At 35.2% G+C, this 72089-nt stretch overlaps 2 protein-coding genes and 1 pseudogene across 2 annotated transcripts; all 3 read left to right on the forward strand.

Annotated features, from left to right (window-relative positions):
- Nucleotides 1-6922: 6922 nt before the first annotated feature.
- LOC103593884 (pancreatic alpha-amylase-like) lies at nt 6923-15184 on the forward strand. The gene is made up of 10 exons (XM_008576977.1): nt 6923-7396; nt 7726-7872; nt 8731-8928; nt 9469-9699; nt 10426-10559; nt 11367-11489; nt 11587-11686; nt 13352-13470; nt 13578-13628; nt 14964-15184. Exons 1-10 carry the CDS (start codon nt 7229-7231, stop codon nt 15151-15153), a joined length of 1461 nt encoding a protein of 486 aa, XP_008575199.1. The 5' UTR covers nt 6923-7228; the 3' UTR covers nt 15154-15184.
- A 10562-nt stretch (nt 15185-25746) lies between these two features.
- LOC103593885 lies at nt 25747-33293 on the forward strand (annotated as a pseudogene).
- Nucleotides 33294-60200: 26907 nt separating this feature from the next.
- Nucleotides 60201-70074, forward strand: LOC103593882 (pancreatic alpha-amylase). Its single transcript, XM_008576975.1, has 10 exons — nt 60201-60433; nt 61003-61149; nt 62003-62200; nt 62604-62834; nt 63525-63658; nt 64409-64531; nt 64629-64728; nt 68218-68336; nt 68444-68569; nt 69856-70074. The coding sequence occupies exons 1-10, from the start codon at nt 60266-60268 to the stop codon at nt 70043-70045; spliced, it is 1536 nt and encodes a 511-aa protein (XP_008575197.1). The 5' UTR covers nt 60201-60265; the 3' UTR covers nt 70046-70074.
- Nucleotides 70075-72089: the final 2015 nt, after the last annotated feature.

Raw genomic sequence — 72089 nt, forward strand, 5'->3', positions numbered from 1 at the left:
AATTTATTTAATCATGATAATAATTCTATGATGTACATATTTTTCTGGTTCGTAGATAAAATTTGAGAGGTTCCTTTCCAGTGTCACACAGCTGATAAATGGAAAGGCCAGGAATTGACCTATAATTTTTCTAACTCCTAACATCATATTATTAGCCATTACATTTTAGCATTTGGAACTTTAATCAAGTACGAAGTTTAACTGAAGCCCCTCTTCTCTAATTCTCAACTTTTTATACCCTTCCCCACAGCTGTCACTTCCTTGTTTTTCCTCATCTTAATAAATGGTATCACCACCTAATAACTATATTTTTAATATTTGTCTTCTCCTTCTTCAGCTTTAATTTATTCAGAAACCTATTGTCTCTTTACCTCTGAAATATATCCTGTCCATGCCCTAGTCAGAGGCTCTCACCTCTTTCCTAGTCCACTATGGAAGTCCTCTGATTGATCTCCCTTTCTCCAATCTTACCCTTGTATTATCTGATTTCTATTTCTTCCCAGAGGCAAGAGTGATTTTCTCTGAAAGTATAGTGGAGTCTTTCAGCTTCCCTTCTTCTAGCTTCAGTTACTCTTTCTTCATATTCTACATGGTCTGACCTGATCTGGCCTACCTCTCTGATCTTGTTTCTTTTTACTCTCCCATTGATCACTCATTTTATCTATTTTTTTTATTAAATGTTCCTTGAGTATTTCAAGCTTTTTCCATTTTGGGGCTTTCACTCTTGACCTTTCCTCCATCTAGATTTCTCCTGCTCTGATCTTTCTTTCAATGACTGCCTTTTCTAATCCTTCACATCTCAGCTGAAAGTCACTTCCTCAGGGATGTCTTACCTGATTACCCAGTCTAAAATACCCTGATGGTTAAGTTACTCTCTACTCTTACACTGTTATTTTATACTACTTCTAATTGCTATCTGAAATTATGCTATCATCATTGTTATTGATATAACAGTTATTTTTATTATTTGTGTATTTTCTTTTCTTTCCACTAGAATGCAGCTAGAATGCAAGCTTTCTGAGAGCACGTGCCTGTCTGTCGTGTTCATCATTGTTTTCTGAACATCATCACAGTGCTTGTCAAAAAGAAGACACTCCACTCATTTAATACTGATAGGATGGCTGGATTAAGTTTTTCCCACCTGAATGAAGGAGTGTTCACTTTTATAGGGGTTCACTTTCCTTAAGAAGGAAAAGGGATATAAGTTTATTTATTTAGTATTTTATCTGGTAAAAGAGTTATTAGGCTGTAGGATGAAACAATCACCACCACTAACACAAATCTACTGTGATATTTACTGTATTAGGCAGCTAATTTGATGGAGGGAGAACAGACTCTATTTCTCCAAGTTATGACATTTTAATTCCAAATAATTTGTTAAATCTCAAGGCAGAAATTTCAGTAAGTAAAATTTGGGTTGAGGGTGGAAAATTGAATATTCTGTTTCTTTTTGAAATAGAATCATCACCTATGTTTGCAAATACATACTTAGAGCAATATTTTGAGTGTGAATTCAGTTGGCTCTGAATGTTCTTTTCTTTCTTTTAGTAAAGGACATCAGAAATAAGATTTAGTCCTAATTAAATAATCCATGAGGGAGTCACAAGAAAATACACACAACAAATTAAATGATACCTGGAAAACAATCCAGGAACAGAATGAGAACCTTTACAAATGAATTAATTAGAAAAAAGAAAATAGAAATTCTAGAAATGATACATTATCTGAACTGAAAAATTTGATATAAAGATCCAACAGAATTATTCAAACACAGGGATGAGTCACTGAGCTCGAATATATAACATATGCAATTACCAAATCAGTGGAGCAAAAAGAAAAAAATGAAACAGGAATACCAGTTATATGGGAATCCTTCAATCAAAATAATCTCCGTATTATTAGTATACCTGAGGGAGAGGAAAAAAGAAGAGATGTAGAAAGCACATTCGAAGAATTAATGGCCAAAAATTTCCATATATAGAGAAAGATCATAGCATCCAGGTATAGGAAGGTCAGAGGTTGCCCATCAAAATCAATCCAAGGAGGAACATCTGAAGGCACATCATAATCAATTATCAACAACCAAGACAAAGAATGAATATTGAAAACAGCAAGAGAAAAGAAAAGAAAAGTATAGCATTCAACAGAACCCTAACACGTCTCAGCAAATTTCTCAGTAGAAACCCTACAGGGCAGAGGTAAATAGAATAATTTATTCAGAATTTATTCAGAGTGCTCAAGGAAAAAGACTGTCAGCCAGGAATTCTGTATCCACCAAAACTGTCCTTCAAATATGAAGGAGAAATAAAGTCTTTCAAAGACAAACAAATGCTGAGGAACAGAAATGCTAACGGGAGTTCTTCAATTTGAAAAGAGACAATGCTAAGGACCAGTAAAAAAACATTTGAAAGTGTATAACTCATTAGAAAGGTAAGTTCACAGACAACCTCAGAAAACTACAGTCATAAAGGTGGTGAATAAATCCCTTACATCCATGGTGTGAAGACTAATGTTCAAACCGAAGAAGGCAATATCATTATCAGCAACCATGTAGGAGACAGGAAATATGAAAAGATGTATCTTGAAACAACAAAATGTCAAAAATTGGGGAGGAATGACACCATAGCATAGAGTTGTCTTTGGTTATTTGTTTTTTCTTAGATATCAAACTTAAGTTCTGATCAGTCTAAAAAAATCTGTTACAATTAGGACATGTATTTCTTTTGGAAGGCTCATGGTAACCTTAACACAAAACTTATGAGAGATCATACTAAAAATCAATAAGAAGAAGTCAAAATACACTGCAAGAAAAAAACAGCAAGTGAGAAAGGAAGGCAGTAAGATCAGAAAAAGGAAGGAAGTATGAACAAAACAACCAGAAGTCAGGAACCAAATGGCAGTAACAAATCCCTATAAATCAGTAACCATTCTAAATGTAAATGGACTAAATACCTCAATTAAAAGACACAGAGTGGCTCAAAGGGTTATAAAAGAAGAACCAACATTCTGCTGCCTACCAGAAACTCACTTCATTTATAAAAGGACATACTAACTGAAAATGAAGGGATGGAAAAAAGATATTTCATGCAAACATAAACCAAAAAAGAGAAGGAGTAGCTACATTTAGATAAAATAGACTTCAAGCCAAGGAAAGTAAAAAAAGATAAGGAAGGTCATTATATAATGATAAAGGGATAAGTTCGACAAGCGGATATAACAGTTCTACATACATACTCATCTATCACCAGAGCACCCAGGTAGATAAAGCAATCACTAATTGACCTATAGACCTAATGTAAGAAATAGACTCCAACAAAGTCATAATCAGAGACTGTAACACCCCACTTTTAGCAAAGGACAGATAATGCAGACACAGAATTAACCAGGAAACATCAGAATTAATCTCTTCTCTGGGCCAACTAGAACTAATGGACACGTATTCCGCATTTCATCCAACAGCAGCTGAATACACATTCTTCTCAGCAGCTCATGGTGCATTCTCTATAACTGTGTTAGGTCACAAAACAAGTCTCAACTGTTTTAAAGAATTTAAATTATACCAAGTAACTTGTCTAACCACATAGAACACAAGAAATCAACAACAAAAGGGACACAAGAAACTACAAAGACATGGAAATTAAACAACATGCTCCTAAACAACAAATGTGTCAAAGATGAAATAAAAAAGGAAATTAAAATAGTCCTGGAGACAAATGAAAATGAAAACATGACATACCAGGCCGATGGAAGAAAGCAAAAGCAGATCTTAGAGGAAAGTTCGTAGCAATAAATATCTATTTAAAAAAAGAAGAAAGATATTCAATAAACACTCTTACATTACTTCTCTAGGAACTAGAAATACAAGATCAAAGCAAACCCAAAATCAGTATGAGAGAAATAATAAAAATCAGAACAGGAATAAATGAATTAGAAATTTAAAAGACAATCCAAAAAAATCAATGAAGCAGCATTGGATTTTTGAAAAGGTAAGAAAAATCAATTAACATTTAGCCAGATTCATGAAGACCAAAAGAGAGAACACTCAAGCAAATAAAATCAGTAATATAGAAGGAGATATCACAACTGATACTGAAGAAATACAAAAGATCATAACATTACTATGAACAATTATATCAGAAAAAACTTGGAAACCTAGAGGAAATGGATAAATTCCTTGATACATACAATATGCGAAATCGTGAAGAACTTGAAACCTAAACAGACCAGTGATGAATAGTGAGTCTGAAGCAGTGATTAAAAAGTCTCCCAACAAAGAAAACCTCAGGACCAGATGACCTTACTGCCAAATCCTACCAATCATTTAAAGAAGGCCTAATACCACTTCTTCTCAAACTCTCCCAAAAAATTGAACAGGAGGGAATATCTCCAAACTCACTCTAGGACGCCAAAATTAATGTTCCACCCAAACCGAAAAATGATATAACAGAAGAAAAAACACTGCAAATAGATATTCCCAATAAACACAAATGTGAAGATCCTCAGTAAAATACTAACAATCAGAATCTAATGGAACATTGAAATGTTCATTCACCATGATCAAATGGGATTCTTCCAGGGATGTAAGGATAGTTCAACACATGGAAATCTATAAGCGGGATGCATTGCATGAACAGGATGAAGGAAAAAATTGTATAATGATTTCAGTACATGCAGAAAAAGCATGTGATAGGGCCGAGCCCGTGGCGCACTCGGGAGAGTGCGGCACTGGGAGCGCTGTGGCGCTCCCTCCGCAGGTTCGGATCCTATATAGGGATGACTGGTGCGCTCACAGCACTCACTGGCTGAGTGCAGTGCGGCCAGTCTCAAAAAGGACAAAAAAAAAGAAAGAAAAAGCATGTGATAAAATCCAACACTCCCTCATGATAAAAAACACTCAAGAAGTTGATAAACTTACCACTGAATAGCATTCTGAATGGACAAAAATTGGATGTTTTTCCTCTGAGATCTGCAACAAGACAAGGATGACCACTTTCCACAGTCTATTCAACATAGTACTGGAAGTTCTAGCCAGTTTATTAAGGCAAGAGAAAGCAATAAACAGCTTCCAAATCAGAAAGGAGGAAGTCAAACTATATCTATTTGTAGATATCATGATCCTATATGTAGAAAACCCAAAAGACTTCACCAAAAAATTACTAGAATAAATGAATTCAGTAATGTGGCAGGATTCAAAATAAACAGACAAAAATAAACAACCTTTTTATACACCACTGACAAAATAGCTGAAGAAAAAGACAAGAAGATATCCCGCACAGAATAACTACCCCTAAAATGAAATACCTAAGGGTAGGTTTAATGAAGGAGGTAAAAGACCTCTGCAATGAAAACTATAAAACATCGGTCAAATAAAATCAAAGAGGGCACAAATGAATGGAAAGATGTCCCATGTTCATGGGTCAGAAGAATTAACATCATCAGAATGTCCATATTGCCCTCTGCAATGTACATATTCAACTTAATTCCAATCAACATACCAAGGACATTTTTCATAGAAATAGAAAAAAACGATCTTAAAATTTGTATGGAACAGAATAGAGAGCCCAGAAACAAACCCACACATTTACAGCCAACTGATTTTTAACAAAGATGCCAAGAATACACAGTGGGGAAAGGAAAGCCTTTTCAATAAATGGTGCTGGAAGAGTTGGATATCCACATGCACAAGATGGAACCTAGACCCCTGTTTCTCACCATACATAAAAATCAACTCAAAATGGATTAAAGGCCTACATTCAAGCCCAAAACTATGAAACTACTAGAAGAAAACATAGGGGAAACTGTACATGAAATGGAAGTGGGCAGTGCTTCTTTGAGCAAGACTACAAAAGTACAGGCGGCTAAAGCAAAAATACGTAAATGAGACTACATCAAACTAAAAAGCTTCTGTGCAGCAAGGGACACTGTCAAAAGAATGAAAAGACAACCTACAGAATGGTAGAAACTGCACACTACGCATCAGGCATGGTGCTAATATACGGAATATATAAGGAACTCAGACAACTCAACAGCAAATAAGGCAAAGAACCCAGTTAAGAAATGGGTGAAGAACATGCATAGACTTTTCTCAATAGAAGGCATACAAATGACCAACAAGCACTTGAAAAAATGCTCAAAGTCACTAATCATCAGGGAAACTGCTCAAGAAGCTATCACCTCACCCAAGTTGGAATGGCTATTATCAACAAGATGGAAAATAACACCTGCTGGCAAGGATGAAGAGAAAAGGGAATCCTCCTACATTGTTGGTGAGAATATAAATTAGTAGAGACATTGTAGAAGGCAATATTGAGGATCCTCAAGGAAATAAAAATAGATCTCCTTTAAGACACAGCTATTTCACTACTGGGTATATACCCAAGGAAAATGAAATCAATATATCAAAAAGACACCTGCACTTCTGTGTTAATTGCAAGACTATTCACAAAGGCCAAGAGATGGAATTTACAAAGATGCCCATCAAGGGATGAATGGATAAAAATACCTGGTATAGATAAACAGTGGAACTCTATTGAGCTGTAAAAAGAAATGATATCCTGTCATTTGCAGCAACATGGATGGAACAGAATAGTATCATGTTAAGTGAAGTAAGCCAGACACAGAAAGACAAAAATTGCATGATCTCAATGAGAGGTGAAATCTTAAAGCAAATAAACAAGCAAAAAAGTGGTTCTGACCAAAATAATGGTTAGAATAATGGTTACCAGAGGCTGGGGGTGGTGGGAAGGGGAGGAAGAGAAGTGGTGGTGTACCAGGTACAAAATTATGCTACCTACCCTAAGTGACCACAGTATATGCATGTATTGAAACACTACACCATACCCCACAAAAATAAATATAACTAAAATTTTAAAAAGTGAATTGATAGATGTTTAAAAATAAATAATACATGAATAAGGACTGTGTGTATACATATATATGTATGGATGGAGGGATGGATGCATGTAATGCCACAGATTGGAAAAGGTTAGTATTCCCTCAGTAAGAAAAAAAAACGTTCAGTTTTAAAAGGTCATTCAGATTACTTTTGTGTGAGATTTTATGCGTGCTCTTCAGCTGCTGAATTAACATTATTGATAATCCTTTTCAGATTATCAATAAACAGTTTGTACTCTAAATATTTATTCATGTTGATATTTACTTTGTAAAATGTGCTTCTTACAGGAATATAAATAGTTGCTAGAAAGAACGCTGGCAACTTCAAAGCAAAATGAAGACCCTTCTGCTGCTTTCAGCCATTGGGTTCTGGTGGGCTCAGTATTCCCCACATACTGAAGCTGGGAGGACATCTATGGTCCCTCTGTTTGAGTGGCGCTGGGTTGATATTGCTCTGGAATGTGAACGATACTTAGCTCCCAATGGATATGGAGGGGTTCAGGTGGGTATTGTTCATCATAGAAATTGCAGAGTTGACTTGCTTATAATAAATGGCAGTCTGATAAGTATCATTTTTACCCTGAGTGAAATAGTTTTCCAGGAAGAAACAATTTGGTATTGCTGGCAACTTTACATTTTGTTTCTGACATACTCTTTCTTCAGCTGAACATCTCCAATGTGCTGTCAATATTTCCAGGTAGTTGTAAAGAAATGTAGCTGCACATATACAAATATTCCAAAATGATTTTAGGTTATTGGTTAGTTTCTAGAGTATCCGATGATATACAGTAAGCCATAATTTGATACTTATTGAGATTCCTTTATTTGTAGGTCTCACCACCCAATGAAAATATTGTAGTAACCAGCCCTTTTAGACCTTGGTGGGAAAGATACCAACCAATTAGCTATAAATTGTGCACAAGATCTGGAAATGAAGATGAATTCAAAGACATGGTGACTAGATGTAACAATGTTGGTGTAAGTGAACTCAAGTTTCCTTTCAAAATACTATATAGCACAATAATTTCTCTCTCCTGTCTCTTTCTCCTCTTGAGCAGAAATTTTTCCATATTTAAAAATTTTTAATTTTATTTCCAGCTTTAGCTATACCTCAAAATTAACTGTCGCCTAAAGTTCAACTTTGGCAGGTTTTTGTGTATGTGCCATGTGTCTGCTAAAGAAGAGATAAGTTAAAGTTTGAAGTAGAATTGACTTATAAAGCAAAACATCAACTTTTAACCAGTATAACTATGCACGTTTTCTTGAAACTCTTTTCTGGTTAGGAATTGGAAACTCCAATTACAATATTTGCTGTCATTTTTATGTGACTCTTGTCTCCACCAGTAATTCCTGGGTCTTCTCCCTCATAGGTTTTTTGATGACAAATAGCTATGTTCTTTCTTAAAGAAAGAGTGTCTTGAGAGACAGATATCCATCTTCCTCTCTTCAAATGCTAAAGTAGAGAGAGTAGAGTCTAACTGCTTAGTTCTCCTGGTCCCCCATTAAAATTCCAAAACCCAATAACCTCTCTTATCTCAACTGATCCTTACTTGCCTCCATAATGGATCTCTGCCTTTCTTCATAGTTCATGTGATGTATTCTGGTTCTTGCAATTTATAACATGTAAATATTTGACCGAGTGGCTGTAACGGATGTAGGTCTTCGGTTCACATTAGTTTCCTTTCACACTTGACTTCCAGTCTTACAGAAAAATAAGTTGTAAAATAGCAAAGAAATATTTTAGAGTTTTATTAACATGCTGTAAACTTCAATCAATAATGCCTTAGATTTCTACCTCACTATAAGTCAAACTGAAGTAGAAGCTTTGCTTTTCAGGTCCGTATTTATGTGGATGCTGTGATTAATCATATGTGTGGTAGTGGTGCAGGTTCAGGAACAAGCAGTACTTGCGGAAGTTACTTCAATGCTGAAAACAGGGAGTTTCCAGAAGTCCCATATTCTGCTTGGGATTTTAATGATGGTAAATGTAACACGGCAAGTGGAGAAATTGAGAGCTATAATGACGCTTACCAGGTAATTTCATTTCTTTCTTTACTTTTCCCCCCAAATACTGATCTGAAGAGTTATTTATGCCTTTATTTCCTTCTTCTTTTTTTATTGGAACATAGTTGATTGTGCATATCTGTGGGGTATAGCATTGTATATCAATACCAGTGTGCAAATGTGATGTACAAATCAGGATAATCAGAATATATTCCTTTATTTATGGACATGAGCTTATTGAACTTCATTTTACATACTATTTTAGATTCCTCAGGAAAACGCATTACCAGGTCTAACTGCTTACAAATATGACACTCAATCAATATTTAAATAATTTTCCCCAACCAATTAAAAAGCTCATCTACTTTATTTCCTACACTTTTGATTTTTATACTAGAAAATATTTCCAAGATAGGTCCACAGGAGAATGTCAGTATTCCCGGTACCCAATGCAAAGAAGGCACTATAGAAATATCTGTTGGTGAACATGTAAATGAATGAATGATTAAATGGACTGTCAGGTGAAAGATGATGTTTTAGGGATCAATTGCAAAATTTTTACCTCAACAGATTAGAGATTGTCGTCTGACTGGTCTTCTTGATCTTGCACTGGAGAAAGATTACGTGCGTTCTGAGATTGCTGCATATCTGAACCGTCTCATTGATATTGGTGTAGCCGGTTTTAGACTTGATGCTGCCAAGCACATGTGGCCTGGAGACATAAAGGCAGTTTTGGATAAACTGAATAATCTAAATACAAATTGGTTTCCTGAAGGAAGTAAACCTTTCATTTTCCAGGAGGTACATTGATGCATATATCTGCATATAAAATATTATTTCATGTTTTTGAAAATAAAGGACAGATTTAATTAAATATAAAATTTCTGTGATGCATATTTAATTAAATCTAAACTTAATGGATGAATCATTTATATAGAGCAGTGTTCTTTAATCTCTTTTTATTTGGAGACAGCACATCTAATTCTTTATTGCAGTATGTTCTGGAGAAGTGCAGAGCATTTATTTAGGCTGCAAAACATCACTGTCAGGGACCATTATGGAACACAGAGAATTATACAGGTGTTGTCTCGAGCTAGTCTGAGTTTGAATCTTGTCTGTGCCAGTATTAGCTGTGCTAGTTTTTAGAGACACGGATGAGCTTCTCAGCGCAACAGTACTTTCATGTGAAGGAAAGGGCTCATGATAATGGTCCTGTCTTTGTTTTCTTTGGAGAATGGAAGGAATTAATATTTATCAAGCATTGAGTAATGTTACTCTCATTTATGTGCAAGACTAAATTAGGTCAGCATTCTTACAGGACAGCAGATCACTTTGGCATTACGTTTCTTTCAAAATTGTAGCATACAATTTTTTTAAAAAAAGAAGAATCTTGGTATAAGGAAAACTGTTCTTAGCATTTCAAATAACATAAATACTTTAAAACTATTTACTAAATAATATTAGTTTCCTGGTTAAAACACTATAGAGTTCTAATGCAAAATGATATTTTTCCTATATTTCCACTAGGTAATTGATCTGGGTGGTGAGGCAATTTCAAGCAGTGAATACTTTGAAAATGGCCGCGTGACCGAGTTCAAATATGGTGCAAAACTAGGCACGGTTATTCGCAAGTGGAGTGGAGAGAAGATGGCTTACTTAATGTAAATAAAATATGATTCATCTTTCGAATTATTTCACAGAACTATTAGTCATATTACCCCAATACAGCTAGCTTCTTAGAACCTTCTTATTTTAGATGTGTCAAGGAGTCCATTATTAATGATGTGTTGTATAGTTCTACAAACCCCAATTGATGCTCTTTTTTATTTAGAATGTCAATGACAAGGAAATATGTCAAGCAATGCAAAACATCACCTGGGAATTTTAATCTGTATATTATATGACTATACCAGTTTTGCCTGATATTTGCATGTAATCTGTTAAAGCCAGGTTATTATTAAAATGATCTTCCCATTTACAAAGTACCTATAACATTGCCCTGCTGGGAATTTACATGTACTACCTGATTTGAAGTATTAAAATGTTTACATCAAACAATGCAGTGCTGAACCCTTATTTTAACTCCGTTTGCAATTCTGTGTGATTTGATATGGTTGTGACTTTTCTGAAGTCTTTCTAAATTATGGGATAGTGAAGCATCTAAAAGGGCCTATTTTTATAACATAAATCTTAGTCCTGAAATATGAATGGAATATAAGTAGTCCATATATATATATATATATATATATACACACACACACACACACACAAACATGGAATGTGTTTGTAGATAACATTTGTATACACATATACATAAATATTTATAGATATGTAAAAAATCCCATAGAATAAGAACTTAATTAGAGAGAATGCAATATGAGGATGCTATACAGAAAGAATTGCAGATTAAGATTACTCTAAAGCTATTGTAAAATTCATATATGTATATGTTATTGTTTTTTAAATAGAAACTGGGGAGAACCTTGGAGTTTCATGCCTTCTGATAGAGCACTTGTCTTTGTGGATAACCATGACAATCAACGTGGACATGGAGCGGGAGGAGCATCGATTCTTACATTCTGGGATGCTCGGTAGGAACAGAGTTCTCCACATTGTTATTTTACCTGCCTTTTAAGGATGGTACGAATATTGTATTTTTCTATGATAATACCATTTTGTAACTTTCAGACTGTATAAAATGGCAGTTGGATTTATGCTTGCTCATCCCTATGGATTTACACGAGTAATGTCAAGCTACCGTTGGCCAAGATATTTTGAGGATGGAAGTGTAAGTTTTGGAGTTGTTCAAAACACCTTTTTCTCAAGGAAAAGGAAGCAATTTTGTTTTGTTTTCACACGAGCCTATTACATTTATTATTTATTCATCAAATACTTATTAGGTATAAACCTGATGGAGGACTCTGATGTTAGTAATGCAGATGATATTAAAGAAGCAAGATTCATGTTCACTCTTGTCATAGAGTATACAGATTCTTTCAGAAATTTGACAAGCATGCCCTGACACAAAGAAAATCACTTAAAATAAGAGCAAGATACAGGAACTAAAATAAATACATATCTTAAGTACCTACCGTATAGGGGTGATATGAGTATTATACACACTAACACTTGTAAAGAACTTAAAAGAGTGCCTGCACGTAGAGCAAGATGAAGATTTGTTAAATCCTTTTAAAAAACGTCCTATGGAATACAAAGAAATTATTCAGTTGAACTGACGTTACATACGGAGAAAGTATCCTATAAGAAGGAAATTCCATGTTTTAAAGAACAGGAATTTTCACACTATTTGAGGAAAGGTAAGAATGAAAAAAATAGTTGGGATTATAGTAAAAAGCATTCTTCTGACTAGTGATTTCAGAATGAAACTGAGAAGTAAGTTTAGGCAGTTATTTTGAAAGCTAATGAAAGTTTTTCTTTGTAAACTGAAGATTTCAGAAGCAACAGCATGCAGAAACTTCATACTCAATGCAGAAATTATTTTTCCCAGCAAGTCAGACAGATATCTATCTAGCGTTTTTCTAAATTTCTTTCAATTTGAGAAGCCCACTACTTTGTGCAGTAACTCATTCTATTGTTAAAAAGCTTTAATATTTAGAAGGGTCACTTTATATTGAGCCAACTTCTTATAATTTCCACTAAGTGGTTTTATTTCTGATGCCAGGAGTCATGAGCTATTTCCATTTACCTTTTCCCTGTAACATTTCCACTTCCCCAAGACTTATGCATACTAAAAACTCTTCATGTTTTCCACTATTTATTATGTGACATGATTTTGAGATAGATGCTGATAACTCTCCTACTGCCTTTTTAAAATAAATATCTCTAAAAGTGCCAATCAGAAAAACGTAATATTAAAAATTTGGTCATTTTAGTAAAGAATGTTAGGATGTGTTGAATAGTGCATTTGTATAAAAGAGAGTATGAAAGAAATACATATTTATCTGGCAATTATCTTAATCAAGGCATTTTCACGTACTCTATTTAATTTTTATAGCAACCAAGCAATATCCCCATTTTACAGAAGAGAAAACTGAGGCACAGAGAAGTTCCATATATTGACTACATTTTCTTAGCTAGTTTTAATGGAGCCTATATTTTCATTCTGGTGTTTTGACACTAATGCCCTCTATGACATTGCACTGCTTTCAGTAACATTAAGAAGCCGTTGTAATTCCCAGGAAAGAAAGTGGTTAAAAATTTGTTACTCTTTTTTGAGATATGGCACTAGAGAAGCAGAGGTGAGAGATGATGAACATTCAGTAAAAGGCTGTAAAAACAATGAAGGCATTGGATTCTAAAAAAAGACACTGCAGAGACTTAGGCAGTAGGATAGACTGGGTTTCATGTAATGGAGAAAGACGAGGGAAATACACATGTTAAAAATCTGTTTTTTTGGTTTTTTTGTTTGTTTGTTTGTTTTTTCCTTATTAAGGATGTTAATGATTGGGTTGGGCCACCAAATGATAATGGAGTAATTAAAGAAGTTACTATAAATGAAGACACTACTTGTGGCAATGACTGGGTCTGTGAACATCGATGGCGTCAAATAAGGTGGGGATATTTATTTAGAGATATCCTCTCAGTAAACTTTTCTTAACATTTTATCTTAAACTGTTAAAGCTTTAGCGTATCAGCCTTTTATGATATTGTGTTTTTAGGAACATGGTTATTTTCCGTAATGTAGTTGATGGCCAGGATTTTACAAACTGGTGGGTTGTTATTTTACCTGCCTTTTAAGGATGGTACGAATATTGTATTTTTCTATGATAATACCATTTTGTAACTTTCAGACTGTATAAAATGGCAGTTGGATTTATGCTTGCTCATCCCTATGGATTTACACGAGTAATGTCAAGCTACCGTTGGCCAAGATATTTTGAGGATGGAAGTGTAAGTTTTGGAGTTGTTCAAAACACCTTTTTCTCAAGGAAAAGGAAGCAATTTTGTTTTGTTTTCACACGAGCCTATTACATTTATTATTTATTCATCAAATACTTATTAGGTATAAACCTGATGGAGGACTCTGATGTTATATATTAAGTAAAAATTATATTTCATACTACTATGTCTTTTGTTTATTTTTTTCTCTTCCTGCTCATTTACTTTTTTCATACTTTAAAAGTCATTTAGAGGCCTGACAAAAATAGAAACTAGAAAAGGGCAGAAAAAAAATGATGGCTTATTCATTTTTTCTCCGATGTTTTTAAGGGTTATCTGTTGTAAGTAGACTTCCTTATGTGCACCATTGCCATACCATGGGTGAATATATAATGTGCATATATATGCTCATACCCTTCCGCCCCATATACGATGTAGTTTATATAACAGTAGTGACATTACTAAAAGTCCAATGCCAGCTTTCACTAATGCTTAGCTCATTCTAGTGTGTTATATTTTATTGGCCAATATATAAATAAGTCAAGTGTATGGTTTTTTTTCTCTCTCTCTTTTTTTTTTTTTTTGTTTGTTTGTTTTGTTTTTGGCAAAAGAACCCATGGCTGATTCTTTAATTTTGTTCTTTTCTGGATGGGAAACCAAAACAAACATGTTTGAGATGGCTTTATGTTCCAAGCTATGTACTTCACAGAAATGCTAGGTTATTTTTACCTCCAGCCCAAGTTTTTTTAGTCTCCCCAAACAAAAACAAAAACAACAAAAGTGATTTTTAAAGACATAATTCCATTTATAAGTTTTAAAATAATCAGTATTTTCTTAAGTTCAGATAGGACAAATTTAAAATATTTACTTTTACTACAGAGTGGTGATTCCTGCAAATCTTCACTGCTGTACTTCAACCTTTTCTTGGCAGGGGTAATTATTCATTACTGACTAGGGAATTGCTAGGTCTAATGTAAGACTATTGTTGGTTCTGAGAAAGCTATTTACATCCACTGGAGCAGTCTTTGTGTTTGGATGGTCTTCTTACTTACCTCGAGTGCTTAGGGTTCAACAGCACAAAGTTAATCTGTGCATTTCTGAGATAGTGTGTATTCTTGCATCTAACTGTGTTGAATTTAAGTTGAATTTTAAATTTTATTTTACAGGTCATTATCTTCAACTTTGCAAACTGGTGTTCCTGGTGGCACATATTGTGATGTCATTTCTGGAGATAAAATTAATGGCGATTGCACAGGAATTAAAATCTACGTTGGCAATGATGGCTATGCTTCTTTTTCTATTAGCAACTCTGCTGAAGATCCATTTATTGCAATTCATGTTGATGCTAAATTATAAATTCAAATTAAATGCATATCAAGAGCAATAACCAAGTGTGTTTATTTTCTTGTAGATACATTAATTCTTTTAATTCATGACTTTTTAGTAAGAGTTATTATAGGTAATCAACTTAAAAAACTCAAAAAAGCATAAAAACCCATATCATTATATTATAAGGCAATTCCAGTGAACATGTTGTTGTGCTCTAGAAGACTCACTTTAACCTATTTGTCAAAGGAATTTTTGAGAACTCAGAAAGGCATCTTGAAAAGTATGTTCGTTGTCATTAACACCATTTACCCAGCTATGGATCTCTAATTCCATCTGTATGTTATTCTTCATGGAGTATTCCTATCAATTAGTTAGGAATAGCTGGTTTAGTGGTCATTTCTGTACTCAGTTAGCCTATTTGCATGGTATTTACAATGCATAGGCACTTTTGCAGCTAATGTAATTCAATAATAGAAGAAAACTATATTATCCAATCTACAATTTTAGATATAATTAGGTCACAGAAATCTTCTATTGTGTCTCTGTTTTTTCTTTTTTTATTTCTTTTTTTCCAATGGCTCATAACTTTATGTCATATGGATTTTTGGTACTTCTCTTAATCTCTAATATGAATGTTTATTTAGGGCTTTTGTGACACCTGTGTGTCACCTGTATCACTTGTGCTCCTGTTTTTTCTTCTCAATCTTCTAGCTATTTATTCTCCTACACCTTGACTTTAAATGTGGATTTTTTTAGGGTTCTCATCTATGTCTCTTACAACTCTCAGTTGTTTTTCTTATGCTTATAGGAGAAAATAGAGTCCATAACTCAGAAACTCTCTCTTCTGTTCACCTACAAATGTGTCTGTTCCTTCTCGGAAGCACATTCACTGTGTACATTGATTACCACTTCAGCCCACTGCACCTTGGGTCGCAATTTTCTACCATTTGTATGAGTCCAGTGAGACAGAACACATACATGCAAGTAGTTACATGATGCAGCTGTATTACACACAGACAGGCAGTAAGGGACAGCAGAAGCCTAGGATTAATAATGAAGCAGCCTCCGCAAGGCTCAGGAAAGCTGCCCCAGGTGGATGGAGTCTCATTTGCACATTCCCCATTCACACTGTCCTGATGGACCCTGGATGGCAGCCTGCCCTGTGTTTTATAACCTGGGGGCTATATGATGTGCTGGGCTAAAGCTTTTAAGGACATCCTGATTTAAGAGGAACAGGAACAGAATCCAGGCAGTTTCTACCAGTTCCTCCTTGTCTCAGGATTTTGCATTCCCAGCACATACATTCTGCAATTCTTGAGAACTACAGGTGAGAAGGAGGGAAGAACTGGTTCAGTCCAAGGCTACCCACAGAACTGTCCTGCATTTGTACTTGGCGTCATCTTCTTCCCTCCTTTCATGATGAGGAAAGCGCACCTCATTCTACCTAAGGCCATTCCCTCCACTTGTGTTAATGATATCATTTTACTTTTAATTTTTTGAGGATTTTATTTCTGAGATTATCTTTCTTTTTTGGATTTAGCAATTTTTTTTTTCTATTTGCTGAGTTATTCCCCTCAGATTACATGTACAGTCATAACTACATTTTGGTCAACAAAGACAACATATAAGATAGTGGTCACAGCAGTGGTCACAACATATAGCCTAGGTGTGTAGTAGGTTACAGCATCTGTGTTTGCACAATGATGAGATCTCGTAATGATGCATTTCTCAGAGCATATTCTTGTTGTTAAGTGACACATGACGGTCAGGAGACAGAACGGGGAAGGAAACTGCAGACAAGTTCCTTCCTTGTGGTTTCTGCTGGAAGGAAATCACGCAGCAGGATAGGATTAACTAGTTTGAATCATTTCAGTGGTCTCTGGGTCACACAGACTGTCCATGATTGTTTGGCCTTTTGAACTGGGGTGATTAGGTTGGGCGGATTGTGGTCCAGAGTATGAGAATCCTATAAGGAAGAAGATCAGGGGTTTGGACTTAATCAGCTGCTCAACAAGGGGAACTAAGTGACCTCCAGCCAGGGCCTCAAAACTGAATCATGATGGCATTTATATGCTTGGTATTTTTTCCATGTTGATCATTAACAGATTAGCCACTGAGTACTCAATCCCTACTGTGGTCAAGGGTAAAAAATACATTAAGATAAAATAACTTAAAAGAAAGAAAGAATGTGAAAAAGAAAATAAAAAATGGACAATCAGTGGGGCGTAAGAAAGTGGATTAAACACAAATATATCAATAATTTCATTCAATGTAAATGGACTGTGTATTTTAGTAATAAGACAAGCATTTTTAGACATGATTTTAAAAAATAGGCATTGAAAATAGGTAAAGACACAAGGCTAGAACAGACAAACCATGGAAATTCTATCTAAAGGAAAGTGAGTGTGGCTTTATTAGTATTGGGCAAAATGAATTTAAAGTCAAATTAATGCCAAAGATAAAATGGTCATACTGATAATAATGTTTGACTCTTTGGCTGGAAAATAACAATTTTAAGTGTTTACTCACCTCATAACATAGGTTTATAATAGGTAAATCAAAAATTGACAGAAGAGTAAGAACTAATAAGAAAATCTACAATTAAAATGGGATATTTTTAACATAACAACCTCAGTATTTGTAGAACAAGCAGATTTCAACAAAAACTTGACCAAATAAACATATAGAGAATGCATTTTCTCAGTTGTCTACACACAGATTCATAATCCAAGTGTTTTAAAAGACTGAAATAATACAGAATATGTTACTTAAACTACTCAAGCCACATAGTAGGCTGGTACTGATCCAATTTTTTTCAGCCATTTTCTGACATAATGAACATTTATTTCCAGACATTTTGCTGTTATAGCACGTATTATAATAAACATCCATGTGTGTGTCTCCCTGCATACATGGGTGAATATTTCTGTAGGCTAGATAAATATGAGTGGAATTTAAAGCACATTTTTCTATCTTAACATTATGCAAAATTGCCTTTTCAAAAGTCCCAAATTGTTCTGTCTGTATGGTGATTATGGAGTATATTATAGAACTTTTAATCACACTTTCACCAAAATTTTATATTCTCAAGCCTCGATTTATTGCCTTTTGATCGATGAAAAATGATTTCTACTTTTAATCTGCAATCTCCAAATTAATAGAAAGGCTGAGCATCTTTTCACATGTTTATGGCAATTTGGGTTTCCTCTTTTGAGATTTGTCTGTTCCTTTCCCATCTATTTTTGTTTTTAGATTTATTTCTTCTCTTTGAATACTTGAAGTTCTTCTGATATTATTTTAATAGTTTGTTATGTATTGCAGATATATGCTCCTAGTCTATCACTTGTTTTTTGTATAGTCTTTATAGTGCCAATTTAAGTACTCATGGATTTTGGCAAGAATTAGTGTGATGCCAAAGGGATGCCTGCATTATTTTCACTTTTAACTATTTACCATGCAAAAGGATATGCTACCTTTTAAATTTGGTTTTTTAAGTAAATGCTACTTGTCTCATTCTTTTTTTTTTTTGTCTTTTTTCATGTCCGGCAACGGATCGCAACCCTCAGTGTCGCACCCGCACCGGACCAGGACCGGCAACGGGATCGCAACCCTCAGTGTCGCGCCCGCACCTCGCTCAGCCAGTGAGCGGTCGGTCTGTATGTGGGATCCGAACCCTCGGCGGGTGCGCCGCCGCGCTCCTAAGCGGCGCACTGTAGCAGTGCACCACCAGGCCGGCCCTACTTGTCTCATTCTTAGATCTTGTTTTGCACATCAATGAAATAATAAGATTGGATTTAGAGAATTGGTTCCAAATGGGGGGGGGAAGAAGGGGGGAAGAAACAATGTATTAGTGATAGATTTTTTCATAAAGCTGAATTTTATTACTCGATATATTGAAATATCTTGTCATACAATTTTTGGAGATTTTACTGGTTACTTAGATCGTAAAGTATAGAAAACACTGAGCTAATTTAGTTCACCAGTCTCTTTCATTGTTAACATTCCCTGATTCTGTGATTTATTCTTCCCATGTCTTTCTAAATCCCAAGGGAAAGGAAATGTCATATAAAATGTCTTGTGAATCAACAAGCTTAAGGGAACTTACTGGCTGTATCAATCAGAATAGAATAGTTTATGCTGCACTAACAAAACAACTAAAAATTCTCAGTGGCCTACAATCACTAAGTTTATTTCTCATGTTCATCTCAGATTAACAAGGGGAATCTTGTTATTAGTTCCTTTGACATATGTCACAAAGAAACTTCATTTTGACAGGCACTTTAACAATCTAGGAGTCTCCAAATTAAAATCATATGTTTATATGATTTCAGCTCACATTTTACGGCCAAAGAAAATCATGTGGACCCTCCCACATTCAACAGGACAGGGGTATATATTTCACCTGCCGGAGGAGCAACCAACAGTCGTATTTGTGAATAATAATGCACTATGTGTGTAAGTGTGAGATCAGAAATAAAAACTACAAGAGACAAAAAGTAATTTCTTTTGGAGTGAACATTTGAAACACAAGAGAGAATAACCCTTACTACTTCTGCAATCTTCTAAACATATTAGTATGATCTAAGCAAATTTCCAGATTCTAAAATACGTTTATATACAATATTTTATTTGACTTTCCTAACAATCCAATGAAGGAGAATGCAGGACTCAGTAGTAGGTAAGAGCTCACTGTGCAGTTAGACTGCTTGGCTTTTAATCTCAGTCCCAACATTTACTATGATGTGACCATGAACAAATCCCATTACTTAATTTTCCAGTGTCTCTGTTTCCTCCTTTTATGGATAATGTCAATTCTATCTTGCAGATTGTGTGTGTGTGTGTGTGTGTGTGTGTGTCTGACAGAGAGGAATCAAAGTTATAATGTATGGATAACACTAACAAATAAATGCATGACTAATAGCACACAGTCACACTCAGTACATACTGTCAGGATTGTTAGTGGTTTTTGTATTTCTGTCATATTCTCCAATAGTACTATCATCCTTCCTTTCTAAATGAGGACCTACATGAAATCTGCACACTTTAATATTTTCCCTAAATTTCACAGTGTAGATAGCAAATCGTGGATTTAAACTTAGATTTTTGATTTAGTGACCTTTTTTTTTTTTTTTTTTTTTTTTTTCGGCAGGAGTGCTGCTGCGCTCCCAGCGCTGCACTCTCCCGAGTGCACCATGGGCTCGGCCCTAGTGACTTTCTTTACATTCTAGTCACGCTTAATTAATTTGACCCAGTCTTATGCTAATATGGACTTTAAGGTTCTTTTGGCAAGAGTTTTTTTCAATACATTGATATAAATGTTTCAGGAAAACAGAAGATTAATTGAGATTAGGAGAGGATATTGTAGAAAGAAAAAGGAAAACAAAGAGATACAGAGTAATTAGAGAGGAGGCAGGGCAGCAAAACGAACAGGGGAGGGAAGTCTGTGGTTTGCTCAGGAACAGGAGTGATAGTGGCCAATCTGGTGACACTGTGGAGATCAGATTAGAATGCTTGTGTACATTAGATTTTAAAAATTGGGGCAGGGCTGTAGAAGTGCATATTAAAAGGAAGAGGTTATAGGAAATCTGTAAAATCCTGAATCCAGCATTTTTTGTTTCCAACTGAAGACAAAGTAAAATCAGACCTGCAAGATTTTTGATATTTTATGACTGGAAAACATTGAACTGTGGTTTCGGGAGATTGCTGGTTTGAAGAAGTCAGTGTGGTAAGTTATTTTCACATTTTTTTGAATATTATATAAAAGTCCTTCCCCACTCCCTCCACACACTTTTTGTCTTGAAAGAAGTGGTTTCTGTCATATGATTTGATATGGCACAAAATTTTACAATCTATTTTAGTTTTGTTGGCAACTCATGTTTCAGTGCCCAGAAGCAGCAAAAGTACTATTTATGTTGGAAATATGTCTAAACCTTGACTCAAAATGCTGCTGATTTCAGAGATCTGGGATGCAAATGATTTTCTTTGCCTTCTTTTCTCTAATTTTCACATGTGACTTATACTGAGCTCAGGTTCATTTCCTTTTTTTTGTCTTTTCTATTTTTTTCAGGGGTGTTGTGAGTGCACATTTACTGTTTTTAGAAAATTGAACATAATTGTAAAATTCTGAGGAATTATGACTTTTTTTCACTATGAGAAACCACTAACTTGATCAAGTCCTATGATAATACTACAACAGCTTTAGAATAATGAAAACTGAAATTTAAAAAAGTGAAAAGGAAAATCACTTGGAGATAAATATAAATAATGAAATAACGTGCATACGTGTGACATTAAAGTATTTCCATTACAATTGTTAATACTACATGTATTAAATTACTTGCCATAAAGTCGTTTAATGATAGGCATCTAGTCTAAGAACTACAAGTGAGAAGAATAGTTAACTTGTCTCTTTTTGGTCAGAGTTAATTCATTTGTATGGTTATATCCCTTATGCCTTAATATATGGCATAAATATGTGGGTACTTTAGATAGGAACAAAGTAATATTTATGTAGGTAGAAACGAAGCTATAGAGAGAAATACAAGTTTCTTGTAGATTACTATAAGAAGGTTGCTTAGCATTTTTTAGAGCTCCTTCATTTTATTTCATTCGTGGCTATTGTGTGATTTAAGTAGCCTTTAAGGTACTAGGTACATTTATAGTAGTCGATGTGTTGAGAAAAATCCTGAATTTACTCTACAGTCCTCCCTCTACAATGTTATTCATACTTTAAATATTAAATAAAACAACAAATACCTCACGTAATATTGGTTAGAAACAACACTTTTGAGAACTTTAGATAATGTTGGTAATTTTGAGTTAACAGAATATTCTGCTTCTTAACATCGGATATATTTCATTGACACTTCAGATAAAAAATCCTCCTTAAGGAATATTGATTTGTTGTTGGGATATGATCAAATGTCTTATTTCATGTTTTTAAGGAATTCCCAGGATATCTTCTTAGGCAAATTATAGTAACATTAGAACTTTGGAGTAAAGGGAAATTTCTGCTTTGTAGTGCAATACAGGAAATATAAGATATGGGCAACGGAGCATTGATATGAATATTAATAACTCTGATTGGCTTCTCTGAAGATAACAATTCCAGGAGTACACATGACAAGTATTTCAGATTCTTATCATTTTGTTTTCTTTTTGATGATGTCAAAGATGTCAAGGATTTCTTTGCAGATTTTACTTCATGAGATAAAAATATATTTTAGTTGTTTTAATGCCTTTCCTATGGGAATTTACCTCTTCATATCACTTGTTTGAAGTGAAAATTAAGGTTAAATTAGAAAATACATGACAACACCTGACCTTAGTAGAAGTTTATTTTATATTTGTTTAACTCCACCTACCCTTCGATGTTACTAACATTCCCCAAATTATGTCTGTAAGTTATTCCTTATTTTAATAGCATCCTAAATGCATTGTGAAAAATTTTAATTTGTTATTAAAAGAACAGTTCAAAGTTGACTGATGAGGGAGTGATTAGAAGTAAAAACAACAGCATGGGTCTGTCAGAAATCCTCAAGTGAGAGAGAGAGAAAGAGAGAGAGAGAGCGCTGGAGGGGGACAGGGATAAGGAAGGAAGGGTGTGTGGGAGAAAGGAAAGAATGAAGGAAAAGGGAAAAATGTGGAAAAATTGCAGGTGGAAAACATTGCTAATTCCTTCTCCTCTGCATGTGCTCCTCTGGGGGATATGAAAGTACTTATGAGAAGTAGAAAGAATTATTACGACTTGTAAAGTGTGGAATGCAAAGAGAATGGCCAAGTGATAGTAGAATGTGGGTGGGAAGAATTCATGAGTTTACAGAAGTTTTAATACAACCAGTAGTAAAAATAATGACAAAGTAGTAACAGGAACATGATAGCAATCGAATCAATTGAGCTTTTATGTACCTATACACTGGGATAACAGCTTTAATTGCATTAATTTATTTGGTCATGATAACAACACTATGATGTACATATTTTTCTAGTTCATAGATAAAATTCAATAGGCTACTTTTCAGCATCACAAAGTTGATAAATGGAAAGGTCACAAGTTAACCTATAATTTGTCTAATTAATATTATTAACCATTACATTTTAGCATTTGGAATTTTAATCAAGTATGAAGTTTAACTGAAGCCCCTCTTCCCTAACTCTCAACTTTTTACACCATCAGCTGTATATCAATCACCATCTCGTCGGTCTTCTGTCCTATTCCCATTATAATCCTTATCCGCACCCAGTTGGTCTGTCACATTCCTTGCAAAATTTCCTTCCCTGTTTGTTTTTGAAATCCTTTCTCTGGTATTGAAACTTCTCTCCTTCTTTGAAAGCACCTCTTCATCCTCCCCTTCTTACTCCCACTGCCCCAGCATTTATGGAGACTGGTGGATTTTGCCCAAAGTTGTGAAATTGTATTCAACATGTCTCTTGGCACTTTGTCAGCTCTGGAGAGCCCACCTTTCCAGGCCTCATAATTCAGCCAGTGTGCATTGGCCTGTGCGTACTAGCTGCTTAGAGACTGGATTTGTTCTGTAGGGTGTTTGTGCTCTATCAGTTGTGAAGTATTTTGTCTGTCTTTCTCAAACTATTATTGCTTTGTTGAAAACTCCCAAATTTCTCTCTTTCTTTATCCACATGCTTTTTAAAAATTTGGTGTTAAACTTACGTTTGAGTTTAAATGTGGTACCTAAAGCTCAGTATGTCCCCATATCAGGTCTTCAGTTTCCCTAAACCAAATCTACCGCTCAATTGTATCATTAGTGGTAAAGACATAGCCATTCTTTCACTCAGCCCAACATCAAATCACCGAGGAAGTCTTTCTTTGTTATATCCCCTTACATCTAATTAGCTGCCACTTTTTGTAGAGTCCATCTCCACCAAATCTATGGCATCTCTCCTCTCTGTATTATCATTAATTATTGCTGAATGACAATGACTCATGCCTCACAATTCTATGGGTTGAGTAGGTAGTTCTTCTGCTGTCTCAGTTGTGGCATGTCTGCTGGTGTGTCAACTCAAAGGGATGGAATGGCTAGTGACAGCTAGACCTCTTCCTGTGCTCTATTATCCCAGTTATGCTCACAGCACGATGTCTCCGTTTCAAGAAATCAAGCTTCCTTGTGAAAATTCTAATCAGACTTCTGCTTGTGTCTGGTCTGCTGAAATCTAACTGGACAAAAAAGGTCATAAGCCCATTCCATAGTTTATATAAGAAGAGACTCCACACAAGTCTGGATACCTGTACTTTTCATTGATTGGGTGTCTTTTATTGTAACAATCTACCACACTCTCCTAATTTTCATTCTTACTGCTGTAATATTACTACAGATTTCCATCACTGTACTGTTTACTAATACACATATTTTCTGGTCTTTCTATTTCACTTCTCTATGCTTTCCAATCAATCTGAAATGCACCAAAAGTAATAATTGATTTACTTTCCTTTTCAAAACAAAGAGACAAACAGACAAAACCTTCAAAAGTTTCTTATAGCTTCTGGAAGAAAGTGTGTTTTCTTCTCCCTGACTTTGAGTTTTCCCAATACAGCTCTCCTACCTTAACTCCCAAGGCACCCTCAAACCTAACATATGGTCTAAAACAGTCTGTTGACTTCTTTCCATTCTCGTTGTCCCTTTCCTATATTTGACAATTATGTTTTTTTTCTTTTACTTGAGAATAATTTTAACTTATGTTATTTCAGTAGAGTGAAATCCATTCTTCAAGTCAATTTTATATTCCCCTATTCTCACCTGTCAGTAATGATTTTTCCTATCAGTGAAATCTTGAGGCACTTCTAGACAGCTTTGTGTAACAGAAATATAATATATAATGTAAATCAAATGTCATTTAACATTTTTTAGTAGCCACTTTAAAAGAATCAAAAAGAAACTGGGCAAATTAATTTTAATAATAAATTTTATTTAGCCTAACTTATCACAAAATATAATTTCTACATGTAAGCAACATAGAAATTATTAATTTTTTAAATTCTGTTTACACAGTAACTCTGAAATCCATAGTGTATTTTATATTTTTATAATGTATCAGTTCAGGCTAGCTATAGTTCAACCCCTCGTTAACCAATGGTTGCTAACATATTGGACATCAGAGCTTCAGAATTCTAGAAGGAACATTGGTGTAAAACAGAGAATGCTGACCGGTAGACCTATTATCAAATTCTTCCTATGTTATCTACCACATGAGTCTAAACAAATCACTCAAACTGTCTGTGCCTTAGTTCCTTCATGCGTACGAAGTTTTTGCAAGGATTGGAGTCAAGTTTTTAACACATTTTCTGACATAGGATTTATTTATTTCAAAAAAATCAATGAGGACATATCCCATGGCATGCTAATGTCCTGCACAATACCTGGAACTTAAAAGTTTGTATGTCAAAGCCATTTATTGAGCAAATAAGACATTATGCCAATCAGTTTGCTAGGTTCTGGGAGTGGCAGATATGAAATCTACCTTTAATGAGTTTGGTCCACAATGGCAAACATGTAAAACCTTAATTATTAACAATACATACTTGATATAATTCAAAGATAGTGTAAAATGTTAAATAACTTAACAAGGTATTGTACAGCAGAGGAGTTATTCACCACACCTGGGAATATGAGGGTAATTGTCACAAAGATGTTGCTTCAAGTGAATGTGAAAGGAGGAGTAGTTACTATTTCCACAAGGGTAGTGGAAGGGTATTACAGGAAGAAGAAAAGCACTTGAAAAATCATAGAGATATGCAATTGTGTGTAAAATACAAGGAACTTCTCTTTTGCAATGTGTAGTGTTCACATGGTTGACTGGCAAAAGGATGAAAGGAGAACATTAGGATTGACCGAAGAATAATTGAAGGTCAATAGCATTCTTAATACCCTTCCCCATAGCTGTCACTTCCTTGTTTTTCCTCATCTTAATAAATGGTATCACCACCTAATAACTATATTTTTAATATTCGTCTTCTCCTTCTTCTTGAACTTTAATTTATTCAGAAACCTATTGTCTCTTTACCTCTGAAATATATCCTGTCCATGCCCTAGTCCGAGGCACTCACCTCTTTCCTAGTCCACTATGGAAGTCCTCTAATTGATCTCCCTTTCTCCAATCTTACCCTTGTATTATCCGATTACTATTTCTTCCCAGAGGCAAGAGTGATTTTCTTTGAAAGTATAGCAAGTCTTTCGGTTTCCCTTCCTATAGCCTTGTTTAGTCTTTCTTCATATTCTAAAAGGTCCTACCTGAGCTGGCCTACCTGATACCATCTCATTTTACCCTGTTTTTATCATCAATGCCTTTTGTTCTTTTTAATAATTTTCCTTGAGTATTCTAAGCTTTTTCTTTCTTTGCCTTTTATTCTTGTTCTTTCCTCTATTTAGATTGCTACTGTTCTGATCCTTCAATGACTGGCTTCTTCTAATCCTTCACATCACAGATGAAAGTCACTTCCTGAGGGATGCCTTCCCTGACTATCCAGACTATAATACCCTTGTTAAGTTACTCTCTACTTTCTTATCTTGTTACTTTATACTTTCTCTAATTGCTATCTGAAATTATGGTATCATCAATGTAAACACTATTACTGTTATTATTTACTTGTATATTTTCTAATCCTTCCACTAGAATGCAATTAGAATGCAAGTTTCCAAGAGCAGATGCCTGTCTTTCTTGCTCATCATTGTTTCCTGAACATCATCCACAGTGCTTGGCAAAAAGCAGACAATCACTTAATACTGATTGATGGATGGATGAAGTTTTTCCCACCTGGATGAAAGAGCATACACTTTCATAGGTTTTCACTTACATTAAGAAGGAAAAGGGATGTGAATTCATTTATTTAGTATTTTATCAGGTAAAAGGGATACTTGGCTGTATGGAAAAACAACCATCACCACCACCATAAATCTTACTGTGATAGCTGCTGTATTAAGCAGCTAATTTGATGGAGGGTGAACCAGATCTGTTTGTCCAATTTATTGACATTTAAATTCCACATACATTTTAAATCTCAAGGTAGAAATTTCAGTAATTAAAAATTTGGATTGGGGATGAAATACTGAATTGAATTGGATAATTTTTTTTTTTTTTTGGTATGGAATTATTACAAATGTTTGCCAACAGATAGAGCAATATTCTGAGTATGAATTCAGTTGGTTTTAAATGTTATTTTCTTTCCATTAGTGAAGGACATCAGAAATAAGATCTAGTCCTAATTAAATAATACATGAGAGAGTCACAAGAAAATACAGACAGAAAATTAAGTGATATCATAACGTGGGGAGTGAGGATTAACTGACCAAAGCACAGCAAGGCAGATGGGGTCCCCATCAGCACTTTAGGGTGGGGGAGGCTACAAAGGATACAGGTCTTCTGTGGGGGTCCCCTCTACACCTGCACATAGCTAAAGTAACTGAGGGGCTTGAGGCTTAAGAGCTCTGACACAGCCGTTGGTGCCCGGACTTCCTGCCCTCTCATCTGGATGCCCTACAGCTCCAAACCTGGCTTCTTCTGCAAGCCTGGAATTCACAGCTTCATACTCCTGGGTAGAGCCAAATTGATCCTTCTGGATTTGAGCTATATAGAGCAAATCAGTGTCAGGCAGTGCCTTCACGATGCTGGAATACAATCTAGGAGCAGAATGAGAAACATGAGAAATGAATTGATTCAATTAAAAAAATAGAAATTCTAGAAATGAATAATATATTATCTGAACTGAAAAACCTGATAGAAAGCTCCAACAACAGAATTAATCAATCTGAGGAAAGAGTCAGTGAGTTCGAAGACAAAACTTATGAAATTATCTAATCAGATAAGCAAAAAAAAAAAAAAAAAAAAAAAAAAAAGTGAAACAGAAATACAGCAAATAAGGGACCCTCTCAAGTGAAATAACATCTACATAACTGGCATACACAAAGGAGAGGGATCTTGGCATAAGGAAAAAAAAATGAGCATTTCAAGTACTATAAATAGTGTAAAGCTATTTTCTATATAATATTAGTTTCCTGGTTACAACACTATAGAGTTCTAATGCAAAATGATAGTTTTTCCTAAATTTCCACTAGGGAATTGATCTGGGCGGTGAGGCAATTTCAAGCAGTGAGCACTTTGGAAATGGCTGTGTGACAGAGTTCAAGTATGATGCAAAACTAGGCACAGTTATTCGCAAATGGAATGGAGAGATGTCTTAGTTAAGTAAACAAAATATGATTTGCCCTTTGAATTATTTGACAGAACTATTAGTCATATTACCCCTATATGAGTTATCTTCTTTGAATCTTATTTAGACAACTGTCCAGGAATCCATTATTAATGATGCATTATAGTTCCACAGACCCCAATTGATTTTTTTTTATTTATTTAGAATGTCAATCACAAGGAAGTACATCTAGCAATGCAAAACATCATCTGGGAATTTTAATCTGTATATTATATGACTATACCAGGTTTGCCTAATATTTGCATGTAATCTATTAAAGCCAGGTATTTATTAAAATGATCATGCCATTTATAAAGTACCTACAAAGTTGCCCTATTGTGGAATTTACATGTACTATATGGTTGAAGTATTAAAATGTTTACATCAAAACAATACAGTACTGAACCCTTATTTTAATCCAGTGTGCCATTCTGTGTGATTTGATACGGATGTTGACTTTTCAGAAGTCTGTCTAAATATAGTGAAACATGTAAAAGGGCCTATTTTTATTACAAAAATCTTAGTCCTGAAACATGAATGGAATACAAGTAATCCGTACATATACACAAACATGGAATGTGTTTCTACATAACATATGTATACATATATATTTATAAGTATATAAAAATCCCACAGGATAAGAACGTAATTAGAGAGAGAATATAATCTGAGGATGCTATACAGAAAGAGATGCAGATTTAGGTTACTCTAAAGCTATTGTAAAAGAATTCATATATTGTATATATTATTGTTTTTTAAATAGAAACTGGGGAGAACCTTGGAGTTTCGTGCCTTCTGATAGAGCACTTGTCTTTGTGGATAACCATGACAATCAACGTGGACATGGAGCGGGAGGAGCATCGATTCTTACATTCTGGGATGCTCGGTAGGAACAGAGTTATCTACATTGTTATTTTACCTGCCTTTTAAGGATGGTACGAATATTGTATTTTTCTATGATAATACCATTTTGTAACTTTCAGACTGTATAAAATGGCAATTGATTTATGCTTGCTCATCCCTATGGATTTACACGAGTAATGTCAAGCTACCATTGGCCAGGAAATTTTCAGAATGGAAATGTAAATTTTGGAGTTCAAAATATCATTTTCCAAAGAAAAACAAGGCAATTTTGTTCTAATTTCACGTGAGGCTAGTACATTTAGTATTTTTCATCAAATAATTATTAGGTGTAAACCTGAAGGAGGACTCTGATTTTATTAAAACAGAGGATATAAAAGAAGTAAGATTCATGTTAACTGTTGTCAAAGTGTATGCAAATGCTTTCAGAAATTTGACAAGCTTGCCCTCCCACAGAAAAACAAAACAAAAAGAAAACTCTAAGTACAGGGACTAAAATATGTACTTCTAATAAATACCTACTTTGTAGGGTTGATATGAGGATTATACACACTAACACTTGTAACAAACATTAAACAGTGCCTGCCCATAGTTAGAGCAATATAAAAAAATTGTTAAATATCTTTTTTAAAAAAGTTCTATGAAATTCAAACAAATTATTAAGTTGAATTGAAGTTAAATAGGGAAAGTGTCTTATAAGAAGAAGGAAATTATGTGTATCAATGAACAGGAATTTGCAAACTATTCTAGGAAAGGTGAGAATGAGAAAAACATTTGAGAATATGGTAAAAGCATTGAACTGACTAGCAATTTCAGAAAGGGACTGAGGGGATTGGGAAGATATTTTGAAAGGTAGTGAAAGGTTTTCTTTGTAAACTGAAGATTTTGGAAGCAGCATCATGCAGAAACTTCATACCGAACGCAGAAATTCTTTTTCCCACCAAGTCAGACAGATGTCTGTCTAGCATTTTTCTAAGTTTCTATTGATTTCAGAAGCCCACTCCTTTGTGCAGCAACCCATTCTATTGTTAAACAGCTTTAATATTTAGAAGGTTTCCCTTTATACTGAGCCAAATTCTTATAATTTCCTCTACATGGTTTTATTTCTGATGCCAGGAGTCATGGGCTATTTCCATTTACCTTTTCCCTGTAAAATTTCCACTTTTCCAAGACTTCTGCATGCTAAAATCTCTTTGTGTTTTCCACTATTCATTAAGCGACATGATTTTAAGATAGATACTAGTAACTCTCCTACTCTTTTTGAAATAAATATCTCTAAAAGTGCCAATCAGAAAATCATAATATTAAAAATTTGGTCAGTTTATAAATAATATTAGGATGTGTTGATTAGTACGTTCATGTAAAGGAGTGTGTGAAAGACACACATATTTATTTGGCAATTATCATACTGAAGGCACTTTTTATGCATGCTGTTTAATTTTTATAGCAACCAAGCAATATCCCCATTTTACAGAAGAGAAAATTGAGGCACAGAGAAGTTACAATATCGACTACGTTTCCTTAGCTAGTTCTAATGGAGCCTATATTTTCATTCTGGTGTTTCTGACACTAATGTCCTTGCCATGTTAATGACATTGCACTGCTTGCAGAGATACTAAGAAGCCGTTGTAGTTCTTTGGAAAGAAAGAGGATAAAAATGTTACTCTTTTTTGAAATACCGCACTAGAGAATCAGAAGTGAGATATGATGAGGATTCAGCAAAGGGCTTTAAAAACAATGAAGCCTTTGGATTCTAAATAAAGATACTGCAGAGACTTATGGAGTAGGATAGATTGGGTTTGATCTAATGGAAAAGGGAGAGACAAATACATGTATGTATTTGACAAGAGACAAATACATGTATGTAAAAATCTGAGGGTTGGTTTGTTTGTATACTTTCCTAATTAAGGATGTTAAAAATTGGATTGGGCCACCATATGATAATGGAATAATTAAAGAAGTTACTCTAAATGAAGACACTACTTGTGGCAATGACTGGGTCTGTGGACATTGATGACATCAAAAAAAGGTGGGAATATTTGTTTAGAGATATCCCCTCATAGTAAACATTTCTTAACGTTTTATCTGAAACTGTTAAAGCTTTTAGCATATCAGCATTTTATGATATTGTGCTTTTAGGACCATGGTTATTTTTCATAATGTAGTCGATGGCCAGGATTTTACAAACTGGTGGGATAATGGTAGCAACCAAGTGGCTTTTGGAAGAGGAAACAGAGGATTCATTGTTTTTAACAATGACGACTGGTAAGTAGATATTAAGTAAAAATTATATTTCATACTAGTATGTTTTTTGTTTACCCTTTTCCCTTCCTGCTCATTTACTTTTTTCCTACCTGAAAAAAATTCTTCAGTCAGTGGATTAAAAAAACATAGAATTTAGAAAAAGGCAGAAGAAAAATGACGATGGCTTATTCTTTTGTCCTCTGATGTTTATAAGGGCCATGTGTTGTAAGTAGAGTCCCTTATGTACACCCTTGCCATATCGCGTGTGTGTACCTGATGCACACATATATATATGCTCACACCCCTACCCCCATACACGATGTAGTTAATATAAGAGCAGTGACATCACTAAAACAACTCGTCTTGTAGTCCTGTTTTTTAATAATGGGAAAATACCGACTCAATACTGAAATATCTTTTTTCTAGCTCTTTTTCTCAACTACTCCCTTAACTGATTCTTTGGTATACTTTCTTTACTTGTCTGACTCTCTGTGACAAATGTTTTTAAAGCATATGTATAGAGAGCATGTATCTTATGCTCAATGATTTGCCTCAGAGGATTTTTGCATTTTAGTTCAGAAACTTCTCAGTACTGGAATTCAGTTTGTTATGCTCATATTGTCTACCTGTCGTAGAACGATTCCCAGGACTCTTTGCTAACAGCAGAAATGTCTAAGTTCAAGGCCAACTTTGACTCATGCTTAGCTCATTCTAGCCTAAGTTACATTTTACTAGCCAATAAATATATAAGTAAGTATGTCTCTTTTTTTCCTGAAAGAGCCCATTGCTAGTTCTTTAATTTCTTTCTTTTGTCGATGGGATACCAAAATGAATTTGTTTGAGACGTCTTTATGTTTCAAAGTAGGTACTTTTTCACGTACATGCTAGATTATTTTCAACTCCATTCCGGGTTTTCTTTAGCCTCAGACACGAAAACAAAAACAAAAAGAGATTTTTAAAGAAATAATCCCACCTAGTATTTTAAGTATAATCAGTATTTTCTTAAGTTCGTATTAGGATAATTTACTTTAAATATTTTTTATTATTTATTTATGTATTTTTTTCTATTTATCAGTATACAATGTAATCATGTTTTGTGGCTTCTTACCAACTTCTCACTACAGGTAACACTTTTATTTAAGAGTGCGTTTTCTTCAAATCTTCACTGCTATTCTTCACACTTTACTTTTTGGTAATATTCACTACAACCTAGGGAATTGTTAGGTCCTATGTTTGGTTACTTTTTCCCTGAGATAGCAGTCCACATCCACTGGAGGGGTCTTTGTGTTTGAATTGTCTTCTTATTTCAACGGCTTAGAATTCCACAGCACAAAGCGAATGTTTGTTTTACAGATAGTCTATATTTTTGTATCTAATTGTATAGAATTTAAGTTAAATCTTAAATTTTATTTTATAGGTCATTATCTTCCACTTTGCAAATTAGTCTTCCTTCTGGATCATATTGTGATGTCATCTCTGGAGTTAAAATTGGTAGTAATTACACAGGAATTAAAATCTAGGGCCGGCCCGGTGGCGCACTGCTATAGTGCACCGCTTGGGAAGCGCGGCGGCGCTCCCACCGAGGGTTCGGATCCCACATACAGACCGGTTCCCGCTCACTGGCTGAGCGAGGCGCGGGCGCAACACCAAGGGTTGCAATCCCGTTGCCGGTCCCGGTCCGGTACGGGGGCGACACTGAGGGTTGCGATCCGTTGCCGGACACGGAAAAAGACAAAAAAATAAATAAATAAAAAAATAAAATCTATGCTTCTGTCAATGGCAATGCTCATTTGTCTACAGGAACTCTGCTGAAGATCCATTTATTGCAATTCATGCTATTTCTAAATTACAGAATTCAAACTAAATACATATCAAGAACTATAGACAAGTATGTTTATTTTCTTGTAAGTACATTAATTCTTATAATTTATGACTTTTTTTTTTTTTTTGGTCTTTTGTCTTTTTCCGTGTCTGGCAATGGATCACAACCCTCAGTGTTGCCCCCGTACCGGACCGGGGACCGGCAATGGGATCGCAACCCTCGGTGTTGCTCCCGCGCCTCGCTCAGCCAGTGAGCGGGAACCGGTCTGTATGTGGGATCCGAACCCTCGGGTGGGAGCACTGCCGCGCTTCCCAAGCGGCGCACCATCCAGTGCGCCACCGGGCCGGCCCTAATTTATGACTTTTTATTAAAAGTTATAATTAGTAACTTAAAAAACTGGAAATAGCATTTAAAAAATCACATATAATTATAGAATTACAAGGTAATTCCAAAGAACATAATATTATGTTTGAGAAGATTCACTTTAACCTCTTTGCCAAAGGAATTTCTGAGAACTCAGAAAGGCACCATTTTTATTTTTATTTTGTTAAGGACTTTATTTTTGAGATTGTCCTTACTTTTTTGCTTTAGCAATATTTTCCTTTTTGCCAAATTATTTTCGTCAGATTGAATTTACAGTCATGTACCACATAACTACATTTTGGTCAACAAAGAACAGCATATATGACAGTGGTCAAAGCAATAGGCCATAACATATAGCCTGGTTGGTAGCAGGCTACAGCATTTAGGATTGTGTTTGAAAATGATGAGATCTCCCAGTGACACATTTCTCAGAACATATTCTTTTTATTTATTTATTTGTTTGTTTGTTTGTTTATTTACTTATTTATTTATTTTATATATTCATGAGATACAAAGCTGATTGTCTCCCCTCCTGCCCATGACGTGGGGGCCAGATTCATCTTGGGGACGTACCTATTACCAGAAATTGCTTTTGTACCCTTTGTCCCCTTACAATTATCCCCCAACCTCCTGCCCCTTCCCCTCTCCCCTCAACTTCAATTTGTAGCCCTAGAAATGTTCCCTCCCTCTATTGGATCATGGGACTACTGTGGTCTTTCTTTCCTGCCTTCCTTTCTCTCTTAGCTCCCACAAATGAGTGAGCACATGAGGTATTTATCCCTCTGTGCTTTGCTTGTTTCATTCAACATGTTTCTCCATGTTGCTGCAAATGGGAGTATTTCATTCTTTTTTATGGCAAAGTAATATTCTATAGTGTATATATAACACAGTTTCCTTATCCACTCATCTATTAATGGACATTTAGGTTGGTTCCATATCTTGGCTATTGTAAACAGAGCTGCAATAAACATGGAAGTACAGGTATCTCTTTAACATTATGATTTACATTCATCTGGATATATACACAAAAGAGGGATTGCTGGATCATATGGGAGATCTATCTGTAGTTGTTTGAGAAACCTCCAAATTGTTTTCCAAAATGGTTATACTAATTTACATTCCCACCAACAGTGCAGTAGTGTTCCTTTCTCTCCACTCCCTTGCCAGTATTTGGTATTCTCAGTGTTTTTAATAATGGCCAGTCTAACTGGAGTGAGGTGGTATCTCGATGTGGTTTTAATTTGCATTTCCCTGATGACTAGTGATGTTGAGCATTTTTTCATGTATCTGTTGGCCATTGTATGTCTTCCTTTGAAAAATGTCTGTTCAGCTCCTTTGCCCATTTTTTAATTGGGTCATATATTTTTTTACTGTATAATTGCTTGAGTTCTATGTATATTCTGGATATTAGTCCTTTCTCAGATGCATAATTGGCAAAAATTTTCTCCCACTCTGCAGGTTGTCTTTTCACTCTGTTGATTGTTTCTTTTGCTGTGCAGAAACTTTTTAGCTTGATATAGTCCCATTTGTTTATTTTTTCTTTTGCTGCTTGTGCTTTGGGGCTTATGTTCATAAAGCCTGTGCCCTGACCTAACTTCTGAAGTGTTTTACCTATATTTTCCCTTAGTAATTTTACAGTTTCGGGTCTTATACCTAGGTCTTTAATCCATTTTGAGTTGATTTTAGTGTATGGTGAGAGATGCATATCTAGTTTCATTCTTCTGCATATGGACATCCAGTTTTCCCAGCACCACTTGCTGAAGAGGCAATCTTTTCCCCAAAGTAGATTTTTGCTGCCTTTGTCTAATATCATATGGCTATAAGCCTGAGGAGTAATTTCTGTGTTATCAATTCTACTCCACTGGTCTGAATGTCTATTTTTATACCAGTACCATGCTGTTTGGGTTACAACAGCTTTGTAGTATAATTTGAAGTCATGCAGAGTTGTGCCTCCGGCTTTTCTCTTTTTGCTCAGGATTGCTTTGGCTATTCAGGGTCTTTTGTTTTTCCATAGGAAAGGTAAGATTGTTTTTTTTTTCCATTTCTGTGAAGAATGTCATTGGTATTTTGATGGGGATTGCATTGAATCTGTAGATCGCTTTGGGTAGTATAGACATTTTCACAATGTTAATTCTTCCAATCTAAGAGCATGGAATATTTTTCCATCTTTTTATGTCTTCTTTAATTTCTTTCAGAACTGGCTTGTAATTCTCATTGTAGAGGTCTTTAACCTCCTTGGTTAAATTGATCCCTAGGTATTGTATTTTTTTTTGGTGACAATTGTAACTGGGCTTACTTTCTTTATTTCTCTTTCTGTTAATTCATTATTTGAGTATATAAGCGCTACTGATTTCTGGGCATTTATTTTGTATCCTGCAATGTAACTGAAGTCATTAACCAGCTCTAGGAGTATTCTGATGGAGTCTAGGTTTTTTCTATATACAGTGTCATGTCATCTGCTAATAGGGAAAGTTTGACTTCATCTTCTCCAATCTGGATTCTCTTTATATCTTTCTCTTGCCTGATTGATCTAGCTAGTACCTCCAGCACTATATTGAATAGAAGTGGTGAGAGCAGACAGCCCTGTCTTGTTCCTGTCCTTAAAAGGAAGGCCTTCAATTTTTCCCCATTCAGTGTAATACTGGTAGTAGGCTTGTCATAAATGGCTTTTATTGTGTAAAGATATTTTCCTTCTATGCCTAATTTGTCTTTATCATGAAGGAATGTTGAATTTTGGTAAATGCTTTTTCAGCATCTATGGAAATAATCATATAGTCTTTGTCCTTGAGCTTGTTGATGTGATGTATCACATTTATTGACTTTCATATGTTGAACCATCCTTGGGATGAATCCCACTTGATAATAGTGTATAATTTTTTTAACAGGTTGCTGTATTCTAATTGCTAATATTTTGTTGAGGATATTAGCATCTAGATTCATCAAGGATATTGGCCTGTAATTTTCTTTTCTTGTTGTGTCTATCTCATTTGGGTTTCAGAGTTATATTGTCCTCATAGAATGAGTTGGGGAGAGTAGAGTCTGTTTCAAAGGTTTGGAACAGTTTCATGAAAATTGGTATTAACTCCTCTTTAAAAGTTTGATAGAATTCAGCCATCTGGACCTGGGTTTTTGATGTTGTTGTTGAAAGATTGCTAATTACCACTTCAATCTCCTTGCTTGTTATTGGTCTGTTCAGGTTTTCTATCTCTTCTTGGTTCAGTCTTGGTAATTGATATGTGTCTAGAAACTTATCCATATCTTCCAGATTCTTAAATTTGTTGTCATACAGTTATTTATAATAGTCTGTAATGATTCTTTGTATTTCTGTGGTATCAGTTGTAATGTCTCCCTTTTCATCTCTGATTTTTGTTATTTAGGTCTTCTCTCTCTTTTTTTTTTTTGTTAATCTAGCTAATGGTTTGTCTATTTTGCTTATCTTCTCAAACAAACAACTTTTAGTATTGTTACTCTTTTCTATTGTTTTTTGGGTCTCTATTTGATTTAGTTTTGCTTTGATCTTAATTATTTCTTTCCATCTATTGCTTTTAGGTTTGGACTGTTGCTGATTTTCAAGTTCTTTGAGGCATAGCGTTAGGTCTTTTATTTTGAGTCTTTCCAGTTTTTTGATATAAGCATTTATTGCAATAAATTTTTTTCTTAGTACTGCTTTTGCAGTATCCCACAAGTTTTGGTATAATGTATCTTTACTTTCATTAGTTTCTAGAAATTTCTTCTTGGACCTATAGGTCATTCAGGAGCCTATTGTTTATTTTCCAAGTGTTTGTATATCTTCCAGTGATTTGCATATTGTTTATGACCAGTTTTAGTCCATTGTGGTCTGAAAAGATTGTTGGAATGATTTCAATTTTTTTAATTTGCTGAGACTAGATTTGTGACCTAATATGTTGTTTATCCTGGAGAATGTACCATAAGCTGATGAGAAGAAAGTGTATTCTTTAGCTGTTGGGTGAAATGTTCTGTTTATATCTGTCAAGTACAGTTGGTCTAGGGTGTAGATTAAATCCTGTGTCTCTTTGTTGACTTGTTGCCTGGAAGTCCTGTCCCATATTTATAGAGGGGTGTTCAGATCACCCACTATTAATGTATTAGGACCTATGTCCTTCTTTAGGTCTAAGAGTGTTTGCTTGATATATCTGGGTGCTCCAGTATTGAGTGCATACATGTTTATGATTGTTATGTCTTATAGCTGGATAGCTCCCTTTATCATTATATAATGGCCTTCTTTGTCTTTTTAAATGTTTTTTGGTTTAAAATCTATTTTGTCTGATATAAGAATAGCTACTCCTGCTAGTTTTTGATTTCCATTTGCACGGTATATCCTGGTGTCTTTACAGGTGAGATGGGTCTCTTGAACACAGCATATACTTGGGTCTAGCTTTTGAATCTATTCAGTTAGTCCATGTCTTTTGAATGGGGAGTTTAGTCCATTCACATTTAGAGTAGTTATTGAGAAGTGTTGTTTAATTCCTGTCATTTAATTGCTAATAAACTAGTTTAAATATCTTTTGATCGTTATTTCCCCTTTTATTTCTCTTCTCCAATGTGAGTTGGGATTTAAGGCAGAATGGTTTAGCTTCTTTCTTGTTCTTGCTGGCATTTGTGTTTTAACTGTGGGTTTTGCTCTTTCTTGTGTATCCATGATGATGGTCACCATTATTCAGAATCCAGATGAATGACTCTTTTGAGAAAATCTTGCAGGCTGTTCATGTGGTGGTGAGCTCCCACAACTTTTGTTATTCTGGAAAATACACTATTTCTCACTCATTTCTGAAGGAGAGCCTTGCTGGGAAAAGAATTCTTGGCTGGCAGTTTTTTTCTTTTAGTATTTTAAATATATCATTCCACTTTCTTCTGCCCTGTAGGGTTTTGGTTGAAAAGTCTGCTGTTAGTTTGATGGGGGATCCCCTATAAGTGACCTGATGCTTTTCTCTTGCTGCTTGTAGAATTCTCTCTTTGTCTTTGAGCTTTGTGAATTTAACTATAATATGTCTTGGGGAGGATCTTTTTGGGTTGAATCTGTTTGGGGGACCTTTGAGCTTCCTGGATCTGAAGGTCTGTATCTCATCCTACATCTGGGAACTTTTCAGTTACTATTTCCTTGAGTAAGTTTTGATATCTTTTCCCTTCTCCTGCCCTTCAGGAATACCCACAATTCGGATGTTAGAGTGCTTGAGATTGTCTGCTATCTCTCTTAGGTTTTCCTTATTATTTTTAATTCATTTTTCCTTTTTATTTTTGTCTGCCTGAGTTATTTCGAAAAGACCATCTTCGAGCTCTGTAATTCTTTCTTCTGCTTGCTCTACCCTGCTGCTCAAGCTCTCAGTCATGTTTTTTATTTCATTGAGTGAGTCTTTCATTTCTAGAAGTTCTGCTACATTCTTTTTTATGGTATTAATCTCTTTGTAGATTTCCTCCTTCATATTCTGGATGTTTATTTCTTGTTTCATTGTGTTCTCTAATTGAGTCTTCCTTTATTTCTTCATGTTTTCTTAAAATCATTACTCAAAATTCTTTTTCAGACTTTTCAAGAATTCCCTCTTCCATGGAGTCTGACTTTGGGGTATTACTGTATCCTTTTGGTGGTGTCATTTCTTCTTTATTGTTTGTACTTCTAGTGTTTTCTCACTGATGCTAGGTCATTTGATAGGGGGGTTGCTTCTTCTATTACACTGAGGTGGGCTGTGGAGTCACCTTGGTTGCTATTGCAGGGGTGAACTGTCTTCCTTGACAGTAGGTGTGGTGGTGGTTATGTTAAACCAACTTGATTCCTGTTCTAGACTCTGTGATCATAGAAAGAGCCCCTAATGCATGGAGTTCTGCTGGGCCAAATTTGGTGGGTCGGATCTGTAGACTGGTGTTCCCCCCTGGGTCTGAGGTCAGATGAGGGGCCACGTGGAGCTGTGTGTTTCTGCTGGCTGGCTGGCTGGTGCCAGCCGGCTCACTCATGCGGTGCTGGTTTGGGACAGTGATGCAGGGCTTGGAGCTCCTCCCCTGCCTGGGTCCAAGACAGGCAGGTGAGGGGGCTCTGTGGAGCTGCGTGGTTCCACTGGCTGGCTGGCACCAGTGGGCTCACCAGCACAGTGCCAGTTCTTCAGAACATATTCTTGTTGTCAAGTGACATATGACTCTCAGGGCACTGAGGGCAAGAGAGAAACTGTAGGCAAATGTCTTCTTAGTGGTTTCCACAGGAAGGAAAGACAGAATTTCATTCTTTTTTATGGTAGACTAGTATTCTGTTGTGTATATACATCACAGTTTCCTTATCCAGTTGTCCATCTGTGAAGATTAAGGTTGGTTCCATACTTTGGCTACTGCAAATAGAGCTGCAATGAATACAAGAGTGTAGGTATCCCTTTCACATGATGATTTCCATCCCTTTGGGTATATACCCAGAACTGAGATTGCTAAATCATCTGGTAGTTCTATTTGTATTTGTCTCAGAAATCTCCATACTATTTTTTGTAGTGTCTCTGGTAATTTACAGTCCCACCAACAGTGTGGAAGAGTTCCCCTTTCTCTGCATCCTTGCATGTGTTTGTTATTCTCAGTCATTTTGATCATAGCCAGTCTAACTGGGGTGAGATGATATATCACTGTGGTTTTGATTTGCATTTCCCTGATGATTAGTGATGTTCAGCATTTTTTCAAGTATCTGCTGGCCATTTGTATGTCTTCCTTAGAAAAATGTTCAACACCTTTGCCCACTTTTTAATCAAGTATTTGGTTTTTTACTATGAAGTTGTTTGAGATCCTGTATATTCTGGATATTAATGCCTTGCCAGATTGCATAGGTTGTAAATATTTTCTCCAGTTCTGTAGGGTATCTTTTCACTCTGTTGATTGTTTCTTTTGCTGTGCAGAATCTTTTTAGTTTGATATAATCCCACTTATTTATTTTCTTTTTTGTTGTTTGTGCTATTGGTGTCTTTTTCATAAAGTCTTTAACCTGTCCTTTTTCTGGAAGAGTTTCCTCTATGATTTCCTTTAGTAGTGTTACAGTTTCGGGTCTTGTATTTAACTCTTTAATCTATTTTGAGTTTATTTTGGTATACGGTGAGAAGTGCAGGTCTAGTTTCATTCTTCTGTATATGGAGGTCCAGTTTTTCCAGCACCATTTATTGAAGAGAAAGTCTTTTCCCTAATATATGTTCTTGTTGCCTTTGTCAAAGATCAGTTGGCTGTAAGTATGGGGATTGATTTCTGGGTTCTCTATCCTGTTCCATTGGTCCAAGTGTCTGCTTTTATGCCATGCTGCTTTGGTTAGTATAGCTTTGTAGAATAATTTGAAGTCAGATAGTGTTATGCCTCTGGCATTATTTATTGTTTGCTCAAGATTGCTTTGGCAATTCAGGGTATTTTGCTGTTCCATATGAATGTCAGGATTGCTTTTTCTATTTCTATGAAGAATGCCATTGGTATTTTGATGGGGATTGTATTGAATCTGTAAATCACTTTTGGTAGTGTGGACATTTTCACAATGCTGAGTCTTCTAATCCAAGAACATGTAATGTCTTTCCGCCTGTTTGTGTCTTATTTAATTTTTTTTCAGCAGTGATTTGTAGTGCTCATTGTAGTGATCTTTCACCTCCATGGATAAACTAATTCCTAGGTATTTTATTTTTTGGTGACTATTATAAATAGCCTTACTTTCTTGATTTGTTTTTCTACTAGTTTGTTATTGGAGAATTAAAATGCTGCTGATATTGTGGTGTTGATTTTGTATCCTTCAACTTTACTGAAATTGTTAATCAACTCTATGAGTTTTTGGTAGAGTCTATAGGTTTTTCTAAATATAGGATCACATCATCTGCAAATGGGACAGTTTGACTTTGTCTTTTCGAATCTGGATGCCCTTTATTTCTTTCTGTAGCCTGATTGCTCTTGCTAGAAATACTAACATTATATTAAATAGGCTGGTGATAGTGGGCATCATTGTCTTGTTCCTGTTCTTAAGTGAAAAACTTTGAGCTTTTCCCCATTCAGGATGATATTGGCAGTGGGTTTGTCATATATATGGCTTTTACTGTGTTGAGATACTTTCCTTCTATGCCTAATTTGCTTAGAGTCTTTATCATGAAGTAATGTTGAATTTTGTCAAATGATTTTCCTGCATCTGTTGAGATAATCATAATTTTTGTCCTTGATTTTGTTGATGTGGTGTATCACATTTCCTGACTTGCATATGCTGAACCATCCTTGTCTCCCTGGGATGAATACTACTTTATGGTGTATAATTTTTTTGATGTGTTGCTGTATTGTGATTGCTAGTATTTTAGTATTTTGTTGAGGATTTTTGAATCTACCTTCATCAAATACAGTGACTATACTTTTCATTTTTTGTTGTATCTTTGTCTGGTTTTGGTATCAAGGTGATGCTAGCCTCATAAAATGAGTTTGGAAGAGTGGCCTCTGTTCAATTCTTTGGAATAATTTGAAGATAATTTGTATTATTTCCTCTTTAAAGGTCTGGTAGAATTCAACAGTAAAGCTATCTGGTCCTGGGCTTTTCTTTGTTGGGAGACTGCTGATTACTGTTTCAATCTTGTTGCTTGTTGCTGGTCTATTCAGGTTTTGTACATCTTCTTGGTTCAGTCTTGGTAATTTTTATGTTTCCAAAAATTTATCCATTTCCTCCAGCTTTTCAAATTTGTTGGTGTGTAATTGTAATAGTCTGTGATGCTTCTTTGTATGTCTTTGGTATTGATTGGATGTCTCCTCTTTCTTTATTTTATAATTTAAGTCCTCTCTTTCCCTCTTTTTTTTTTTTTTTCTGCTCACCTAGCTACTGGTTTATCTATTTTGTTAATCTCAATGAACCAAGTTTTTGTGCCATTGATTTTTCTTATCATTTTTTGGCGCTCAATATCATTTAGTTCTGCTCTGATCTTAGTTATTTCTTCCTCTCTACTAATATTGAGACTGGATTTTTCTTGATTTTCTAGCACTTTGAAGTATAGTGTTAGGTTGTTTATTTGAAATCTTTCTATTTTTTTAATGTAAGAATTAATTCCAATAAACTTCCCTCTTAGTATTGCTTTTGCAGTATCCTACAGTCTTTGATATGATGTTTCTTTATTTTCATTGGTTTCAAGAGTTTTTTTTTATTTCCTATTTAATTTCTTCTTGGACCCATAGGTCATTCAGGAGCCTGTTGTTTTATTTCCATGTATTTGTATAGTGCCCTGAGTTTTGCTTGTTATTAATTTCTAGTTTTAACCTGTTGTGATCTGAAAAGTTGCTTGAGATAATTTTGATTGTTCAAAATTTGTTGAGACTTGATTTATGACCTAACTTGTGGTCTATCCTGGACAAGGTTCCATGTGCTGATGAGAGGAATGTGTATTCTGTAGCTATTGGGTAAAATATTCTGTTTATATCTGCCATGTCCAATTGGTATAAAGTGTAGTTTAAATCCTGTGTTTCTCTGTTGATTTGCTGCCTGGATGATCTATCCGGTAGTGAGAAAGAGATGTTCTGGTCCCCCACTATTATCACATTAGGGTCTATCTCTTTCTTTAGATCTAGTAGTGTTTGGTTTCTATATCTGAGTACTCCCATGTTGGGTGCTTATGTATTTATGACTGTTGTCTTCTTGCTGGATAGATCGCTTTGTCATTATATAGTAGCCTTGTCTCTTTTTATGGTTTTTGGCTTAAAGTCTATTTTATCTGATATAAGGATAGCTGCTCCTGCTTGTTTTTGGATCCCATTTGCAGGGTATATCTTTTTCCATACCTTCACTATTAATCTGTGTGGATTTTTACTGATGAGATGGGACTCTTGAAGACAGCATACAGTTGGGTCTAGCTTTGAATCCACTGTCAGTGTGTGTCTTTTGAGTGGGGAATTTAACCCATTTACATTTAGGGTTGTTATTGAAAGATATTGTCTTATTTCTGCCATTTTATTACTTTTGCTTAGATGATTTAAACATCTTTCATTCCTTTCCTCCTTTTAATTATTTGCCTTTATACTTTTTTTTGGAGCTGATAAGATTTTTTTTTCTCATTTGCATTTGTGTTTTACCAGATTGCTTTGTTCTTTCTTGTGTGTTCATGGTAGTGATTATTGTTTTTCAGATACTAGATTCAGGATTCCCTTGAGAATTCCTTGCAGGACTGGCTATGTGTTGATGAACTCCCACAGTTTTTGTTTGTCTGGGAAAAACCATATTTCTCCCTCATTTCTGAAGAATAGCCTTAGTGGATATAGTATTCTTAGCAGGCAGCTTTTTTCTTTTAGTATTTTGAATATGTCATCTCACTTTCTTTTCACCTGTAGATTTTCATTTGAGAAGTGTACTGTTAGTCTGATGGCAGCTTTCATAAGTGATTTGATGCTTTTCTCTTCCTGCTTTTAGGATTCTCTCTTTGTCTTTGAGCTTTTACAGTTTGACTATAACGTGTCTCATAAAGGATCTTTTTGGATTGACTCTTTTTGGGGATCTTTGATCTTCCCAGATCTGAAGGTCTGTGTATATCCATATATCTGGGAAGTTTTCTATTATATTTTATTGAATATGGTTTAAATGTCTTTACCTTTCTCTTCTCCTTCTGGAACACCCATGATTCAGATGTTTGTAAGCTTAAGGTTGTCAGCAAGCTCTCGTAGACTTTCTTCACTTTTTAAAATTCTTTTAAAAATTTGTTGTTGTTGTCGTCTGCCTGTATTATTTCATAAAGACTATCTTTGTGATGAGAGATTCTTTCTTTTGCTTATTCTAATCTGCTGATTAAGCTTTTTGCATTTTTTTATTTCATTGAATGAATCCTTCATTTCCAGGAGTTCTGTTGGTTTTTCTTTCTTTTTTTTTTTTTAAGGACATTAATCTCTTTGTTAATTTCCTCCTTCATATTCTGGATATTTATTCTTGTTTCATTGTGTTGTTTGAATCTCTTCTTATCTCATTCAGTTTCCTTAAGATAGTTACTTGGAATTCCTTTTCAGTCACTTTAAATTCTGTAGGATCTGGTGGTTGAGAATTATTGTATTCCTTTGGTGGTGTCATATTTTCTTGTTTTGTTTTGTTTTGTTTTGTTTTACATATTTCTATTATCTCTAAGTTTATTTCTGCTCATCTGGTAGATCAGTTGCTGCCTCTATTAATCTAGAGTGGGTGTTTGAGGAGAAAGACTTCCTCTTCTTTTTCCAGGCTCCTCTGGTGACTCTCCTTGTGTCCATACAGTTGAATATGCAGCAGGCCACATACATGGTGGTTGTAGCTGCTACTGTATTGAACCATCCTTGCACCAGTAGAAGCTGTGGTGGTGGCTGCTGTGGATTATCTCCTTGAAAGTGGTTTTGGGCTCCTTGGTCATGGTGGGTTGGCAGTGGTGGGTCTTACCTTGTTGACAGGTGGTAGGTGAGCTTCTTCCCTGCCTGTGCATAATTGGCCAGTGTAAGTGGGTGGTGCACTGGGTCCTGCCTTGTTAGCAAAAATGATGGGCATGCTCACCAGGGACTCTTTCCCTGACTGTGTGTCCCTAGTCGTGGTGGACTCCATGCTGCTTCCTGCCTTGTTTGTGGGTGGCAGGTAGGATTCCAGGAAGGTACAATGTAATATTTTTAACATAGCAACCTAAATTTTAGAACAAGCTTCTTTGAACAAAAGTTTTAATTAACTTGACCAAATGTACATATAGAGAACACATTCTTTTTGCAATCATCTACATACATAGTCAGAAGGCATCTCTTTTAAAGGATTGAAATGATAGAGAATATGTTAATTGAATTTAGATCACATAGTAGGCTCTTACTGATTGTATTTTATGCAGCAATTTTCCAACATAATGAACATTTATTTACAAAGATTTTGCTGATATAAGAAATATTATAATAAATATCCATGTGAATGTCACCTTGCACACATGGGTGAATATTTCTGTATGATAGATAAGTGAAATTTAAATCACATTTTTATATTTTAATATTGTAATAAATTATCCTTACAAAGATACCAATTTGTACACTCTCTATTAATACTACATAGTAGATCATAGTACTTTCTAATCACACTTTCACCAAAAATTGATATTCTTGAGACCCTAACTTGTCTTTCTGATTGATGAATAATGATTACTGCTTTTAATTTGCATTTTCCAAATTACTGGGAAGGCTGAGCATCTTTTTACAAATTTTTGGCCACTTGGGTTTCCTCTTTTTCCAGTTCATTCCAGATTTGCCAGTTCATTTTCCCATCTATTTTTATTTTTAGGTTTTTAATGCTTTCAGTGAACTTGGAGTTGTTCTTAGGTTCTTTTTGTTTGTTACATATTGCAATTATATACTTCTAGTCTATAATTTGTTTTTTGAATAGTCTTTCTAATGCCAATTAGAGTACTCATGGATGTTGGTAAGAATTCGGGTCGTGCCAAAGATATGCCTGCATGATTAGCATGATTATTATTTTTTAACTATTTACCATGCAAAAAGGTTTTTTTTCATTTTAAAGTTGGTTATTTAAGTAAATGCTTCTTGTCTCATTCTTACACACCTTGTTTTCAACATCAATAAAATAAGAAGATTGGAATTAGATGAGTGATTCCAAATGAAGAAAGAAAGAAAAAGGAAGGAAGGAAGGAAGGAGGGAGGGAGGGAGAAAGAAAAACAAAAAATATATTAATGTTAGATTTTTTTATGGAGTTAAGTTAATTTTTTTTGCTTTCTATATTGGAAGAGATTTTATACAGTTTCTGGAACAGAAATATAATCTGCGTGTGAGCATGGGATCAGAAATTAAATCTATTACAGAAAAAAAGTAACTGTGGAGTGAACATTTGAAAAACAAGAAATACGAGAGTAACACTACTTCTGCAGTCTTCTAAACACATCAGTATTTGCTAACCAACTTCTCACATTCTTAAATATTTGTATGTGCAATACTTTATTTGATTTTCATAACAACCCAATGAGGGAGACTGTAGGACTGAGTAGTAGGTAAGAGCTCACCGTGGAGTTAAAATGCTTGGCTTTGAATTTAAGTCCCAACATTGACTATGATTTGACCAAGGACAAATCCCAGTACTTAATTTTCAGTATCTCTTTTTCCTCATTTCAAAAACAGGGATAACCAGGTCCAGCCCCGTGGCTCAGTCGGGGAGTGCGGTGCTGATAGCACCTGAGGCCACGGTTCAGATCCTATATAGGGATGGCCGGTGCGCTCACTTGCTGAGTGTGGTGCTGACAACACCAAGACAAGGGTTACTATCCCTTTACCCGTCAAAAAAAAAAAAAAAAAAAAAAAAAAAAAAAAAAAACAGTGATAACCATAGTTGTATTCTTGCAGGTTGTGTGCATGTGGGGGGATGATGGGCATGCTTGCCGGGACTCTTTCCCTGACTGTGTGTCCCCAGCTGTGGTGGACTCCGTGCTGGTTCCTGCCTTGTTTGTGGGTGGCAGGCAGGATTCCGGGAGGAGACTCAAAGTGATAATGCATGGAAATAGCACATAATAATACGTAATACATATTGTTAGAGGTTATTGTAGTTCTATCACATTTACCAATAGTACTATTATTCTTACTTTCTACGAGGACTAAAATGAAATCTGCAAACGTTAATATTTTCTGTAAGGTTCACATAGTAGAGAGCAAAGCTTGGATTTAAAATTAGATTTTTGATTTAGCAACTTTGTTTACATTCTAGTTTCACTTATTTAATTTAATTAATTTGAGCCAGGCATGTGCTAATATGGACTCTAAGGTTCTTTTAGAAAAGATTTTTTCTATATATTGATATAAATGTTTCAGGAGGACAGAAGATTAGTTGAGATTGGGAGAGGATATTGCAGAAAGAGAAAGGAAAACAAAGAGGGACAGAGTAATTAGAGAGGAGGCAGGGCAGCAAATTGAAGAGGGGAGGGAAGTCTGTGGTTTGCTTAGGAACAGGAGTGATAGTGGCCAATGTGGTGACACTGTGGAGATGAGATTAGACTGCTTGTGCACATTAGATTTGAAAAATTGGAGCAGGGCTGTAGAAGTGAATATTGAAAGGAAGAGGCTGTAAGAAATCTATCAGATCCTGAATCTAGCATTTTGTCTTTCCAACTGAAGACAAAGTAAAAACAGAGCTGTGAGATTTTTGTTATTTAATGACTGGAAAACATTGAACTGTAAATTCGGGAGATTGCTGGTTTGCAGAAGTCGGTGTGGTAAGTTATTTTCATGTTTTCTGAGTTTCATATGAGTCCTCTCTTGCCCTGCCACCCGCACACTTTTTGTCTTGAAAGAAGTGGTTTCTTCCATATGATTTGATATGGTTAAAAGATTACATTCTATTTTAGTTTTGTTGACATCTCATGTTTCAGTGCCCAGCAGCAGAAAATGTGCAATTTATGTTCGAAATTTTTCTAGGCCTTGGCTCAAAATGCTTCTGATTTAAGAGATTTGGTTAACAAAGGATTATCTTTGCCTTCTTTTCTCTCATCTTCACATGTGACTTATACTGAACTCAGGTTCATTTCCTTTTTTTCTCTTTTCTTTTTTGTTGATGGGGGTGGGAGGTTGTTTGGTGAGTGGAGTTTACTCTTCTGAAAATTTGTACATAAATGTAAAATTCAGAGGAATTACGAGTTCTTTTCACTAAGAGAAACCAGTAACTTGATCAAGTCCCATAGTAATATTTAAAACTGTGAAAATTAAAAAAAAAAAATCAAAGTCAAAACACTTGGAGATAAACATAAATAATGAAATAACATGCGTATATATGACATTAAAGTATTTCCATTACAATTTTTCATGACAAATGTATTAAAGTACTTGCTGTAAACATGTTTAACTATAAGGCATCTAGTCTATGAACTACAAATGACAAGAGCAGATAGCTTGTGTCTTCTTGGTCAGTGTTAATTCATTTTCATGGTAATGATCCTTAGTATCTGGCGTAGATATGAGGGTACTTCACATAGGGGGAAATCGATGTTTAAATAGGTAGAAAGGAAGTTATAGAAAGAGATACAAATTTCTTAGAGGTTACTTAAAGGATGTTTCCTAACATTTTATTTAGAGCTTCTTCATTTTACTTAAGTTTTGGCTTTGGTGTGACTTAAGTAGACTTTAAGCTAAATAAATAAATTTGTGGTACTCAATTTGTTAAGAGGAATCCTGAATTTAAGCTGCAGTCTTTCCTCTATAATTTCATGCATATTGTGGACATTAAATAAAGTAACACATACCTCATGTAATGTTGATTTGAAACAATACTTTTGAAAACATCAGAAACTGTGGTTAATTTGGCTCTAACTTTGAGCGTTCCCACTGTATAGCTCTCCTACCTTAACTGCCAAGGCTTCCCCACACCTAATTTATGGTTCTAAAACACTCTATCAACTTCTTGCCATTCTCTTTATCCCATTCCTACATTTTTTTCACTTACAAGCAATTTAACCGTCTCTCATTTATTTAGAGTCAAACTTAGAATGAAACCCATTCTTCAAATCAATTTTATTTTCCCCTATTCTCACCTGTCAGAAATGATTTTTCCTATCAATGAAATCTTGAGGCAATTTACTCATAACTCTCTTAAAATAGTGATCAGATTATTAACTTTACTATCGTTGTTTGCTCTTGGGTGTGGATGTGTCCCTTCTCTGACCGAACATAACCTCTACAGCTGTGTCTAATAGAATACATAAATACAATATGTAATATAAATGAAATAAATATACTGTAATCTGTCATGTAAATCAGGAATGTAATCTAACAGTTTTAGTGACCACCTTAAAAGAATCAAAATGAAACTGAGCAAATTAATCTTAATAATAAGTTACATTTGCATTCTATTTTCACACTAACTCTGAAATCCATAGTGTATTTTTCTGTTATAGCACATCTCAGTTCAGACTAGCTACATTTCAACTCCTCAGTAGCTAATGGTTGCTAGTGGCTAATATATTCAGCATCACAACGCTAGAATTCTAGGAGAACCATTGGTGTAATACAGAGAATGCTGACTTGTGGTCAGACCTGTTATCAAATTCTGCCTTTGTCAGTTACTGTTTGAACAATTTAGTAAATCACTCTGGACCTTAGTTCCTTCATGTGTACAGAGTTTTTGCAAGCATTAGAGTCAAGTTCTCCAAGGATTACACAATTTGTGACAAAGAGTTTACTTATTGTTAAAAAATCAATGAGGATATTTCCCATGCTATATCAATGTTCTGCAAAATACCTGGACTTTAAGAGTTTTTACCTTATAGCCATTTATTGGACAAATAAGATATTATGTCAACCATTTACCTAGGTTCTTGGGAATATTAGATATGAAGTCTATCTTTAATGAGCTTGGTTCAGAATGGTAAACATGTAAATGCTAAATTGTTTACAACATATTTATAATATAAATCAAAAATATTTTAAAATATTAAATAAGTTAAAAGGCATCATAGAGCAGAACAGTTATTCACCAGACCTGAGAATATGAAGATAATTTTCCTAATGATGTTGATTCAACTGAGTGTGGGAGGAAGAGTAGTTACTAGTTAAACAAGGGTAGTGGAAGGGGACCACGGGAAGAAGGAAAGCACTTGAAAAATCATGGAGATATGCAATTGCACGTAAAATACAAAGAACTCTTCTTTTGCCATGGGTAGTGTTTACATGGTTGACTAAGGGAAGGACTAAAGGAGAACATTAATATTGACATAGGAATAATTAAACTCCAAAGTATCCTTGGTACCCTTTCCCAAAGCTGATACTTCCTCATTTTTCCTAATCTTAATAAATGATATCACCACCAAGTAACTATATTCTTAATATTCCTCTTTCCTTATCCTTCAGGTCTAATCTATTCAGAAACTCATTGCCTCTTTACCTGTGAAATATATCCTGTCCATGCCCTACTCCGAGGCACTCACCTCTTTCCTGGTCCACTATTGAAATCTGCTAACTGATCTCCCTTTCTCCAGGCTTATCCTCTTGTTATCGGATTTCTATTTCTTCCCAGAGGCAAGAGTGATTTTCTTTGAAAGTGTAGTGGAGTCTTTCAGCTTCCCTTCCTATAGCCTCAGATACTCTTTCTTTCTTCATATTCCGCATGGTCTGACCTGATCTGGCCAGCCCCTCGGACCTCATCCCATTTTACCCTCCGCTTTATCCATATGCTTTATCCAGGTTTTTCTTTTTCCTTTTTTTTTCTTCTTCCTTTTTTAAATGTTCCCTGAGTATTCTAAGCTTTTTGCCTTCCCTGAGCTTTTGCTCTTGACCTTTCCTCTATCTAGATTGCTCTTGTTCTGATGTTGAAATGACTGGCTTCTTCTAACCCTTCACATCACAGCTGAACATGACTTCCTCGGGAATGCCTTCCCTGTCATCATCCGTTCTAAAATGATGGTGGCCACCCTCTATTTTATTATCCCGTATTCTGTACTAGTTCTAATTGCTATCTGAAATTATGTTCACATCATTGTTATTTTTTTTTATTTTTTATTTATTTTTTTTTTCCTTTTTGTCTTTTTTCGTGTCCGGCAACGGATCGCAACCCTCAGTGTCGCGCCCGTACCGGACCGGGACCGGCAACGGGATCGCAACCCTCGGTGTTGCCCCCGCTCCTCGCTCAGCCAGTGAGCGGCCGGTCTGCATGTGGGATCCGAACCCTCAGCGGGAGCGCCGCCGCGCTTCCCAAGTGGTGCACTGTAGCAGTGCGCCACCGGGCCGGCCCCACATCATTGTTATTACTATTACTGTTATTATTATTATTTACTCATGTATTTCCTTTCTTTTAATAATTTTTTTTCCAATGCACATTTATGGGATACAATTTGTTGTTTCAATATATGCATATATTATATAATGACCTAATCAAAATAGTTATCATATATACAACCAAAACATTTATCATTTCTTTGTGGTTATGACATTCAAGGTCCTCTTTTCTGGCTGTCATGAAATATACAGTACAGTATTATTAGTTATTGCCATCCTAGGGCACCAGAAATTATTCTTCCTTTCTAACTTAGCTTTGTATCTTTGAACCAGTCCACCAGCTTTTCCCTCGACCCTGTCACCCCTCCCTTTCCATACCTCTGGTAATCACTATTCTACTCTCTATTTCTCTCTTTTTTCTTCTTTTTAATTTATATTTCTTAATTGACCAATGATAATTGTATATGTTTATGGAGTATAATATGATAATTGTGTACATTCATACTGTGTGCAGTGATCATATCAGGGTGATTAGTACATCCATCAGCTCAAACATTTGTGTTAAGAACATTCAACATCATCTTGTTTAACTATTCAAAGATACACAGTACTGTTAACTCATCCCCCTATATTACTATAGAACCTTAGATCCCTTTCTTTCTATCTCTCTAATAGTTTGTATTCACTGACCGCCCTCTCCCCATTCCGCCTTCCCCTTTCCTTCACCAGTAACTACTATTCTACTTTCCACTTCTATGATATCAACTGTTTAGCTTCTACACATCAGTGAGAACATGTAATATTTCTCTGTGCCTGGCTTATTTCACTTATAATCTTCTCTAAGCTCATCCACGTTACTGCAAATGGCAGAAATTCATTGTTTTTCATGGTTGAGTAGTATTCCATTGTGTATACATACCACATTTCTTTTATCCAATAATCCAGGGAAGGACATTTATTTTGGTTCTAACTCTTGACTATTGTGAATAGAGCCATAATAAACATGGCAGTGCAGGTGTTCTATTCGACTTGTTGATTTCCATTATTTTGGAATATATATTCAGTAGTGAGATTGCTGGATCATATGGTACTTCTATCTGTGGTAGTTTGAGAAACCTCTACCCTGTTTTCCATAGTAGCTGTACTAGTTTACATTCCTGCCAACAATGTATAAGATTACCCCTCTCTCTGCATCCTCGCCAGCATTGGTTATTCTCTGTCTTTTTGATAATAGTGAGTCTTTCCAGGGTGAGATGATATTTCTTTGTAGTTTTGATTTACATTTCTCTGATGACTAGTGATGTTGAGCATTTTTTCATATGCCTGTTGGCCATTTGCAGGTCTTCTTTAGAAAAATGTCTAATAAGTTCCTTTGCCCATTTTAAAAATCAGATTGTTTTTTTACTATTGAGTTGTTTGAGTTCTTTATATATTCTCGATATTAATCCCTTGTTAGGTCCATAGTTTGCACATATTTTCTCCCATTCTACAGATTGTCTTTGTGCTCTGTTGATTGTTTCCTTTGCTGTGTAGAAGATTTTTAGTTTGACATATTTCCATTTGTTAATTTTTGCTTTTGTTCCCTGTGCTTCTATAGTATTATTTACAAAGTATTTGCCCAGTCCTTAAGTGTTTACCCTGTGTTTTCTTCTAAAATTTTTATAGTTTCAGGTCTTAACATTAAGCCTTTAGTCCATTTTTGAGTTGATTTTGGTATATGGTGAGAGTTGGAGGTCTAGATCTAGTTTTATTCTTCTGCATGTGGACTATTTCTATTCTTCTGCATATGGATCCCCCATTTTGCCAGCACCATTTATTGAAGAGACTGCCCTTTCCTCAATGTCAAAAATCAGTTGGCTGTAGGTATGTAAATTTGTTTCTGAATTCATTCTGTTCCATTGGTTGATGTATCTTTTTGTGCCAGTACTATGTTGTTTTGATTTCTATCACTTTGTATTATATTTTAAAGTCAGAGAGTGTAATACCCCCTACTTTGTTCTTTTCTTCAGGATTGCTCTGGCTATTTGGAGTCTGTTGTTTTTTATGCTGTTCGAATTGTTTTTTCTGTTTCTTTGAGGTACGTTATTGATAGTTTGATGGGGATTGCATAGACTCTGTAGATCACTTTGGGTAGTATGGTCATTTTGATAATATTGACTTTTACAGTCCATGAGCATGGAATGTCTTTCCATTTTTCATGTGTCTTCTTTAATTTTTTTACTCAGTGTTTTATAATATTCATTATAGAGATTTTTCACCTCCTTGGCTTAATTTATTCCAAGGTTTTTGTTGTTGTTGTTGCTATTGTAAATAGGATAGCTTTATTGATTTCTTTTCCTGTTAGGGCATTATTAATGTATAGAAATGCTACTGATTTTTGATGTTGGTTTTCTATCCTGAACATTACTGAATTTGTTTATCAGGTCTCAAAGATTTTTGGAGTCGTTAGGCTTCTCTCTATGTAAAATCATGCCATCTTTAAACAGGGATAACTTGAGTTCCTTCTTTCAAATTTAGATGCCTTTTATTTCTTTCTTTTGCTTAATTGCTCTGGCAAGGACTTCTGGTACTATGCTGAATATAAGTGGTGTCATCCTTGTCTTCTTCCATTCCTTAGAGGTAAAGCCTTCATTTTCTCCCCACTCATATAATGTTAACTTTGGGTTTGTATTTTTATTGTTTTAAGATACTTTTCTTCTGTAGCTAATTTGTTGAGCATCTTTATCATGCAGGGATGTTGGGTTTTATCAAATGATATTTCTGTATCTATCAAGATTATCATATGGCTTATTTCTTTCATTATATTGATGTGATGTGTTACATTTATTAATTTGAGTATGTTGAACTGCCCTTGCATCCCTGGGATAAATCCCGTCTAAGTATGCTGTATGATATTTTTGGTGTGCTGCTGGATTCAGTTTGCTAGTATTTTAGAGGATTTTTGCATCTGTGAACATTAAGGATATTGGTCTATAGTTTTCTTTTTTTGTTGTATCCTTGCCTGGTTTTGGTATTAGGGTAATGCTGGCCTCATAACATGAATTTGGAAGAATTGCATCCACTTCAATATTCTGAAATACTTTAAGTAGTATTAATATTAGTTCTTCTTTAAATGTTTGATAAAGCCATGTGGTCCTGGGCTTTTATTTCAGCATAAAGCCATGTGGTCCTGGGTTTTTATTTCAGCATAAAGCCATGTGGTCCTGGGCTTTTATTTGTTGGAAGATGTTTCATTACTAATTTTATCTCATTATTTGTTATTGGTTTATTTAGGTTTTGTATTTATTCTTGGTTTTCATATTTATTGGGATGTAGTTGTTCATACTAGTCTCTGATGATCCTTTTATTTCAGTGCTATCTGTTGTTAATGTCTACATTTGCATTTCTGATTTTATTTATTTGGATCATTTTTCTTGGTTCGTCTGGCTAATGGTTCATCCATTTTGTTTATCTAATCAAAGAACCAGCTTTTCATTTGATGTTTTGTATTGCATTTTAAATCTCAATTGCATTTATATCTTTTCTGATTTTTACTATTTCTTTTCATCTACTTATTTCAGGTTTAGTTTGTTTTTGCTTTCCTAGGTCCTTGAAGTATATTGTTAAACTGTTCATTTGAAAATTTTCTATTTTTTTGATGTAGGCATTTTTTGCTATTTACTCATGTATTTTCTTATTCGTCCACTAGGATGTAGGCTTTCTGACCACCAGAACCTGTCCATCTTGTTTATCATTGTCTCCAGGATATCATCCACAGTATTGAACAAAAAACAGACACTTGCTTAATGTTTACTGAATGGATTGATGAAGTTTTTCCCAACTATGAAAGAGCATACACTTGTATAGGTTTTCACTTATTTTACAAAGGAAAAGGGATGTGAATTCATTTATTTAGTGTTTCATAAGGTACAAGAAATATTTATTTATGAAGAGGAAGCAAACATCACCACTACCACAAACCCTACTGTGATAGCTGCTGTATTAAGCACCATATTTGATGGAGGGGTAAAGTGTCTGTTTCTCCAATTTATGGGCTTGTAAATTCCAAAAAGTTTGTTAAATCTTAAGGCAGAAATATAAATAACTGAGAATTTGAGTTGGGAGTGGATATCAGAAATGAATTGAATATCTCATTTCTTTTTTTTTTTTTTCCTTTTTGTCTTTTTTCGTGCCCGGCAACGGATCGCAACCCTCAGTGTCACGCCCGTACCGGACCGGGACCGGCTACGGGATCGCAACCCTTGGTGTTGCTCCCACACCTCGCTCAGCCAGTGAGCGGCCGGTCTGTATGTGGGATCCGAACCCTCGGCGGGATCGCCACCACGCTTCCCAAGCGGCGCACCGCAGCAGTGCGCCACCGGGCCGGCCCTATCTCATTTCTTTTTGAAATGGAACCATCACAAATGTTTGCCAATATACAGTTAAAGCAATATTTTGAGTGTGAACTCAGTTGGCTCTAAGTGTTATTTTCCTTCTATTAGTGAAGGACATCAGAAACAATAAGATCTAGTCGTAATTGGATAATACATGAGAGAGTCACAAGAAAACAGAGATAGAAAATTAAATGATATTTGGAAAATAATCCAGAATCAGAATGAGAAACTTGACAAATTAATTGAATCAATAAATAAAACCAAATAGAAGTTCTCAAAGTAAAGCAGATATTATCTAAACTAAAATCTCAATAGAAAGCTCCACCAGCAGACTTAATCAAACTGAGGAAATAATCAGTGGGCTTGAAGATGAGACATATGAAATTATCAAATCAGATGAGCAAAAATAAAAAGAATAAGAAAAATGAAACAGAAATACAGCAAATATGGGACCCCCTCAAGTGAAATAGTCTCTGCGCAATTGACATAAATAAAGGTGAGGAAAAAGAAAAATATGTAGAAAGTATATTCCAGGAAATAATGGCTGTGCATTTTCCAAGTCTGGAGAAATATGACAGCATCCAGGTACAGGAAGCTCAGAGGTCACCAATCAAATTCAATCTAAGGAGGAACACCCAAAGCATATCATAATGAAATGAAAAACCAAAGACAAAGAAGAAAACTGAAAGCAGGAAGAGAAAAGAAACACATGACATTCAACAGATCCCTAACACACCTCTCAGCAAATTTCTCAATAGAAACTCTACAGGCCAGAAGACCATGGGATGATATATTCAGAGATCTGAAGGAAAAAGACTGTCAGTGAAAAATACTGTATCCAGCAAAACTAACCTTCAAATATGAGGGAGAAATAAAGTCTTTCTCAGATAAAGAAAAGCAAAGGGAATCCATCCACACTAGATCTGCCTTACAAGAAATGCTAAAAGGAGTTATTTAATATGAAAGAAGACAACACTCAGGAGCAGCAAGAAAACTCTTGAAGATATATAACTCACTAGTAAAGTAAGTATACAGACAACCTCAGAATATTCCAACGTCATAAGGGTGGTGAATAAACTGCTTATATCCTTAATATGAAGACTAAAAGTCAAACTTAACAAGATTATATCATATTGAACAATCATTTAAGAGATAAGAAATATTAAAAGATGTATTGTGAAATAACAAAATGTCAAAAAGTGTGGGGGTGGAATGACACCAAAGCGTAGAGCTGGCTTTATTTAGTTTTCTGTTTCTTTTAGATATCAAAGTGAAGTTGTGATTAGTGTAAAATAATATGCTATAACTATAACATGTTTTTTGTAAGCCTGCCAGTAATCATAACACAAAAACTTCTAAGAGACAAATGAAAAATAAAAAACAATAAACCAAAATGCATTGCTAGAAAAAAACATTGAACCAGAAAGGAACTCTGTAAGATCAGAAAAAAGGTAAAAAAGAGTCAACAAAACAACAAGAAGAAAAGAACCAAATGGCAGTAACAAGTCCCTACCTATCAATAATAACTCTAAATGCACGTGGATTAAATGTTCCAATTGAAGACACAAAGTGGCTCAATGTGTTATAAAACAAGAACCAACAATATGCTGCCTATGAGAAACTAACTTCGCCTATGAAGACACATAGTGACTGAAAGTGAAGGGATGGAAAAAGATATTACATGCAAAAGGAAACAAAAAAGATCAAGAGTAGCCATACTTACATTAGATAAAATAGACTTCAAGCCAAGGAAAGTAAAAAAAGATAAGGAAGGTCATTATATGATGATAAAGAGATCAATTCAACATGAGGATGCAATAATTTTAAATATTTATGAACCCAACTCTGTAGTACCCAGTTAGATAAAGCAATTACTATTAGACCTAATAGGAGAAATAGATTCCAACACAATTATACTTGGGAACTGTAACACTCCACTTTCAGCAAAGGACAGATCATCCAGACAGAAAATTAACCAGGAAACCTCAGAATTAATCTCTATTGAAGGTCAATTGGATCTAGTGGACATTATATATATATATATATATATATAAACAGCTGAAAAATACACCTTTTTTTCAGCAGCACATGGAATATTCTTTAGAATAGACCACATGTTACATTACAAAACAAGTCTCAACAAATTTTTTTAAATTAAAATCATATCAACTACCCTATGTCACCACTCTGGAATATAACTATATATCAACAACAAAAGGGACACAAGGAACCATACAAAGACATGGAAATTAAACAGCATGCTCCTCAACAACAAACGAGTCAAAGAAGAAATCAGAAAGGAAATTTAAGAATTCCTAAAGACAAATGAAAATGAAAACATAACATACCAGAACCTATGGAACAAACCCATTCACTGACAACCAACTGATTTTTGACAAAGGTGCCAAAAATGTACAGTGGGGAAAGGACAGCTTTATCAACAAATGGTGCTGGGCAAATGATATCCACATGCAGAAAACTGAACATAGACCCTTACTTCTCACCATACACAAAAATCAACTCAAAATAGATTAACGACCTAAATTTAAGAGCTTAAACTATGAAAATACTAGAAGAAAGCATGGGGAAATGCTACACAAAATAGGGAGTGGGCAGTGCTTTTTTGAGTAAGACTACAAAGGCACAGGCATCTAAAGCAAAATGGCACAAATGGATCTACATCAAACTGAAAAGCTCTGCACAGCGAAGAGCACTATCAACAAATTGAAATGACAACAGAGAGAATGGGAGGAAGTGTTTGCAAACTGCACATCAGACAAGGTGCTAATATACAGAATATGTAAGTCACTCAAACAACTCAACAAAGGAAACAACAGTAACCCATTTTTAAAAAGGACCTGAATAGACATTGGTCAAAAGAAGACCTACAGGGCTGACCCCGTGGCACAATCGGGAGAGTGCAGCACTGGGAGCGCAGCGACACTCCCACTGCAGGTTCCGATCCTATATAGGAATGGCCGGTGTGCTCACTGGCTGAGCGTGGTGCGGGCGACACCAAGCCAAGGGGTACGATCCCCTTACCAGTCACGAAAAAGACAAAAAAAAAAAAAAAGAAGACCTACAGGGCTGACCCCGTGGCACAATCGGGACAGTGCAGCACTGGGAGCGCAGCGACACTCCCACTGCAGGTTCCGATCCTATATAGGAATGGCCGGTGTGCTCACTGGCCGAGCGTGGTGCGGGCGACCCCAAGCCAAGGGTTACGATCCCCTTACCAGTCACGAAAAAGACAAAAAAAAAAAAAAAAAAGAAGACCTACAAATGTACAGCAAGCACATGACAAAATGCTGAAAAGTCACTAATCATCAGGGAAATGCAAATCAAAACCACAAGGAGATATCTTCTCACCCTAGTTAGAATAGCTATTATCAACAAGACAGAAAATTACAAATGCTGGAGAAGATGCAGAGAAAAGGGAGCCCTTTTACATGGTTGGTGGGAATGTAAATTGGTACAGTCATTGTGGAAAACAGTATGGGGATTCCTCAAAGAACTAAAAATAGATCTACGTTATGAAACAGCTACCTCACTACAGGGTATATGAAACCAAATGAAAATGAAATCAATATATCAAAAAGACACCTGTACTCCCAAGTTCATCGCAATGTTATTTACACCAGCCAAGAGATGGAATCAACCTAAATCACCATCCATGCATGAATGGATAAAACAAACAAACGAACAACAAAAAAACCTGTGGTATGTATACATAGTGGACTACTATTCAGCTATGAAAAGAAATGATATTCTATCATTTGCAGCAATATTTATGGAACTGGAAACCATCACGTTAAGTGAAGTAAGCTAGGAACAGGAAGACAAATACCACATGATCTCACTCATATGTAAAATTAAAAAAAAAAAAAAAGAAAAAGAAACAAAGTGGATCTCATAGAAACAGAGGGTAAAATAATGGTTGTTAAAGGCCAGCGGCCAGGAAACAAGGGGGTTACAAAGAGGAGAAGTGGTGGACTAGCGGGTATAAAACCATGCTATCTTCCCTGAGTGAATCAATAATTTGCAGTATATGCATGTACCAAAACAACCCAGTGTACCACACAAAAATAAATATAAATAAATTTTTTTTTTTTTGTCCTTTTTGAGACTGGCTGCACTGCGCTCAGCCAGTGAGCGCTGGGAGCGCACTGGTCATCCCTATATAGGATCCGAACCCACGGCGGGAGCGCTGCTGCGCCCCCAGCGCCACACTCTCCCGAGTGTGCCACAGGCTCAGCCCTATAAATAAAATTTTAATAACCAAATTGGAGGAAGTATAAAAAATAAATAATTAAATAATACATGAATACGAAAGGCTTCTATATTACGTGTATATACTGCCACGGCTTTGAAAAAGTTAGTATTACCTGTATAAGAAGTAACATTAAAATTTTAAAGTTCATATAGATTATTTTTATGGTAGATTTTGTGGGTGTTCCTCAGCTTCTAAATTAACATCATTATTGATAATCCTTTTCAGATTATCAATAAACAGTTTGTACTCTAAATATTTATTCATGTTGACATTTACTTTGTAAAATGTGCTTCTTACAGGAATATAAATAGTTTGCTAGAAAGAACACTGGCAACTTCAAAGCAAAATGAAGACCCTTCTGCTGCTTTCAGCCATTGGGTTCTGCTGGGCTCAGTATTCCCCACATACTGAAGCTGGGAGGACATCTATGGTCCATCTGTTTGAGTGGCGCTGGGTTGATATTGCTCTGGAATGTGAACGATACTTAGCTCCCAATGGATATGGAGGGGTTCAGGTGGGTATTGTCCATCATAGAAATTGCAGAGTTTACTGTGCTTATAATAAATGGCATTCTGATAAGTTTCTTTTTTTACCCTGAGTGAAACAGTTTTCCAAGGAAGAAATAATTTGATATTGCTGGCAACTTTACATTTTGTTTCTGACATACTCTTTCTTCAGCTGAACATCTTTTTTTTTTGTCTTTTGTCTTTTTTCCGTGTCCGGCAACGGATCGCAACCCTCAGTGTTGCCCCCGTACCGGACCAGGGACCGGCAACGGGATTGCAACCCTCGGTGTTGCTCCCGCACCTAGCTCAGCCAGTGAGCGGGAACCGGTCTGTATGTGGGATCTGAACCCTCGGGCGGGAGCGCCGCCGCGCTTCCCAAGCGGCGCACTATCCAGTGCGCCACCGGGCCGGCCCTGAACATCTTTAATGTCCTATTCATACTGGTAGTTGTAAAGAAATGTAGCTGCACATATACAAATATTCCAAAATGATTTTAGGTTATTGGTTAGTTTCTAGAGTATCCGATGATATACAGTAAGCCATAATCTGATACTTATTGAGATTCCTTTATTTGTAGGTCTCACCACCCAATGAAAATATTGTAGTAACCAGCCCTTTTAGACCTTGGTGGGAAAGATACCAACCAATTAGCTATAAATTGTGCACAAGATCTGGAAATGAAGATGAATTCAAAGACATGGTGACTAGATGTAACAATGTTGGTGTAAGTGAACTCAAGTTTCCTTTCAAAATACTATATAGCACAATAATTTCTCTCTCCTGTCTCTTTCTCCTCTTGAGCAGAAATTTTTCCATATTTAAAAATTTTTAATTTTATTTCCAGCTTTAGCTATAACTCAAAATTAACTGTCGCCTAAAGTTCAACTTTGGCAGATCTTTGTGTATGTGGCATGTGTCTACTAAAGAAGAGATAAGTTAAAATTAAAAGCAGAATTGACTTATAAAGCAAAACATCATCTTTTTAACCATTTTAATTCTGCATGTCTTCTGGAAACCTTTTTCTGGTTAGGAAGTGAAAATTTCAATTATAATATTAGCTTTCATTTTTAGGAGACATATCTCAACCAGTATTTCCTGGGTCATCTCCCTATACATTTTTTGATGATAAATACCTATTTTCTCTCTTTAAAGAGAAGCACCATGAGAGACTGTTATCTATCTGCTTCTCTTCATATGGAGGTACAGAGTAGAGGCTAACTGTATCTTTCTCCTGGTGACCCACTGAAATTTCAAAAAACAATAATATCTTTTGTTTCACTGATTCTTACATCCCACCCAAAAATGGATATCTGCATTTCCTCATAGTTATGATAATTTCTGGTTCTCTCAGTTTTTAACTTACATAAATATTTGACCAATTGGCTGGAATGGATGTAGGTCTTCAGTTCACATTAGTTTCCTTTCACACTTGACTTCTGGTCTTAACAGAAAAATAAGTTGTTAAATAGAAAAGAAATATTCTACAGTTTTATTAACATGCTGTAAACTTCAATCAATAATGCCTTAGATTTCTACCTCTCTATAAGTCAAACTGAAGTAAAAACTTTGCTTTTCAGGTCCGTATTTATGTGGATGCTGTGATTAATCATATGTGTGGTAGTGGTGCAGGTTCAGGAACAAGCAGTACTTGCGGAAGTTACTTCAATGCTGAAAACAGGGAGTTTCCAGAAGTCCCATATTCTGCTTGGGATTTTAATGATGGTAAATGTAAAACTGGAAGTGGAGGAATTGAGAGCTATAATGATGCTTACCAGGTAATATTTTTTTAGGTACTAATCTGAGCAAAGAGCTACCTACACCTTTAATTATAGACATGTACCTTGTTCAACTTCATTTTAAATGGTAGTTTAAATTTCATAGTAAAATAGCATACCAGTTTTAACTGCTTGCAAATAAGACACTCAAATCAATATTTAAAAATTCCCCCCCAACCAATTAAAAAGCTCATCTACTTTATTTCCTACACTCCCTGTTTTTGTATCAGAAAATAGTTCAAAGATAGGTCCATAAGAGAATGTCAGTACTCCCGGTACCCAATGCAAAGAAAGCACTATAGAAATATCTATTTACAAACATGTAAATGAATGAATGATTATGTGGACTCTCAGGTGAAAGATGATGTGTTACGAATCGATTATAAAATTTTTACCTCAACAGGTTAAAGATTGTCGTCTGGTTAGTCTTCTTGATCTTGCACTGGAGAAAGAGTACGTGCGTTCAAAGATTGCTGAATACATGAACCGACTCATTGGCATTGGTGTAGCCGGGTTCAGACTTGATGCTGCCAAGCACATGTGGCCTGGAGACATAAAAGCAATTTTGGATAAACTGAATAATCTAAACACAAATTGGTTCCCTGAAGGAAGTAAACCTTTCATTTACCAAGAGGTACATTGATGCATATATGTGCATATAAAATAATATTATTTCGCATATTAGAAAATAAATGGCTGATTTAATTAAATATGAAATTTCTGTGATGCATATTTAATCAAATCTAAACTTAATGGATAAGTCATTTATATAGAGCAGTGTTCTTTAATCTCCTTTTATTTGGAAACAGCACATCTAATTCTTTATCGCAGTACTTTGTGGAGAAGTGCAGAGCATTTATTTAGGTTGCAAAACGTCACTGTTTGCAGTGAACTACCATCTCCCGAGAGACCATTATGGAACACAGAGAATCATGTAGTCGTTGTCTTGAGCCGGTCTGGACTTAGTGCAATAGTTTTTTTATGTGAAGAAAAGAGTTAAGGATAATGGCTAAGTTTTTGTTTTCTTTAGAGAATTGATTGAGTTCATATATATGAAGAACTGAGTAATGTTATTATCATTTATGTGCAACACTAAATTAGGTCAGCATTCTCACAGGATAACAGATCTCACTGACATAATGTTTCTTTAAATATTGTAGCATATGTTTTATAAATAAAATAAGAATTTTTGTATAAAGAAAATCATTCTGAGCATTTTGAATAACAAATAGTTTAAGGCTATTTTCTACATAATATGACTATCCTGGTTAAAACACTTTACAGTGCTAATGTAAAATGATAGTTTTTCCTATATTTCCACTAGGTAATTGATCTGGGCAGTGAACCATTTAAAAGCAATGAGTACTTTGGAAATGGCCGTGTGACCGAGTTCAAGTATGGCACAAAACTAGGCACAGTTATTCGCAAGTGGAGTGGAGAGAAGATGGCTTACTTAAAGTAAATAAAATATGATTTGTCCTTCGAATTATTTCACAGAACTATTAGTCATATTACCCCAATATGAGTTATCTTCTTAGATTCTTCATATTTAAACAACTGTCAAGGAGTTCATTATTTATGTTGTGTTGTAGTTTCAAAAACCCCAATGATCATCTTTATTATTAGAATATCAGTCACAGGAAGAATATATAGTAACCCAAAATATCACCTAGAGATTTTAATCTATGTATGAAATAACTGTAGTAGATTTGCCTAATGTTTGCATACAGCCTCTTAAAGCCAGATTTTTATTAGAATGATCCTACCATTTATAAACTACCTCTAATGTTACAATACTGTGAAATTTACATGTATTCTATCATTTGAAATATTAAAATATTTATATTACAACAATAAAATATTGGACCCTTATTATAACCCATTCTGTGGGTTATGCCATTCTGTGTAATTTGATATGGATATTGACTTTTCTTAAGTACACCTAAATTATAATCTAATGAAACATCTAAAAGCATCTTTTTTTATACCAAAAATCTTACTGCTGCAACATGAATGGAATACAAGTAATCCATACATATATACAAACACATATATATTTATAGGTATATAACAATCCTACAGAATAAGAATTTAATTAGAGACTGAATGTTATCTGAGGATGCTGCATAGAAAGAGATGCAGATTTAGGTTCCTCTAACGCTATTGTAAGAGAATTCATGTATGTATATATAACTGTTTTTTAAATAGAAACTGGGGAGAACCTTGGAGTTTCGTGCCTTCTGATAGAGCACTTGTCTTTGTGGATAACCATGACAATCAACGTGGACATGGTGCGGGAGGAGCATCGATTCTTACATTCTGGGATGCTCGGTAGGAACAGAGTTCTCCACATTGTTGTTTTACCTGCCTTTTAAGGATGGTACGAATATTGTATTTTTCTATGATAATATCATTTTGTAACTTTCAGACTGTATAAAATGGCAGTTGGATTCATGCTTGCTCATCCCTACGGATTTACACGAGTAATGTCAAGCTACCGTTGGCCAAGATATTTTGAGGATGGAAGTGTAAGTTTTGGAGTTGTTCAAAACATTTATTTTTCAAGGACAACAAGGCAATTTTGTCTTCATCTCACATTTTATTCATCAAATGATTATTAGGAATATACTTGATGGAGGACTCTGATTTTAGTAATGCAGACTATATTAAAGTAAGATTCATGTTCACTGTTGCCAAAGATTATGCAAGTTCTTTCAGAAATTTTACAAATATTCCTCTCACAAGAAAAAAATACTTAAAAACAAGAGCAAGATACAGGGACTAAAATAGGAACTTCTCATAAGTACTTACTTCCTAGGGTTGATAGGAGGATTACACATGCTAACACTTGTAAGGAACTTAAAACAGTGGGTGCCCATAATTAGAGAACTATAAAGGTTTGTAAAATACTTTTTTTTTTCCCCTTTTTTTGTCTTTTCTCGTGACCGGCAGCGGATCGCAACCCTCAGTGTCGCGCCCGTACCGGACCGGGACCGGCAACGGGATCACAACCCTCGGTGTTGCGCCCGCACCTCGCTCAGCCAGTGAGCGGCTGGTCTGTATGTGGGATCCGAACCCTCGGCGGGAGCGCCGCCGTGCTCCCAAGTGGCGCACTGTAGCAGTATACTTTTTTTTAAGGAAGCTCTATCTAATGCAAAAAATATTCAGTTGAACTGAGGTTAAATAGGGAAAGTGTCTTATAAGAGGAAGGAAATTATATGTGTTAAGGAACAGGAATTTGCAGACTATTCCAGAAAAGGTAAGAATGAAAAAAATATTTGGGAATACGATAAAAGCATTGTTCTGATTAGCAGTTTCAGAAAAGAACTGAGAAATAAGATTAGGAGGATATTTTGAAAGCTAGTGAAAGGTTTTCTTCTTAAACTGAAGGTTTCAAAACTTACATCATCCAGAAACTTCATACCTAATGCAGAAATTTCTCTCCCTATGAGTTAGAGGAGTATCTCTCTAGTTTTTTTTCTAGACTTCTTTTAATTTGAGAAGCCCACTACTTTGTACAGAAACTAATTCCATTGTTAAACAACTTTAATATTTAGACGGTGTCTCTTTATGTTGAGGCAACTTACAATTTCTGGTAATTGGTTTTATTTCAGATGCCAGAAGTTATGGACTATTTCCATTTATCTTTTTCCTGTAACATTTCCATTTTCTCAAGAGGCTAAAATCTCTTTGTTTTGTCCACTATTAATCATGTGACAGGATTTAAAGATAGACATATAACTCTCCTAGACTTTACATTTTTTTAAAAATTAATATCTTTACATTGAACTGGCATAAAAAGAAATCAAGAAGCTAGTCCATTTATAATAGCCACCAAAAAAAAAATAAAACACCTAGGAATAAATTTAAACAAGGATGTGAAAAATCTCTATAACTGGAACTGCGAAATTAACTGCGAATTATCACTGTTGAAATTAAAGAGGACACAGGAGGATGGGAACATATCCCACTCTCTTGAATTGGAAGAATTAACATTGTGAAAGTGTTCATACTACCCACAGTGATCTACAGATTCAATGCAATCCCCATTAAAATTCCAATGACATTTTTGTCAGAAATGGAAAAGACTATCCTAACATTCATATGGAAGAACAAAAGACAACAAATAGCCAAAGCAATCTTGAGCAAAAAAAAAAAAAAAAAAAAAAAAAAAAAAGCTGTAGGCATGATACTCCTCAACTTTAAACTATACTACAAAGCTATAGTAACCAAAACAGCATGCTACTGGCATAAAAATAGACACATGGATCAAAAAAAAAAAAAAGAATAGAGAATCCAGAAATCAAACCATGCACCTACAGCCATCTGTTCTTTGACAAAGGTACCAAGACTACATGCTGGGGAAGAGACTGTCTCTTCAGTAAATGGTGCTGGGAAAATCAGACATTCATATTTAGGAGAATGAAACTATATCAAACTAGAAAGCTTCTGCAGCAAAAGAAACAATTAACAGAGTAAAAAGACAAACAACAGAATGGGAGAAAATATTTGCAAAATATACATCTGACAGAAGATTAATAACCAGAATATACAAGGAACTCAAACAATTTAACAGCAAAAAAACAAGCCACCCAATTAAAAAGTGGGCAACAGAGTTGAATAGGCATTTCTCAAAGGAAGGTATATGAATGGCTGACAGACACATGAAAAAATGTCCAACATCACTCAGCATTCGAGAAATGCAAATCAAGACCACTTTGAGATACCATCTCACTCCAGTTAGGATGGCTAATATCCGCAAGACTGAGAATGACCAATGCTGACAAGGATGCAGAGAAAAAGGAACCCTCCTGCACTGCTGGTCGGACTGCAAAATGGTGCAGCCTTTATGGAAAATGGTATGGAGGTTCCTCAAACAATTACAAATAGATCTGCCATATGACCCTGCTATTCCACTGCTGGGTGGAATTTCCATTACCCAGAGTAATGGAAATCATCATGTTAAAGGGACACCTGTACCTCCGTGTTTATTGCAGCACTATATGCAATAGCCAAGAGCTGGAACCAGCCCAAATGTCCATCATCGGGTGAATGGATATGGAAAATGTGGTATATCTACACAATGGAATACTACTCTGCTATATGAGAAAATGAAATACTGCCATTTACAACAACATGGATGGACTTAGAGAAAATTATATTAAGTGAAATAAACCAGGCACAGAAAGAGAAATACCACATGTCCTCACTTATTTGTAGAAGCTAATAAAAACAAATACATAAATATACAAATTAATGGAGGGCAGGGAGAAGAAGACAACAATCACAACGATTCCTTGAACTTGTTAAGACAAATGAACAAATATGATGTTGATGGTGGGAAGCGGGGAGAGGGAGGGAGGAAAAGGAGGAATTGATAAAGGGACATGAAAATTAACTATATTGTATATTAATAAAGTCAAATAACAATAAAAGAAAAAAATAATATTAAAAATACAGCCAATTCAGTAATGAATATTACAATGTGTCAATTAGTATATTTATCCCAAAGAAAGTATAAAAGAAACTAATATTTATTAGGCAATTATCATATTCAAGGCATTTTCACACACCACATTTTAACAACCAAACAATATCTTCATTTTACACATGAGAAAACTGAGCACAGAGAAGTTACATATATTGACTATATTTTCATAGTTAGTACTAATGGAGCCTATATTTTCATCCTGGTGTTTCTGACTCTAATAACCTTGCCATGTTGATAACATGGTACTGCTTGCAGGGACATTAAGAAGCCATTGTTGTAGTCCCTTGGAAAGAAAATTAGAGGATAAAAATTTGTTACTCTTTTTGAAAATATGGTATGAGAGAATCAGATGGCCAGAAAGATGATGAGGACTGAGTAAAGCGCTGTAAAAACACTGAAGGCATTGGATTCTAAATAAAGATACTGCAGAGACACAGCTGGTAGGATAGATTGGGTATGATGAAGAAGAAATGGGGAAATACAGGTATGTTTAAAAAAATATGTTGTTTTTTCTTTCCTAATTAAGGATATTAATGATTGGGTTGGGCCACCGAATGATAATGGAGTAATTAAAGAAGTTACTATTAATCCAGACACTACTTGCGGCAATGACTGGGTCTGTGAACATCGATGGCGTCAAATAAGGTGGGGATATTTATTTAGAGATATCCTCTCAGTAAACTTTTCTTAACATTTTATCTTAAACTGTTAAAGCTTTAGCGTATCAGCCTTTTATGATATTGTGTTTTTAGGAACATGGTTATTTTCCGTAATGTAGTTGATGGCCAGGATTTTACAAACTGGTGGGATAATGGTAGCAACCAAGTGGCTTTTGGAAGAGGAAACAGAGGATTCATTGTCTTTAACAATGACGACTGGTAAGTAGATATTAAGTAAAAATTATATTTCATACTAGCATATTTTTGATTTATTCCTTTCCCTTCCTGCTCATTTATTTTTTTAATACCTGAAAAATCCTTTAGTCAGTGGATTAAGAAAACGTAGAAATTAGAAAAGGGTAGAAGAAAAATGACGATGGCTTATTCTTTTGTTCTCTGATGTTTATAAGGGCTCTGTGTTGAAAGTAGAACTCTTCATGTGCACCCTCACAATATCATGTGTGAATATATAATGCACATATATATACTTACACCCTCCCCCCTATACACAAAGTAGTTAATATAAGGGTTGTGACATCACTAAAAGAACATGTCCTGTAGTCATGTTTTTAATCATGGGAAATTTTTTCCTTGCAGTTTTTCTAAAGTACTTCATCTGATTCTTTAGATATTCTCTTTACCTTTCTGTCTCTCTCTTACAAATAAAGTTTTTAAAGCGTATGCATAAAGAGTGTGTATCTTGTGGTTATTGATTTGCTTCAGGAGATTTTTGTGTTTTAATTCAGACACATCTCATTACTGGAATTCCATTTGTGATGCTTGTATTCTCTGCCTCTAGTAGAACGATTCCCAGGACTCTTTGCTAACAGTTGAAATGTCTAAGTCCAATGCCAACTATCACTCATGCTTAGCTCATTCTAGCTTAAGTTACATTTTACTGGCCAATAAATAAATATGTCAAGTATATCTTTTTTTGCCAAAAGTGCTCATCGCTACTTCTTTAATTTCTTTCTTTTGGGGATGGGAAACCAAAACAAATTTGTTTGAGACAATTTTAAGTTCCAAACTAGGTACTTCTTCACAGAAATGCTAGGTCATTGTTACCTGAAGCCCAAGATTTCTTTGGCCTCCCAAAACAAAAATAAAAACAACAAAAGAGATTTTTAAAGAAATAATTCCATTTATAATTTTAAAAATAATCAGTATTTTCCTAAGTTCAGATTAGAACAAATTTAAAATATTTATTTTTACTACAAGGTGGTGATTTCTGCAAAAATTCACTGCTGTACTTCAACTTTTTGGGGGGAGGTGAGTGATGTTCCCTACTGACTAGTGAATTGCTAGGTCTTGTGTAAGATTATTGTTGGTCCTGAGAAAGCTATTTACATCCACTGGAGCAGTCTTTGTGTTTGGATGGTCTTCTTACCTCGAGTGCTTAGGGTTCCACAGCACAAAGTTAATCTGTTTGTGCATTTCAGACATACTTGGTATTCTTGCATCTAACTGTGTTGAATTTAAGTTGAATTTTAAATTTTATTTTACAGGTCATTATCTTCAACTTTGCAAACTGGTCTTCCTGGTGGCACATATTGTGATGTCATTTCTGGAGATAAAATTAATGGCAGTTGCACGGGAATTAAAATCTATGTTGGCAATGATGGCTATGCTTATTTTTCTATTAGTAACTCTGCTGAAGATCCATTTATTGCAATTCATGCTGATTCTAAATTATAAAATTCAAATTAAATGTATATCAAGAGCAATAACCAAGTGTGTTTATTTTCTTGTTGGTATATTAATTCTTTTAATTCGTGACTTTTTAGTAAAAGTTATTATAGGTAATCAACTTATAAAACTCAAAAAAGCATAAAAACCCATGTTGTTATAATATTACAAGGAAATTCCAATGAACATGTTGTTATGCTCTAGAAGACTCACTTTAACCTATTTCTCAAAGGAATTTCTGAGAACTCAGAAAGGCATCTTGAAAAGTCTTCTTGTTGTCATTAACACCATTTACCCAGCTATGGATCTCTAATTATGTCTCTATGTAATTCTAGATGGAGTATTCCTATCAATTAGTTAGGAATAGCTCATTTAGTGGTCATTCCTGTACTCAGCCCATTTGCATGGTTTTTACAATGCAAAGGCATTTTTGCAGCTAATGTAATTAAATAATAGAAGAAAGCTATATTATCCAATCTACAATTCTTAAATATATTGAGGTCACAGTCTACTCTTTCTATGTTCTTTCCTTTTTTTTTAATTTCTTTTTTTTCCACTGGCTTTGACTTGCTGTCCTATGACTTTTTGTTACTTCTCTTAATCTCCAATATGACTATTTACTTAGGGCTTTCATGACACCATGTGCTCAGGTTTTCTTACCACTCCTCTAGCTGTTTATTTTCCTTCAACTTGACTTTAACTGTGGAATTTGTTAGTTTTCTCACCTAGGTCTCTTATAACTTCCAGTTGTTTTTCTTATGGTTAAATGAGAAAATAAATGCCATAACTAGACGGCTCTCTCTTCTTTTCACCAACAAATGTGTCTATTCCTTCTCAGAAGCACATTCACTATACATTGGTTACCGCTTCAGGACCACAATTTCTACCATTTGCATTAATCCTGTGAGACAGAACACATACATGCAAAAGTTATATGATGCAGGTGTATTATTCACTAACAGACAACAGGGAAAGCAGAAGCCTAGGATTCATAATGAAGCAGCCTCCCCAGTGCTCAAGAAAGCTACTGGGTGGATAGAGTCTCATTTGCATGAGACATTTCCTTGCCCCATTTTTACTGAGCTGGGGGACCCCAGTAGGCAACCTGCCCTGTGTTTTATAACCTCAGGCTACATGATGTGCTGGACTAAAGCTTTTAAGGACATCCTGATTTAAGAGGGACAGGAAGAGAGCCCAGGCAGTTTCTGCCATTTCCTCCTTATCTCAGGATTTTGCATTCCCAGTGCATACATTCTACAGTTCTTGAGAACTACAAGTAAGAAGGAGGGAAGAAATGGGTTGGTCCTAGGCTACCCGCAGAACTTTTGGGCATTTTCCCCTGGCATTCTTTTCTTCTCTCCTATCATGATGAAGAAAGTGCACCTCATTCTAACTAAGGCCGTTCCCTCCATGTGTTTTGATACTATTTTATTTTTATTTTTTCCAGACCTTATTTCTGGGATTATCCTTCCATTTTGATTTAATAATCTTTTTCTTCCTGCTGAAGTATTCTCCTCAGATTACATGTACAGTCATGTACCACATAACCACATGCCAGTCACCGATCGACAGCATCTAAGACAGTGGTAGGAATAATAGGCCATACCATACAGCCTAGGTGTGTAGCAGGCTACATGATCTAGGTTGTATTGCACAACGATGAGATCTAATGGTGCATGTCTCAGAACGTGTTCTTGCCATTAAATGAGACATTACTGTATTAAAGTCTTCCACCTAATAATTTATGACCCCACTAGACTTTCTCCTAGTTAGAGTTCATTTCTTTGTGGTTTTTCTTAGTCACACATCTATGTTTTCATCACACATTGTCCATATCCTTAACTTCAGTCATTTCGCATTTGTCTACTGTCCCGTTTCGATCATCATCAGTTCATTAAATATGCTTTTGTCAACATCATCAGTGACATTTATGTTACCAATTCAATGTACTTCTCTGTCCTTATTGACTGCTTCACAACATTATTCAGTATGGTGGGCCATTCCACTTTCTCTTCCTTTGGCTGCTTTTATTCTATTCTTCCCTGGTTTTCTT

Source organism: Galeopterus variegatus, unplaced genomic scaffold, assembly GCF_000696425.1.
Source record: "Galeopterus variegatus unplaced genomic scaffold, G_variegatus-3.0.2 Scaffold1436, whole genome shotgun sequence".
Lineage (NCBI taxonomy): Eukaryota > Metazoa > Chordata > Mammalia > Dermoptera > Cynocephalidae > Galeopterus > Galeopterus variegatus.

Bases quoted from the DNA above. Each gene is read 5' to 3' on its own strand.
- LOC103593882 (XM_008576975.1), top strand. From the start codon at position 60,266: ATGAAGACCCTTCTGCTGCTTTCAGCCATTGGGTTCTGCTGGGCTCAG. The intron at 64,729-68,217 runs GTAAGTTTTGGA...TTCCTAATTAAG, and splicing joins GATATTTTGAGGATGGAAGT to GATATTAATGATTGGGTTGG. The intron at 68,570-69,855 runs GTAAGTAGATAT...TTTATTTTACAG, and splicing joins GTCTTTAACAATGACGACTG to GTCATTATCTTCAACTTTGC.
- LOC103593884 (XM_008576977.1), top strand. From the start codon at position 7,229: ATGAAGACCCTTCTGCTGCTTTCAGCCATTGGGTTCTGGTGGGCTCAG. The intron at 8,929-9,468 runs GTAATTTCATTT...TTACCTCAACAG, and splicing joins GCTATAATGACGCTTACCAG to ATTAGAGATTGTCGTCTGAC. The intron at 11,490-11,586 runs GTAGGAACAGAG...TGTAACTTTCAG, and splicing joins CTTACATTCTGGGATGCTCG to ACTGTATAAAATGGCAGTTG.